Source organism: Jaculus jaculus, chromosome 5 (genome assembly GCF_020740685.1).
Source record: "Jaculus jaculus isolate mJacJac1 chromosome 5, mJacJac1.mat.Y.cur, whole genome shotgun sequence".
NCBI lineage: Eukaryota > Metazoa > Chordata > Mammalia > Rodentia > Dipodidae > Jaculus > Jaculus jaculus.
Window position 1 is genome coordinate 123,542,550 of NC_059106.1, and position 72,089 is coordinate 123,614,638.

The following is a 72,089-nucleotide window of genomic DNA, read 5'->3' on the forward strand; positions in this document are numbered from 1 at the left end:
TACATTATAACTTTTTCCTCTAGGAATTTAATTTATCCTTTTAAAAAAAAATAAAAATTTCGTCGGCCTCTGCCTCCTTTCTCTCTGTGTCTGTCACTCTCAAATAAATAAATAAAAAATTAAAAAAAAATAAAAATTTTCATGTCTCTGCTTCATGTTGTGGACATATGGAATACATTTATAATCTCTGCTTTAATGTCTTTGTTTACTGCTTCTACCAAATGTGTCAGCTCTAGCTCAGAATCTTTGATTAGATGCCAGGCATTGTAGATTTTACCAGGTTGTATGTTATATCTCTTCCTTCCTGTAAATATCTTTGAGATTTCTCCTAGGATGGTGTTCAGCTATTTGAGGGAAGAAAAAAAAAAGTAACTCACCCAAGGCTTGCCTTTATCATTCACTGAGAAGATCGTGAACCTAAATTTAGGACTAAATTGTGGAGGCAAGGCTTTCCTGAGAGTTGTACTCAGTTTATAGGTTACTATTATTTCAGACTTTTTCATTATGGCTGATAAAAACAAGCCCTTTCTGGGGCTATGTGAGTGCTGAGCACTACTGCATTTAATACATTGTTTTTTCTCTAGCTTTGAGTCTTGTTCCTGCCTGCACCAACTTCAACTAAGAACTGAGAGTGTCCATTTGCATTCCTTCCTTCAGGACTTCTGTGTATAGTTCCTTTCCCTTCAGTGCTCTGTGCTGCCATCTCACCTCTAGTTAGCTTCCTTTGTATTCCTGAATTGTGATTGTTTTTTCTCCAGGGTATCTCTCAGTTCTCCCTAGGTTCCATTTCCATGCACCAGTCTGCAAATGGTTCAAGATAATAAGCTGGAAGAATTACAGGGTTTACTCTACTCACTTTCTGTTCGCTGTTTTTCATACCTTAATGTTTGTGGCTTAAAATAGAACTTTGTTTCATACATTTTGTTTCTTCCATTTTCATTTTTTTCAAGTGCTACAAAAGATTTGCCCAGTTTTTCAATCTTGGTGAGATGTGGCTGATAAAATCACACCACTTTGATCTGTACAATTACAGAAGTATCTCAACTTATGACAACATATTCTGCCATAATGGAAAATATTATAAATTCCATCTAACCTGAAGATCACAGCTTAGCAGCAACACGGAACACTGAAGACTTTTTGCTATTCTATTGGTCATCAAATGGTAGAGTAGGAGGGAGAACTCAGCATTGCAAGACAATATGTATCTCCAATATTCTAATAAAAGCCAAAGGAGAAATATAAATGAGAATATATTTGTTGTTGGCACAACCTTTCATAGTTACATTCCTGCAGGTAGATAGTCAATAAGAAGGTCTAGTTCATGTTTCCTTTCTGACCTTATTGATCTAGCTGAAATTCATTGTAGGTAGTCCAAGGACAAAACCCTATTGATCTCTGGCATGTTAATAATCAATTCTGTATCTGTGGTGGTTTAATTCAGGTGTCCCCCATAAACTTAGTGTTCTGAATGCTAGATCCCCAGCTGAGGGAGATTTTGGAATTGGCTCCTCCTGGAGGCAGTGTATTATTGGGGTGTGCTTCTGGGTATTATAGCCAGTCTCCTCTTGCCGGTATTTGGCATACTCTCCTGTTGCTGTTGCCCACCTGATGTTAGCCAGGAGGTGATGTCCACCCTCTACTCATGCCATTGTCTTCCCCTGCCATCATGAAACTTCCCCTCAAGTTTGTAAACCAATATTTTCCACAAGGTGATTTCTGTCCGCAATGCAAACCTGGCTACAACAGTATCATATCCCATTCTAATAATCTTTGAATGATACTGTTACAATACTCTGCTGAAATGAAGGGGAAAGTGGAACACAGTGGAGATTCACAACCAGGGAAGTTGGCATATCCCATGACCTAGGCATCTCACAGGTCAATTTCAAAGCTATATTCACAGAATGGCTCAACAGATATTTTTTCAATAAACAATTAGGTAATTGAAGAGTGACTCTTTTTTTTTTAAATGTATATGTATGTGTACAATGGTGATGTGTGTGTATGGGTGCACATGTGTCATGCATATGTGTGGAGGTCAGAGGACAATCTAAACTTTGGGTGTGGGCTGGAGAGATGGCTTAACGGTTAAGTGCTTGCCTGTGAAGCCTAAGGACCCCGGTTCGAGGCTCGGTTCCCCAGGTCCCACATTAGCCAGATGCACAAGGGGGCGCACGTGTCTGGAGTTCGTTTGCAGAGGCTAGAGGCCCTGGCGTGCCCATTCTCTCTCTCTCCCTCTATCTGTCTTTCTCTCTGTGTTTGTCGCTCTCAAATAAATAAATAAATAATTAAAAAAATATTTAAACTTTGGGTGTGTTGGTCTTTTACTTTATTTGAGACATGATCTTTCTTGTAGATTTTGCCATTTAGAAAGCAAGAATAGTTGGATATTGTGCATTGTGATTCTCTTGACTCTGTCTCCCCTTGTGAAGGTGAGTTGGGATTATAGACATCTGTGTATCTTTTGTGTCTGGCTTTAGGTGGATGCTGGGCATCTGAACTCCAGTTGGGAGCTTATGGAGAAAGTGCCTTTAACCACCGAGCCATTGTTCCAGTGCCCAGAACTCTTACCTTTAGACAAAAGATACCATTACCTATCTTGCCATATTATTATATTAAGATAAAAGTAGATACTCATGAGGTATTTGCAACATAGAGCATGGCATACATTATACAGCCAATCAGCACATGTTTTCTCTTTTGATCATGCCACTGTGAAGGTAAAACCTTTGTACCATTTTTGCTCTCACTGTGTAGAGTGATTGAAACATGGAGGGACAAAGTCAAATTTTATTAACAATTTCAAATCTTTGAACTTTAAGAATGGATTTCATTTCTGTAAAGAGCCCTAACTCATTTAAAGTCAAGTCAAGTAAACAGATGGCATAACTAGTCAGTGGAGAAAACATATACAATTGGATGTGGTTATGCAATCATGTCACACAAATTCAAGGGTTTCATAAGCAATCCTTGTACCAGTTCCCAGTTGGGAAGCCAAAGGTGTTCTGAGGATTGCTACACTATAGGAATGAATGTTCTTATCGTTGAAGGAAACCCTGGAAAGAAATATATTATTGTTGTATATGCCTCCTGAACTAAAAAGAATGAAAACATAAAGGAGAAAGAAAGAGAAAAGAAGAAAGAAAAAAAAAAAGAAAAAAGAAATGAGGGATTTCATCACAAGTTGATGAAACTTTTCACAATCAGTCCCTTGTTTTGGTGCCCATTCTGGTTTTACAAATGCTCATTTGTAACCTAAGAAAACAGAGATCAAGATAAGTTTAAGTAACATGCACAGTGTCACACACTGACCATTTATACTGTGAGTTTTGAATTTAAATTGTTTTCTTAAAATGCTACCTTTGTTCTGTATCCTAAAATGTCTAGTTTTGAGTAGAAAAAATGTTAGTCAATCAACTGATACTGATTTTGGAAAGCGAGAAATACCATAAATTATTACTATTATTATTACCTTTGATTCCCAGTGTTTCAAGCTGGGGTTACATTTAATCTGCAGGCATTCTTAAAGAATGACCTCAGCTTTGTGTCGCTGGGTTTTGGCAGCTGAGTGGACGCACACAGCAACTAGAGAGATTCCAAATGGTTATCTTAGGAGTCTCCTGTGGCTCCTGGTCTCAGACAGAATATGGTGGGAACTGATATTCCCACACTTTCTCTAGCAAATTCAGGCTCAGAGTTTTGCTCTGATCCAGCTGCATCCAATTAGAACCCCGCAGCACCAGGCAAAGAGAGAGCAGGGTTGTATTGCTGCAGAAGCCTGGGAGTGAACCCCCTTATGTGCATGCAAGGCTCAGCCTCCTCACTGAGCACATTCAGTGTAGAAGGCCCAGCTCTGGAGAGAAGCAACTGGAACAAGGGGAGTATTGTTCTCTGGAGCAGTTGGTTCACTGCACTCTGAGAGTGCCACACTGAGATCCAGGATGGAGGGGGCAGGGTCCTGGCCTCCACCTCAGCTTTATACTGCCTCTCCTGACCTAGATTCATAGAAGTCAGATTTTATAAAGCATGTATTTTGAAGATCAAGTCAGGGCTTTCCCCATCTCTATATTATATATGCTTGTTACTGAAAAATGCCTCAGACCAGAAATAGACAAAATAACGAGGTACAGTGATACTGTTAATTAAGTAATGGGGACACACGGAAAAAAAAAAATCCTGCTATAGGTTATGGCAGGAGGACATTAAACTGTTGGGGCTTTTGTAGTTTATTGTCTGATCAAAAGGATGCAGTTTTGGCCTAAATCAAATGACCAAGGGCCTTCTGTTGCATCTCTCTGATGGGCATTGCTGGGTTTGTTGCTAGTCGGGTTTTGCCTCTCTCAGCTCAAGGAGAAACTGCATGGAAAAGCACACCAAAATACCACCAAGAGTGTTTCAGAAGGATAATCTTATTTACTAGTTGATAGTGTCAAATTGTCATGTGTAATAACTATTGAATTCAATAGTTAAAGTTCAAGGTTATCAAAATTTAATGTACCAAGGACATCTCATCAATGCCAATGTAAAGGCAGTGCACATTTCTTGTTGGAATCCACTGTTTGGAGAATTTCTTCTTTAATTAGTTGAAGTCAGCAGGTTAAAAGAAAAAAAAAAAACAGCAAGTTGAATTTATTGGGAATAATTTGATATTTAATCTAAATAATATAAGTCAAGCATCATTACCCCTGAAGAGATATTGAAAAGATAAAAATGCATTAAAAGAATTAAATATGCCTTTTTAAATATGTTGCTTATTTATTTGAGATGGAGAGACAAAGAAGCAGAGAGAGAGAAAGAGAGAGAGAGAGAGAGAGAGAGAGAGAGAGAGCGCATAGGTGCACCAGGTACACCACATTCACTGCACATGAACTACAGAGGCATGCACGACTTTATGCATCTGGCTTTAGGTAGACACAGGGAAGTTGAACCCTAGCCATCAGGCATTGCAAGTGCTATCAACTGCTGGACCATTTTTCCAGCCCAAGTATGCTGTTTTGAAATACACCCAAAAATGGGTATAAAGCTAGTAAGTAGTAAATCTTAACTTGAATTTGGGGTTCATAGTAACTGACAAAATCCTTTTTATACCCTTTGACAGTTCACTAAGTAGCCCTTCATAAATTTAAGGTCAGTCACAGCTGCTCTTTCCGTCCTGAAAGTGCTCAGGTTCAGGTCTGTCTATGCCTTCATAGGAGGAAGGGGGAAAGAAACACAGCAGTCAAGGGAACAAGTGTGGAGTGCTAGACCTCTAAAATTGACTGTCCCATGTCCCATCACTACCACAACACACATTGTTATACTACCTGAGTCAAGGAAGGTCACAAACCCTAGCAAAGGTTTTATGGGGGTTGAATAAGGAAATGCATATCAGATGATGTCTGCTTTTCATCAAGTCTGAACTTCAGATCTGGTGTGGCTTCCAGAAGGAACTCATGGTGGGAATTCATCCCTTGGGAGCCCTTTACAAGCTTTCACTTGGGATACCTGAAGCTCAGACTCCATGTGCAGCATTTTCCCCAGCAGCCATGTGTTAGGAAACATAATTGCAAATGTTTACAACTTTTCTTGTAAATGGCCCCTCTCCTACCTGAGGGACTGACAGCAAGCATCCTTAGCACAGAGAATCGGATGTAATCCTAACTGGTTTCCTTGATTTTATACTGAGTCACACACACCCAACTGAACAAGATATCTTTTCTAGCAATGCACAAGATAACCAGGGTCTGGGGGAGGACCTCACTGAGGGTCTGGCTTTAGCTGTATTTGGTGATAGTAAGGGCATGATGTAAGGCTGAGCTGTTTGCTTAACTCGGACAAATATCTGAAACTCTGCTTGCATCTGGGTCCAGCCCCTGACATTTCTGTTACTGGGATCTATTTCCTCCCCTTTCACAGCCATCTACAAACAATGAAAGGCTTTCACAGTGCATTGGTTCCCTATATATCATTTCCATACCCTCACTTTCCCTTCTTTTTTTCCAACCTTCTCTCCTTGCTACACTCACCCAGGCCAGGATTAGGTCAGGCTGTGATCTTGGCAGGCTTCTAGGTCAATATCACAGCTACCCTGGGAAAATGGGCCTTGAGGCTGCATGCTGAGAGATAGAATTCCTTTGTCATCACCTGGTGGAAGATGAGGGCCCAGGGGTGGTGAACATGCCCCTGGTGCTTGCAGAGACTTGGGAACTGCCCTCATCCTGGGTTGAGAATCCACTTCTTATCCCTGATAGCAACCTGGATTTCAAAACAACTGTCATGCAGAAATTTCTAGTATAGGATGAGCCCTGGGCCCCTCACATAACCAACTGTTATTGCAGTTATCCAACTCAACATATTTACAAGGGAGCACAACTTCACCCCATTAAATCTGCCTTCAATTCTGTGTTGTCTACATTGTATCCCTATTACCTATCTTCCAAGCCACAAGGTTAATCATTTCCCCTTCTCTCATCCTTGTGAAATTAGTCATTGTGTTTGATTCACACTTGATGTCTTCCCTTCAGCCTTATCTGCTGCCCATTCTCACTTAAGTTATACCAGTTCAGCCACCACTCTTCACAAAGCCTTTCAACTTGGTGACCAGGAAGTCATCATTTTTGGGCTCCATTTCAGACCCATTAAAATTTTAATATGGAATGTTAACTCTCTCTCTCTCTACCCAAGTGTATGTGTGTGTATGTGTGTGTTGGACATGAAACATGCAGGGTACTATGAGAATTTTGGAAGAGATCTAAATGGAAGGAGAGGGGAATAGGAAAAGGTATGGAATACATGTGTCATAAGAGGAATAGGGAAGAATATTTGAAAAGGAGTGAGGGGATCAGCAAGGCACCAAGAAGATAAGGTGGGGGTAAACAAAATATGTGTGTGTATGTTTGTATGTATGTATGTATGTATGTATGTATGTATGTAATTTGTATGAAAACATCACAAGAAAGTCCATTTCTTTGTATGTTGACCAAAAATATCAATTTAAGCATATAGTGTTTTGAAAAATAAAATAAAAATTACAATAGAAAGATGAGAGGTGGAATCTGATTATGAGCATTGTCATTAAAACATTGTGTCACTGTATGGAGAGTTATGGCTGGAAACTGTGCTCAACAATTTCAATTTGGCCTTGTCACTCAGGCCCTGAACTGAGCCACATATTCTATTCTTCTATAAACTTGTAATAGGCTCCTAACTAGGCTCTCATGCTGGTGAAAAATAACACTTTCTCTCCTCGTACTGGATTCATAGCTTGAATGATCCTTTCTCAGCCTTTAAAGGCTTTGCAAACCTTCTCTGTGTCAGATGCTAGTGGTACTGCAAGCCAACTCTGCTCCAGCAAAAACAAAGTAGGCTCATATTCCAACTGTAGTTTTAACATTTTATTGAAAATGTTTATACATGCTGTGATGGTTTGAATATAATATCCCCCCCCCACAAAAGCCTCATGTGTTTGTGATTCATCTTTATACCTAATTCCTAGCTGGTGAAGCCTTTGAGAGGTGGATACTTGCTGAAGGAGGTGTGTTGTAGATGCTATGGCCCAGCCCCACTAGCCACAGTAAGCTCAACTGCCCTCCTTCCTCCTGCCTGTTGTAGAGATGTGATATTCAGCCATCTGCTCTTGCCAGCTTTCCCTAGCAAGGTGAAACTTAGCCTTGAAAGTGTAAGCTGTAAAGAAAAAAAAACTTGCTATCCATAAAGTTCTTCTGGTTGAGTGTTTTGTCTCAGCAATGCTTATTAATTGCTACATGTGGATATAACATATTTTGATCCTAATACTCTCCATTACTTGTTTTTGACTCCTCTCCCCCATTCCCCTTCCACTGAACACTTCCTCTAGTTCCTCTTCTATTTTAATGCTGTTTTAAAATTGCCTTCCTCCTGTATCTATGATGACATGTTGATGGGGCTAATATCAGGCCATTGTGAAGTCACGAGTACAGTGGCCACTTTTTGTATAGAAGACCACGTTCCAAAGCACTCCTGTCCATCACCTGTCCCTTATGTTCTTCCACCACTTCTTATGCACTATTCCCTGAGCCTTAAAGGGTGTGATAGAGATGTCTCATTTGGTGCAGAGCACTTCACTGTCATTTCTTAACCCTTTGATAAGTCCTGGTAACCATGGAGTTACCACCATACACAAAAAGAAACTTCTCTAAGTGAAGATAGCACCAATGTATAGGAATAAGCATAAATATTGAGGGGGCAATTTAATGGGAACCATATATCTATTAGGCCAGACATTAGTAGTAGTCTTCCCCCTAGAGCTTATGATCATCCCAACCATAGGCTTTTGACTAGGTTCTCAATACCAGGCATGAGTGACATCCTGTGGAGTGGGCCTCAAATTCAGAGAGCAACTGGTTACCTCAGTAATAATCATGCTGCTATTGCACTGGTGAGCTCATCTCACCTTGCCTGGCTGGTCAGTTGTATGGCTTGAAAATTCCACTGCTGGATATGATTAATAATTGCTTTTCTCTTCCAGGAGCTTACATAGCACTTTCCACTATTATGATAGCTAGTCAATAGGGAGGAGGCTTTATCTCAATTTCAGCATGATTTCTCAGTGTCTTGCAACCAACACACATAGTATTTTTAACAATAGGGTCTTACAATCTAATTCTGGTGGACATCCAATTGCATTATCAATAGTCTGTATTGTTTTGGGGTCCTCATGAGTCTCCATGACCAACAACTCACTGGGAGGTATTTCACCCGTGGGCCTGGGATTTTCCTCTTACAACCTACAGCTTTTGGGGACATCATTCTCCACTGCTGGCTACTTCATCATTTTCCACCCCACACCCCATCCCGGCTGGGTACTTCTTTATCATTCTCTACCCCTCACAAACTCTTTTTCTATCTCTTTAAATTGAGTTTTTTTTTTTTTTTTTTTTCCAATAGGTAATGAAGCAGTAAGTTTCCATATGGCTTATTCATATGGTCTTTGGTTTCGGCTCACACGATTCCAATGCTTCCTTTCTTTCATCCTCCTTCCCTAACCACCTTAGATCTTTTCATCTCCAGGATTCTATCCCTCTACTTACAGGTTTACCATTTCCTCTCCTCTCTCCCATCTTCTCCCTGCCCCCCCCCCATGTCCCCTCTCTAGCTTCCTGGCATCTACTACTGATTCTGACTCCAATTTATATAACTCTAAAATTTTAGTGTTAGGATCTGTATATTGGAGATAGTGTGCTCCATTTGTCTTTCTGAACCTGGATTACGTCACTTAGTATAATATTTTCCAGGTCCATTCATTTTCCTGTGAATTTCATAATTTTATTTTCTTTCTAGCTGAATAATTCCTTTATGTGTATATACCATATTTGTCATTTCTTAACAGGATAATACTTTGGAAAATCTAGCATGCAAAAGACCTGTCTTTGTCCTGTATTTGGCATTATTCTTAGGTAATCTTGAGTATGTTGGCCTATGCATTACCCTTGGCTTCTGTTTCTCCATCTATAGCATGGAAGATCCTCATTAGCTGTGTAGTAGGACAAAAGAACAAGGACAGTTATCCATTTTTCCCTTACAGGCACACCTGTACTTCTTCCTCGCATGCAGCCATTAGCACTATTCATATTCAAATGGACATACTTCAATCCCCTGTGATTAGGGAGTTCCTGCTCACAGCAGGTTCCTATTTGGAAATGGCTAGATATATTGGGGTTTCAATGCTGACTACCCACTCATCCCTTCTCACCTTCCAGGTTGAGCAGCCAGCTCTTTTCAAATGGAATCCTGAGCCTCAACAAACTTTTTGTTTGTTTGTTTGTTTGTTTTATTTTTTCAAGATAGGGTCTCACTCTAGCCTAGGCTGAGCCTATGTAGTTTCAGGGTGGCTTCAGTGATCCTCCTACCTCTGCCTCCCAAGTGTTGGAATTAAAGGCATGTGCTACTATGCCTAGCTCCTCAATGAATTTTTATAAAATATCATTCCAGTGATGACTTAAGTAAGTGTCACTGAATTAAAAACAGACAGTTCACATCATCTCTTAAATATATGTGATGAAGAGGAGGAAAAGTGATAGTCTTTCCTTTGTGCTCACACATGTCTAGTGTCTCTCTGTGTGTCCTTTGAGTCCAACTTTCTTTATTAAAAATATTTATTTTATGTATATATTTGAGAGAGAGATAGAAAGAGACAAACACACAGAGAGAGAAAGAAAGAGAGAATGAGTGTACCAGGGATTTCAGTCATTGCAAACAAATTCCAGATATATGTGCCACTTTGTGCATCTGACTTTATGTATGTACTGGGGAAATAAACTCAGACCATCAGGCTTTGCAAGCATGTGTCTATGGCTGCTGATCCATCTCTCAAGTCCAACTTTTCTTTCCTTTATATTTCTAAAATTCCTTTTCTTCCAAGAATACCAGCTCTGTGATTATGTCCAACAAGAATGTCCTAAATTTACCTTAATTGCCTCTTTAAAGGTCCTATCTTTCTTCAATTGCACTCACATTCTGAGATACAGGGTGTTAGGCCTTCAGAAAATGAGTTTTGGAGTTGTACAACTCAGCAGTTAAATAACAAGACCAGGGCATACTCCACAAAAGAAGTGTGTGCATTGCTCCATAATGGGAAAACAAGCATGAGAGATATCAGTAAGTAGCCATTGCCCAAATGCTATGACCACAGACATTGTCTGCCACTATTAGTCATGGGTAGGTTGTATTTATTTGCTGGCTTATTTCTTTTAATAGTGTGTTAGAAATTTACTGAAATCATACATGTGTGGACACACTTGTGTGAAGGTCTGATTTTACTGCATTTTGCTCTTATTAATATCTGTGCTAAGTGTGTGTGTGTGTGTGTGTGTGTGTAGCGGAAAGCTGTCTGCTCTTGTTTAGAAGCTCTATCCCTCACTGAAGACTGTATAAAGCTTACAGAACCATATTTATCCCAGATAAACCTTGTATTCAGTCAGAAGTCAGCCTTAAAGTTAGAGCTGAAGGCTTTCATCTGTAAAATGGGAATAATATTACCATCATTTGTTTATATTATGTAAGGGATGAGAACATTGGCCTTATCTTGCAAGAATGATAATTGAACATGCTTAATCAAAGTTTTCTTCCTTCCTGGCTCAAATCCAGGCTGCTTGTCACAAAGAAATCTCCAAAGTATAGCCAGGCAGTGGAATGTTGAGGCCTCCCAGAAGGTTTGAGCAGACAACATTCTAAACATTAGTAGAACTTAGCATAGATGAAAACCAGAGTTGGGCACTGAGTAACAAAAGAAGCAGTAAGGGAGGCCATCTTGTGCCAGCAAAAGAGGCTGCTGGATTTGGAGTCTAGACAAATTTTGTTTAAGTATTTGAAAGAAAGAAGAGGCTGGAAATTAAAGAAAAATAACTCTAAAGACCCTCTTCCACCGCTCTTGGAAACCATCAACCTCAGGCCTGTTAACCATGCCAAATGGGACATTCGTGTAATCCTTGGCCTCTGGCTGAAATGAATATTGGGGTGTGATCCCACCAGGACATGGCTGGCTATTTTTGGCTGATATTTTCCGTCTCAAATTAAACAGAAGCAAATACAAGGTCTGGTGGAGGCAGCATACCTCAGCACAGGCAGTTCACTCTACTCGTGTGTTGTTTTTGTTTGCTTCATTGCCTATGGCCCCTGTGGCATTGAATATGATGACATCTGGCATGTTATTAAAGCCAGACTTAAAAGTCACCAGGCAAATAAGCTGATCTGAAGGGTAGTCAAATAGGGAAGTGCCTGAGAATTATTCAGTATGTAGTTAAGAGACATTGGTTCCTTTTTTATTGCTAGAGAATGGGGATCCAAGGGAGGATGATCCATCCACTCAACTGCACATGGTGTTGGGAATAGACTTATCCTGGGCTCTTGAGTCTACTTCAGTGATCTTCATAAGTGTTCCATTTTTGTCCTTCTACATCGTTGCTCCCACTGCCCCACTGTCTGGGTTCCTTTTGCCTTGGAGCTTTGCTGAGCCATAACAGCCTCTGGACAGGCTGTGTCTTTCACAGGAAATCACCTCTGAGCACTGATCTGCTCCAGGTTTAGTGAGAAGTGTATACTTTCTGCCCCGAGAGCACTCACTCAGCATCTTGTAGCTGGAGCCCAGCAGATAGCACAGAGCTCTGCACACTGTGGATTGGGTAAATGCTTGATTATATGTGTTGCTGTGGATTCCACAAGTCCAGATACAGCTGGGTGCCTTGCCAGAAATCCATTGTGACTTTTGGAAAGTCGTGGTCAGCAAGGGTTTGTGAGGCTACCTTCCAACTATCTAAAAAAATGAATTTCTCCAAGTATGAATATAAAATAATTAAGAATTCAAGCATAAACTTCAAGTTACAATCAGAAGGTTGTTTTTCAGGTAATGTTGGTTCATTAGGTAGGTTTGCCTTAGCCACAGTAACTACACTATTCCCTACAGTGGCATTTCTGAAAGGACCCCACACATCTCTGAGATCTTTGTTGTTGTTAAACCATCAATAACCTTTTATAAGATACAAATGCTGTCTGATTTAGAAACTCCTAGGAATTGGGACCTTAGGTTGAAGTCATATGTAACATTAGCTAGGCACAGGAGGCTGGAGGAAGGGGGCACTGCACAGCAAGTGTGGAAGTGGAGTAGAAAAAGGTCATTGAAACTGAGAGGTAAAAGAGAAAGGTGACACCCTATGACTCATCCTTTAAATGGTGCCTGAGCAAATGAGGTCCATGGAAAATAAGAGAATGTTCCATGTTAGTGATTTCCAAACCAGCCTGCATGTTAGATTCATTTGTGGATATTTTTGAAAAATCCAAATGCATGAAATTTACACATCATGAACTAGATATTTTGAGGATGAATCATATGCATTAGTATTTATTAAAATTTCTCCAGTTCTAGAAGCCTCCTTCCTAGTGACTAGCTAACATAGCATTGGAAAGTGTCATGCAAGCTGCTGAGGGAGAAAAATCAATAGACTTAATTCGACAATTGATCAGCCAGGTAAGATGTACCCATTGGTATAATGGTGACATGACTGTTATGTGGGCAACCAAGTTCTCTCTGGAGTTGAGGCCCACTTCACAGGAAAGAATTTTGCCTAGTCCTGAAAACCTCATCTAAAACCTATGGCTGGGAAGTCTTAGACCCTAGGAGGGCAGCTACGATTGTTTGGCTAATTGGATATTTTGTGCCCATTAAAAGGCCCTCTAAATATTTATGTTTGTGCCAATAGAATATTTCTGTTCTCATCTTTGGTCAGAGAAACTTCTTTATTTTTTTCAGATGGTGGTGAGTACTGGCTAAAAACTCATCAAAGTGCTGAGAATAAGTGACTTCTGAGTGCTCAGTACTAAATGAGACATCTTATCACTTCCTCCAAGGCTCAGAGAACATCAATGAGGAGGGAGTAGAAAGAATGTAAGAGCCAGAGGACAGGAAGGGGTGCTTTGAAAATCTGGATATGAAGTAGCTGCTACGATCATGATCTCACAGTGACTGGCATTACCTGAATAATCCTGGGCCCATCAATATGTTGCCATGGGTGGTGGAAGAGGGCTAAGAAAAGCAGACACCAAAATAGAAGAAAGACTAATGGGAAAGAAAAGGGAATTCAGTAAGAGAGGGATGGAGGAAGTGGAACAAGAAAAGTGCAGAGACTTTATGATATATATATATATATATATATATATATATATATATATATGAAAAAATATTGTGTACATATATGAAAATTGTCATTAAAGAGTTTTAAAATATTCAACTCAATCTAATATTCAGGTCAATGCAGAACAATGGTGGTGGTGGGGGGGCATCCCTCTATTCCTTATCAGGAATTGAGTCTTATTAAAAGTTATCATAACACTTAGAATCTGTTGCAAAGAAAAGTTGTACAGTATGTGACACGTGTTGAAGGCCTTGGGTTTTATCCCTGGTACCACAAAGTGAAAAAGCCAAAAAAGCTTTTATTGCATCTGTGGGTCCATTAAGCCATTTAGTGTTTTGGTTTTTTTTTTTTTTTTTTTTTTTTTTGAGGGACTTGGCTTGATTGAGGTTTGCATCTTCCTAGACAGTCATTTTCATCCTCCCCGGGTTTCTGAGCTCCACTAACCACACTGGTTTGTGTTTCAGAAAATGAACCTGTCTATGTCTACCTTCTAGCATTAGGACACTAAACACAGGCAATTTGACCTGGCACCAGACCTTGCCCTGTGCAAAGCCTCCTCAGTTTACCAGATCTGAGACCATCTAGTATAAGAGATATTTTTCTTTCCTCACTGGAAGAGCATATGAATGAGAAATGAGAACAGAATGAGAAGAAGGAACCAATGGTACCTGGCTTCAAATCTCAGCTCTGACATTTTCTAGTCATGTAACCTTGTCAGTTACACATAAAGTATGCTCTTATAATTTGTTTTCTATATAAATGGAGCAATAATAGCCACATTTATGTCACATAGAAGTGAGAAAAATCTGAGTGTTTGGCATATAGTAAGCCCCACATGTAAGATGCTATCCCTTCTCTATGCCTTCTCCCAACACTTCCCATGGCTCAAGTACATTGCAGATGAGGAAATGAGCTGCTTTAAGACTTGATACATAAATTAATAGATTCCATGTGCCATGATTTAACAAAACTCAGCATGAACTCTTTGGTTTCCTTGTTGAGTAATAAATGGCTTGAAAAGTCATATTTTATGGGGTCTTAATTAATCCTTTATTGGAGACTTTCCTATAAAGGGAAATCACCTTGGGGTGCATACCCAGAAAGAAAACAGCAATTACCCTGATAACACAAACTCAGTCACCATTAGAACCACCATGGAAAAAGGCCTGTCAATTCAGCACTTGTTCAAATCAGTCGAGGCAGGAAATTCCTGTGCACAGAGAGAACCCTGCCATCCCTTCCCCAGACCTTTCCCTATAGACAGACAGTAAGTCTGGGGAGTTAGACATAGCACACTTTTATCAGTCACCTCCACAGCACCAGGCACTACTCCTGCCCTTGTGCATTTTATTCTAATAATCATAGCATCCATCCAATGTTTTGTACCAATGAGGAAGCCGAGATTCTGACAGTTTAGGAAGGCCTCATATCCCTCCTCTGTCACTGAGTAATAGGGACAGTCCTCATACTCTATGTGCCTGACACCACTACTATCAGCAGTTCTTCTTTAAAGCCTGAGATAGAAACTTAGACTGAAAGGTGGTAAGCTGTGTCTTTCATTTGGGGCCAGACCTGGATTCAAAGACTAGATAGAAACCATGCCTATGTGTTAGTTAGATGTCCATTTCTGTGAAAAAAAAAAAAAAAATCTCTGAGACGATAAACGAACAAGAGAAATGAATTAATTGGGCTCATGATTTCAAAGGTTTCAGTGTCTAATCACGTGACACCCTTGGTTTGGGTCATACAGTGGGGCAGCACTTCATGGTGGAGCATGTGACAGAGGAGACCTCATGGCATCAGAGAAGCAGAGAGATAGGAAGATATGAGGTCAGGGTTCCAATACCCACACCACATTTGATTAGGATCATTACATAGTTGTCTTGCCTCATTACCTTTTTTTTTCAAGATAGGAGAGGCAGGAACTCACTGTAATTCAGGCTGACCTAGCACTCTATCTGAAGGCCCAGGATGGTCTCAAACTCAGAGATTTTCTTACCTTAGCCTTCTGAATATTGGGGCTAAATAAAGGCTTATGTCACCATGTCAAGATCCTTAGTAGGATTCATTCTCTGCACTGGTTTTCTCTATTCTCCCAGGACCTAGCACATGCGTGAGACACCTAAAGCTCAGCTATACTAAGTGGACTGATGAATGTTAGATTTTATGATTATAATAAGATATATATAGTTAATAAAAGTTCAAAAGAGAAGAGTAGACCACAGATAACATGTGTATATATATGTTATATATTCTTTATATGTGTATTTCTCTTATTTTGTTTGCATTTTCTATATACTACACAATAAGCATGTATAATTTTCATAATCAGATAATAGAAAGTTGAAATAATTATCCTAAGGGTGGAGAACATGAACTGATACTTAAGTGACCTTCCATTCACAGTGCCTATCTGTAGACATTGAACAGTCCATTTGCTGAAAAGGAGTAAGGTCATTTTCCCATCCTGTGCAGTGCTTAACAGCATCTGCAGTGAGTGGCTTTATATCCAGCCATCACATATAACTTGCAATGGTCCAGTGACATGGCTTGCAGAGAGGTGTGTCTTTCATTTTGCTGCTTGAGATGAAGAGGACATCTAGTGTTGACTACCCACTTGGAAAGGGCATTTGGCTTCTCTTAGCTTTAAACTCTTCATAAATAAAATTAAGAGTGAAAATATGGGCTGGAGAGATGGCTTAGTGGTTAAGTGCTTGCCTGTGAAGCCTAAGGACCCCAGTTCAAGGTTCCATTCCCCAGGACCCATGTTAGCCAGATGCACAAGAGGGTGCACGCATCTGGAGTTTGTTTGCAGTGGCTGGAGGCCCTGGCATGCCCATTCTCTCTCTCTATCTGCTGCTTTCTCTCTCTGTTGCTCTCAACTAAATAAATTAAAATGAACAACAAAAAAAGTTAGAAAAAAAAAAAGAGTGAAAATATGCCTGGAGTAGAGGTGTACAACTTTAATCCCAGCACTCAGGAGACTGAGCTAGGAAGATCACTGTGAGTTCAATGCCATCTTAGGTAACAGAATGTGTTCCAGGTCAGCCTGGGCTAGATTGAGACTCTACTATGAAATAGCCCCAACCCCACAAAAAAAAAAATTAAAGAACTTACCTCTCAAAAAGCAAGCCTCATGATTCAGTGATTGGATCCCTGTATGCACATTTTTTACTTTTTCCTTTTTTAATATTTAATTTTTTACATTTTTTTCTCAATTTTATTAAACATTTTCCATGATTATAAAAATATCCCATGGTAATAACTCCCTCCCCCCTTTTCCCCTTTGAAATTCCCTTCTCCATCACATCCACAATTCTGTTAACTAAAATAAATAAGCATCTCCATCTCCATCTCCCCATACTGGGTACAACATATTGGATCTTACTAGTAGGAATAGAGGATCAAGAAGCAGTTGATAGACTTATGGTGGACCTTTGTCCTTTCAGGATGGCAAAGGTTCTGCCTTCTGTGGAAGGGGCAGAGTGAAAGTGCTTCCTCTTTCCTTCTTCTATATTCCCAAAACATCTCTGCCTGCACCATCTTCACATTACTGTATAGGAAAGCTAATTGGAGCATGGGATCTCCAGGGTTTATGAAATCAACAATAGAAATAAAATTAAGGCTGTGCAATTTAGTGAGATTCAGGATTCTGTTGTCTGCATTGCTTTCCTGCTTTGTTCTAGGACACAGGGCCTGTCTCAAACTCTAAAACCCCAATTATGTTGAATAGATAGATAAAGGATAAGTGTTCAGCATAGGATGTAGATAATATATGCTTATACATGTTATAAATTCTTTATCTTTAGAAATATACCTTATATACTTTAGAGATATACTTTTTAATTTTGCCTGTATTATTTCTATTTTAGAAAATAAGCATACATAATTGTTATAATTATCTGTCTTTATAAACCTTTGCATGCCTGCATTCAAACAGCATATGTGTTGTACCATCATTAAACTGTGAATGAAAGAATGAATGTTCAAGAGCTTTCTCCAGACTATTGATTAACTTCATGTAGCTGTCATTAGTTTTGAATGCCTATATGATGAAGCTCTGATGACCTTTAACAGTTGCTATTTCAAAGGTTGTGCAAGGGCCTGCTCTTAGAAAAGCCCCATATTGGTTTAGTGAATTTGGTCACCATCTTGTAATTCCAAATAGTTTTTGAGCAAGGGCTCACATATTTTCACTTGCACTCACATGTTATGTTACAAGCTTGGCTTTATATATCTTCCTGACCCCAAAGGCTCAAAAAACTGGAGGATATTTTCAAACCTAAATGCTAATAGAAAATAGCAAGCTAACTTACTAAGTGTAAGTGCATCAGAATGCTTTGAAATTTGACTCTTCCTGGGCTTAAACAAAATGCCAATAAAAGTATGAGGCTGGTATCAGTTGACCTTTACCCTCCATACACATGCAACTGAACCCCACACACACGTGAACATGCACACTTCATGAACACATGCAAGAAAAAAAAAGTTAAGATCTCCTCATGTTAACACCAGAGATCAAGACCTGAGTCCAGTCTGCCTGATGCATATAAACAGCTGTGCTGTGCTCCTGTGGGCCTCCAGGCTCCCATTGGGCTGGACAAATAGTAACACCTTCACTGGGTGTAACACTTCTCCAGAGGTTGCTTAGGATTAGCAGGGACACATTTCTGGTAAGCATCCTTAGAAAGTAGTGACTGCAAGGTTATTGTTGGTGACGTCACTTATTTTTGAAGAGAAGTGAAAAACTTTGTTCTGTAGGTGCAAATTGAAAAGGGCTGTTCTGTGATGTCAGGTAGAGCTCTTTATCCTGAGGATTTCATGAGCAGGACAGAGGAAGTCATTCAGCTTCTGTGCAGGCAGCTCAGGCAAACAGCAGCTTTAGTTAATGTGGATGAAGGGAGACAAGCTTCGTGTCTAATTAGCAGACTCTGTGAAGCGTGTTTTCTTGAAAACCTGGAGAGCACAGTGGCTTACATGGAATATCGGTTTATTCACTCACCTCCCTTCCTCCCTGAGCTTAGCCAGTTGGTCTCCTACCCTGGTATCCAGGTTACAGGAAGATCAGGTTCACATCCTAATCCCTAGGAAACTTTGCCTCAGCTCACCAGTTCATTCCAACTAAAAGGTGGAAGGAAGTTAAGTTAGCAAATGCCAAAAAAGGCAATCAAAGCCACACAAACCAGAATCAGGTTATGTCACTCTGGGCTTTCTGCACCACTGCCGCTGTTAACACCTGGGAGGCCTTTGATTCTCACATTAGCAAAACATGCCATAAAGCCCAAGCTTCCCTTCTCCTCGAAGAAACTCAGTCTCTGTGGTAGAAGCTGGGGACAGTCACAAAGGGGTCATTCAACTTTGGAAGTCCTTCTTGATTGGGCCTCTGAGGGCAGATTGCAACCCAGTCTTCTTGGGAATGTGTATCAGTTATAGCATCAATCCCAGCAGCTACTGGGTGAGCAGTTATGAGAGTGCCCCAGACCAGAGTAACAATGGACAGCAGATCAAATTGCCTCCTTTAAAAAATAGAGGAAAGTGATGCCTTAGAAGAGGTGATGGATATGCATAAACATGTAAGATATTGAGGAGGACTGGGTCCCTAACCCTAGCACATGCAGAAGTGTGGACTGCCCATCATGTACCTAAGACAGGAAATTCTGACCATCTAAGACAAAAGAGCTATGGGTAGAGTAAGAGACTTGCATTCTGAATTAGAAAGTCCAAACTAGGGCTACACATATGCATGCACTACATAACTAGGCATGGTGGCCAAATTGTTATAGAATATTTAAATAACAAATTAACTGTATATTCAAAATGACATAAGTTATAAAGCACATCATATCTGCTCTCATTTTGTGGTGAACATCTGCTTTACCTCCTTACCTCTTCCCTAGGTCACATCTTTCCCTTATACAGCTGCATGTCCTGTCATCAAGCTACCTCAACTTTTCTTCATCCGAGGACCTTGAGAGAAGATCTTCCTTGAGCCCCTCTAGGATGGTATTACCAGAAGTGTGTTTTCCAGCCACAAGTCTCCTTTCAACATTCATGATCCTCACAATCTGCACTTCCTACTTCGTGGTTCTTAAAGTAATTTGAAAGGCCTTGCTTTTGAGATCAGGCAGACTATGGCCTGGAGAGTTCATAATCAAATTAACTTAGACGAGATTTCTTATCCTCTTTGTCAATAACTCCATTGCATGTCTTCTACTGGGGTCCAATATCAATGTTTATTGAGGTTGCCACATGTTATCATCTCTTCCACCAATCCTATTCTGATTTAGAATATTGGGAAGAAGCTCTTACAATAATTTTTTTCATTACTGTGTGTGTGTGTGTGTTTGTGTGTGTGTGTGTGATGTGTTTGTGTGTGATTGTGGGTATTCATGTGCTATGGCACATGTGTGGAGGTCAGAGGACAACCTTTGGTGAAAGTCCTATTCTTAAAATTTGCTAGAGACAGGGTGTCTGATTGCTCACTACTGCATATGCCAGGCTAGCTGACCTGCAAACTTCCAGGCTCTTACACTATCTGCTTTCCATCTTGTAGGAATGTTGGGATTACTGATAATCATCTGGTTTTGCATGGATTCTAGGGCTATTAACTTAGATATGCAGCAAACACTTTATCATCTGAGCCACCTTCCCAACCCTGTAATAGATTTTATATATGATTATATACAGTGCAATCACCTACAGGCTATCAGAGCAGTGACCTACAGACCAAGCCAGCCTACCTGAGCCCAGAGCACAACAAAGAGTGACCCAAATGGGTGTGCAGCATGGCTAAGACCAAAGATATCCCAAAAGGTAACTGGGCTTATTCCAGGAAAATACACTCCAAAAAATACTGGTATAGAGGCTTAAATCAGAATTGTTAATTGCACCTTCCATGTCAGGGTAAATTATGTGTTAAATATGGTGGATGGTTGTATTTCCCATTCTTAAATAAGCTATATTTTGGGTTTGTAATTTATTGCTCCTGATTCATAGTGTCTTTGTCTCCTCTTCTGTCATTCATTTGGGCAGGGTCTCACTAGGTCACAAATAAACCTTAGAACCCTCTAAAGATCAGAAATCTCAACCTCCCAGTTGACAGGATTAAGGGTTTGGGGCAGTACACATCCTTAGGGACTTTGACTTTGTTAGAGGATCTGTTTGTTGTAATACCTAATCTTGCATATATATTCTGTGCTGATTTTCATTGAATGTGTATGTTGTTCACTTAAATTGGAATTTGCCTGAATTTTGTTCCACCCAGCCTGCTATAATATTCTGATTGCAGGCAAACTCAACACTTTTGTGGTCATGTTTGTGGTTACTCTGAGAGTATTTTAAGAGCCACACCTAGTACCTTAAGCTCCTACCCTGAAGATATTTAATGTCAAATTGATTGGTACATCTAAAAATACTGCAGAAAACACAAGCATTAAATTAATACAATATGCAAAAATCTCCACATTATAATACAAGAAACACAAAAAATCACAATAAAAATCCACCAAAAATTATAAATCTATCAGAAATGACCTCCAGTGAGACTGATTTAGAGGAAATGCATGAGAAAGATTTAAAAGAATGATTATATCTATGCTCAAAGAAAACAAAGAGGAAATCAAAGGATTCAAAGAAGACAAAGGAAACCAAGTTAAGGAAATAAGGACATCAATACAAGACATGAATAAAGAAATAGAAATAATAAAGAAAAACCAGTCGGAAATACTAGCAATGAAAAACACAGTAAGTCAAATAAAAAACCCTGTCGAAAATCTTACCAGTAGAATGGATGAAGGAGAGGACAGAATTATAAACTAGAAGACCAAGTGACAGAATACAGTCCAACAGAAAAAGACAAACTAATAGGAAGATATAAATGGGAATTTCAAGATATTCAGAACATTATGAAAAGATCAAACATAAGAATTCAGGGTATAGTAGAAGGAGAAGAATTTCACTCCAAAGGCATAGTAAGCATTTTCAACAAAGGCATAGGAGAAAACTTGCCCCAAATTGGAAAGAGATGCCAATGCAGATACAGGAAGCCTTTAGAAACAGATAAACCTGGAAAGAACCTCTCCTCACCATATTATACTTAAACTACCAAGAACACAAACCAAAGAAAATATATTGAAAACACTTAGAGAGAAAAATGAAGTTGCATACAAAGGTAAGCCCAAGCCGGGCATGATGGCACATGCCTTTGATCCCAGCACTAAGGAGTCAGAGGTAGGAGGATCACAATACCACCCTGAGACTACATAGTGAATTCCAGGTCAGAACCTGGGCTAGAGTGAGACCTTACCTCAGAAAAAAAAAAAAAAAAAAAAAAAGTAAGCTCATCAGGATAACAGCAGATTACTCAACACAAATTTTAAAAGCCAGAAAGTATTGGAATGATGTATTCCAAGTTCTAAAAAATAACAACTGTCAACCAAAGTGACTTTATCCTGCAAAGTTATTCCTTCAAATAGGTGCAGAAATAAGGACACTCCATGACAAAAGCAGGCTAAAGGAATATTTGAAGATAAAATCAGCTCTACAGAAAATACTTGAAAGGATCCTCCATGCTAAAGAGAAAGAAAAGCACACATATAAAGAACATGGAAAAAACAAACCATACTCAAATACTAATTAATACAAGACAGCAAAGGTAAAACTGGAAGAATTGCAAAATAAGAAACATGGCAAAAATAAATACATACCTTTCAATAATAACTATTAATATCAATGGCCTCAATGCCCCAACTAAAAGATGTAGGTTTGAAGACTGGTTTAAAAGGCAGGTTCCTTCAATTTGTTGGCTCCAAGAAACTCACCTTTCTACAAAAGATGGGCACTATCTTAGGGTGAAAGGCTGGAAAATGGTGTTTCAAGCAAATGGGCCTAGAAAACAAGCTATCTTAATATCTGACAGGGTAGAATTCAGACCAACATTACTTAGGAAAGATAAAGAAGGTCACTTTATAAAGATTAAAAGAACACTCCAGCAATAGGATATTACAATCCTAAACATATATGCACCTAAATGGGGGTTCCAAGTTTCATCAAATAAATTCTATTAGAACTAAGGTCACAGATAACACCAAACACAGAGTAGACTTCAACACCTCACTCTCATCAATTGACATGTCATCCTGGAAAAAAATAAGCAGAGATGCATCTGGATTAAATTAGGTCATAGAACAAATGGACTTAACAGATATCTACAGGACATTTCACCCAAATGCTGAAGAACACACATTGTTTTCAGCAGCATGTCAAACATTCTCTAAAATAGACCATATATTAGGACACAAAGCAAATCTTAACAAATACAGGAAAATTGAAATAATTCCTTGCACTCTATCTGATAACAAGGGGGTCAAACTATAAATCAATGGCAAGAAAAGCTATAGAGCATACACAAACTCATGGAATTTAACAATACACTACTAAATGATGAATGGGTCAATGAGGAAATCAAAGAGGGAATCAAAACATCATAGAATCAAATGATAATGAGAACACAACATAGCAAACCCTTTGTGACACAATGAAGGCAGTCCTAAGAGGGAAATTTATAGGATATCTAAGAGAAAAAAAAAAATGGTATAATTGATATAACTTACTTGAAGTCACAATATTATGTCACATCCTGGCCAGTGCACCTCACCATACTCCTATACTGTGCTATTTACACTATTCTTGTGTGTGTGTGTACCACCTGTGTATATGAGTGCCAGTAAACATATGCCACAATACACATGTGGAAATCACACTACAACCTAAATGTTGGAATTCCCCTTCCACCTCATTTGAGGCAGAGTCTCTCATTGCACATTATTTATATAAGCCAAGCTAGCTGCCCACAAACTTCCACACACTCTCTCATCTTTGCCTGGTGGGTTTTGTGATCAAACTCAGGGTACACCTGCTTATGCAGTTAGTCCACATAGTAAACAGGATTCTAAAGTGAGGTCTAGCAGCACATGCTCTTGTATAATCTTCTTCCCTTGCATGTGAGATGTTTTAATTAAATAATTAGGTATAAATAACCTCGTAATTGGATCATGACAATGGTATAGAATTCCTGTAATTAAGCTCTCTAACTAGTTGGTTTTGAGGTAATCTTAAGTGAGACTATCTTTCTTGGGTCTGACCTGATCATTGAATTCTTTAAATCAAGCATCTTGTGATGTGAAGAGCTACAGAATGATAGATGGATGGATTCATTACTGTTTTCATCCACCACTATGACAAAATACCTGACAGAAGCAATTTAAAGGACAGAGGAGTTATTTTGACTCATAATGGGAAAAGCAGGATGGAGTTCATGCTATAGGAACATGCAGTGGGGGTGTCTTGCCTTTCCATTAGCCTGGAAGCACAGAGCACTCAGTCCAAAGAAGGGCTGGCTGTCACCCTCAGGACCTGTCCACCTAATAGTAACCCAATCCCTCCACAAAGTCCCCACCTCCTCAAGGTTACACAATCTTCCAAAACAGTGCCACCAGCTGGGGCCCAATTGTTCAAACATATGAGCTGATTAGGGCCATTTCACATTGAAACCGACGTATGGATGACACCCAAAAGCTGTCATACTCAGGCCCATGTCCATGAGGAAGTGGATGCTACAAAGAAGTGTTTGGAGAGAAAGTAGATCTGAAGAAGAGCTCATCATGCTGGTGGAAACCTCAAGCCAAATTCTCACTGGTGCAGTGCCTGGACATCTGGACATGTGTGCTAAAATAAGGAAGCATGATTTTCAGCCACTTAGTCTCTATCATATTGTCACATAGCAATAAGTACAGTCCTCAGCGGACTTCCACTTGCTGTGTATTTCTCATATGCTCCTATGGACAGTGGAATGACAACTCATTGTATCTATTGAACACTAAAAACATGCAGTAACCCAGGTGGTCACAAAGAAGATGTAATGATGCTCATGGTAAACCTTCTTGGCTATTTGATGGAGAAGAAAGCACACCTTCGAATAGTGGGCTCCTATAGCACTCTATTCATACAAATTTCACCACAAGACATGAATGGAACACATGATTGTGTACCAATCAGTGAGTGCCTAGTTTTGGCAGAGTAGCCTGTTTCTATAATCAACTGTTCAGACTTTCCATAATTTCCTACTTCACTAAGAATTATCCCAACTTTGGAGGAAGCCATATATGTCTCAGTTCCAATTATTTTCCAATACTGTTCAGTTATTTTCTATTATAATATGTATGTTTGGTGTGCATGAGTATGGGCACACAAGTATGTGGCTGCACATGCACATGTGTATGTGTGCCAGTAGTTGATATCACATGTCTTCCTGAATCAGTCACCACTTTATTTACTGAGACAGAGTTTCTCATTTGAGCCCAGAGTGTCCTAATTCACCCAGTCTAGCTAGCTGGCTTGGCCCAGGGAATCCCCTGTCTTCATTTCCAGAGTGCTGTTACTACAGGTGGTCTGCTGTGCCCACCTGGCATTTTCATGGGTATTGGAATCTGAATTCAAGTCTTCATGCTTGGGTAGCAAGTGTCTATCCACTGAGCCATCTCTCCATTCTTTTTTTTTTAATTTTTATTAGCATTTTCCATGATTATAAAAAAAAAATCCCATGTTAATTCCCTCCCTTCCCCCCCCCCCACTCTCCATTCTTGCTTCTTACTTAGCTGCCTGTCAACCTCTTCTTCAGGCTCCCTGGCTTCCTAACCATCCTCACACATTGTCTGGATATTCCTGCTTTAGAGCCCTTGTTTCCTTGAATGAACTGTCCTTCCCCAAGATATTCACATCAATGCAATTGAAATTGCATATTTTGCCTTCTAGTGATATTCTCCTTGAAGTCTCTGGTTCCTTCTTCACCTTCTATATTTTCTTCACAGTTCTTAATCACCTTCTAACACTTGGTATCTTCATAGCTACAAATTTCATTTATTCTCACTCTCATTTTAAATAGGTATTATGTCAGGGGGGCTCATCCTTTCCAACATTATCATTTTTTGCTGTGTCAATTCAATAAACATACCCAGCTCAAAGTAGGACCCCACAAATATTTGCTGACTGAATGGACACAGGTGTCTTTTCATTCCATCACTACCTTAGTCATAGCTTCTTCTTATGATCCAATCACTGGTTCTATATTAATGAAGTATCTGCATCTTAAGTTCTATTGTTCAAATGGTTGGAACAAAGTGGCAAAAAGAAAGATCATCTTTGAAGTGAAATACACTTGAGAGCTGAGTTTATCTACTTATAAACAACTGAACTCCTCTGAGGTAATACTTTTACATGCACAAAATATAAACAATGCACCACTGTACAGCCATATGTATTCATTGTAACACTGTCTGCAGATGCAAAATACTGAAATCAACCTAAATTACCCACATATATGACAAAAGAGTATGCACTACTAGCCAGATACATCTACACAGAATTAATAACAAAGATCTGTGTGAAATGATATTAAGTTGATTTCTGGAATAAAAGTGAAAAAAGGCAGAAAGTATGTACAATGTGCTTTCTATCATGCAAGAATGAGGAGGAGGCAAAGAAATTATGCACATTTGCTCATTAGTGCCACAAACACAGATGAGAGAGAGTGAAAGAGATGGAGAACTAGAACTTAATGACATCATTCTTCTTAAAAGGTAGGTAGGTAGGTGTGGTAGTTTGAATGTATGCTCCCCCACTCCCCAAACTCAGACTCAGGTGCTTTATTAAAACTTGGTTTTCCATCCACCTGGCTGGAGGAAGTGTCACTGTAGGCAAATCAGATTTCCAAGCCAAAGATGTGCAGAACAGTATGAGTTCTGCCTAGGTCCCTGCTGCTTGCTCGGTCCCTAGTAACTGTGCTTGCTTGTGGTTCTGGCTGCTTGTGGTAGCTCTCTGCGTGGATCTGTGAATGGGAGCCAGCTTCTTCCAACAGTGGTAGAAGTTCCCCCTGGATATGTAAGGCTGAAATAAACCCTTCCGCCTATAAGGGTGTCTGGTTTGGAAGTTTATTCCAGTAATATGGCGCTGACTAAAATAGTAGGAAAGAGCAGAAAGGATGGGGCGTTAGGAATGAGCTGAAAGGAAAAATGTACCATGGAATGTAAACTAAAACAAATAAGCCCACCTTTTAGATGAATAACCAAACACACTGAAAGAAAGTCAAAGCTCTTAACGGTTCCACATAGTTAGTCAGCTTGTCCTTTGCAACAGAGATCTCCTCCATAAACACCAGCAAAGATAATCACCTTTTTAGGCTGTACTGTGTAATAAGTCCTATTAGGAAATTAGCTAGAGATAATACACAAATGAAGAAAATATATTGAAAACTGTTAGAATCAAATTCCATCTCACTGCATGTAATAGGATTTGTTTTATTTATTTTTAAATATTTTTATTTGTTTATTTGCAAGACAACAAAATCACAAAAAGAGATAGACATAGAGAAAGAGAGAGAGAGAAAGTACCAGGGCTTCTAGTTGATGTAAATGAACTCCAGTGGCATGCATCACATTGTGCATTTGAGCATCTGGCTATCTGTGGGAATTGGGGAATCAAACCTGGGTCATTAGTCTTTGCAGGCAAGTGCCTTAACTGCTGATCCATTTTTCTATAGCTCCCCTTTTATTATATTTATTTATTTTTGTTTGTTTGTTTGGTTGGTTTTTTGAGGTAGGGTTTCACTCTAGTCCTCGCTGACCTGGAATTCACGATGTGGTTTCAGGGTGGCCTCTAACTCACAGCAATCTTTCTACCTCTGCCTCCCCTTGCTGGGATTAAAGGTGTGTGCCACTATGCCTGGCATCTAGCCCCTTTTAAAATATTTATTTATTGATTTATTTCTAAGCAGAGAAAGACAGAAAGAGTGAAAGAAGGATTTTCTTATATGTGGAGAGCATGGATGTATTCTATTTCCCCCTTACCATTTGTATTGAAACTGTTTACCAAAATATATTTTTACCTGAATCATTATTGCTATGCTACATCCCACCTTTGTTTCCGTAAGAATGTTTTCATTAAGACTACATTGTTATGTATTGCTTTGTTCTTATATTTCCTTATATGAGGTAATATGCAAATGTATGCTGTTAGCCACAGTCAGGCAGCATGTACTAACTCTGATCTCTTATTGTCCTCCTGCTTGCTGCCCCACTATGTCTCTCATACTTCAAACTGTGCTATGAGCCAAATGAGTAGTGAGTAGCAGACCCTTATATTATATTACTTTGCTGTAAATGTGAAAGTGCATTTTCCTCATCCCTTTAACTTAAATTTTGCGTTCTCCCCATCCTACCTTATGCATATTTAAAGCTACCTGCATCATTTTCATGATCATGTAAGTGCGGGGCAGCTAAAAGTGGATTACTTGGAGTTTCTTCCTCTAATTCTTCACTCTCCCATGATGAATTAACTGCTGGCAGTATTCTATGCAGCAATCCTGCTTCCTCAGCTGGGTTTGCTGAAATTAAGGGCAGCCAGACATAAACATAGCAGTGGGTAAGAAGGAAAGAAAAAGGCTTGGTGTCACTCAGAATTGAAGGTTATATGGCCTTTATAGATGGACCAACAAAACTATCTTGTTCAGCTGCTCAGATATGTACCTTTGAGAGAAGGTCACTGAGCAGTGGCAGAGATACCAGGCTCTTAAGGAAGAGCTTTCTCAGAGGTCTAGGTGAGGGAGTGAGTCATGGACCCTCCTCCAAAGTTCATTCTTGCCATGGCTAAAGACGAATCCTACAGAGACTTACCTGCCATTTATGAAATTATTACATCTGCTAATCATTACCAGTTAATGTTTTTCAGATTGTAGCAATGGATATAAGGACAGTGAGATACATGTGTTAGATTTTTCAATAAGTAAGGATTGGCAAAAATGTATTCTCCTTCAATAACCACTCTTCCTCCAAAGAAATTAGGTGACCCAGAATAAAAGAGTGACAAACAAAGGCATAGTATGTTCTTGTAGAAAATGACAAACTTGGGCTGGAGAGATGGCTTAGCAGTTAAGCGCTTGCCTGTGAAGCCTAAGGACCCCGGTTCGAGGCTCGGTTCCCCAGGTCCCATATTAGCCAGATGCACAAGGGGGGCGCACGCGTCTGGAGTTCGTTTGCAGAGGCTGGAAGCCCTGGCACGCCCATTCTCTCCCTCTCCCTCTATCTGTCTTTTTCTCTGTGTCTGTCGCTCTCAAATAAATAAATAAATAAAAATTAAAATTAAAAAAAAAAGAAAATGACAAACTCATCAATGGAGGAGATCAGATGTTGTGTTTTATGGGGTGTGGTGGTTTGATTCAGGTGTCCCCCATAAACTTAGGTGTTGTAGATGCTAGGTTTCCAGATGATGGCAATTAGAAATTAAATCCTCTTGTGGTGATGTGTTGTTGGGGACAAGTATATGGGTGTTATTTCCAGCTTCCCCATGCCAGTGTTTGTCACACTTTCCTGTTCCTGTTGTCCTCCTTATGTTGGCCAAGGGGTGATGTCCACCCTCAGCCCATGCCATTGTTTTCCCTACCATCATGAAACTTCTCCCTCAAGTCTGTTGGTCAAAATAAACCTCTTTTACCCCACCAGCTTCTCTTGGTTTGGTGATTTCTACCAGCAAAGCTGAATCTGACTGCAACAATAAAGTGGTACCAGGAGTGGGGCTGCTGCTAGACACCTGACTATGTGGCTTTGGCCTTTTGGAGCTGATTTTCAAGATGAATGTGGAAGGATTTGAAAGCTTGGCCTAAGAAATGCCTCACAGTGCTATAAGTACAGCTTTATGGACTATTCTGGTCAGAGTTCGAAGGCCTGAAAACAGCAAGAACTATGGACTGTGAGGGTTGGCTTATGAGGGTGAGAAAGAGCTTTGCTTGGATGGGGCTATCAGTTTGTGTGAGAAGCTTGATGTTATGGCCAGGTCCTGAGAAGTTGTGCAGGGTTGCACTGCATAGAAATTGATTGGTGTGAGCAGATGGATATGGCAAAGAAAAAAATGAAATCTTTGAGCCTAAACTGCTGCCCATTCACCTGAAAATTGTTTGAGAGTTTACAACCATTGAGATTGGGCCATGTGACTTGTATTGGGGCAACAGGAAGAATGTAGACTCTTTGGAAGGGGCCTGAATGCTCAAGAAATGTCCTATTCTTCAAAGTCTGCTTTATTCCCCCTGGATTAACAAATTGGTACCCTACCTGATATTATGGAATATAAGAAATGAAGGAGAGAGAGGGTCATTGAGTTTGCAGCATGGTCTTGTGTTTTGGAAATGGTCATGGACAATGTAAAGCAGGTTTGGTGGTTGCCTGCATGGAGACCCCATGGGACCATGAGGATGAACTGGATTGCAGTGGAGATGCCAGAATCATGAGATGGCTGCCAAGGAGAGCTGCCGGCCACAGATGAAGTTTTCCATGACTGTGAGTAGCCTAGCTGGAGAGGCAGAATTGGAACTTCAGAGACTTGCTGGTTAGAATTGTCAGACTGGAGATGTGTCATTGGCTAGAGTTGCTGGATTTGGGGCTACAGAGGTTTGCCCTGTTTAGATCATGTGTTTCTTGAATATTTCTTTGCTATGCCCAATGCCACATTTTGCCATGTAAATGTTTATTCTGTAACATAATGGGTCTTTGAGATTATGTTTTGGTATTATGGCTCAGAGACATTGGATAATGGGGATGTATGAACATCATCAGAATTGATAAAAACTAAGGGAGCTTTTAAAGTTGGATGAATGCATTGCATTTTATATCATGTATGGTTCCCAGTTCATGGGGGCCAAGGGTGAAAGGTGGTGGTTTGATTCAGGTGTCCTCCATAAACTTAGGTGTTCTGGATGCTAGGTTCCCAGCTAATGGCAATTAAAAATTAAAGCCTCCTAGAGGTGAGCTGTTGTTGGGGGTAGGCTTATGGGCATTCTAGCCAGTTTCCCCATGCCAGTGTTTGGCACACTCTCCTGTTCCTATTGACCTCCTTATGTGGGCCAGGGGATGATGTACACCCTCTGCTCATGCCATCCTTTCCCCCTGCCATCATGGACTTCCCCCTCAAGCCTATAAGCCAAAACAAAACTCTTTGTCCCCACAACCTGCTTTTGGTTGGATGATTTCTACCAGCAATGATGAACCTGACGGCAACATGGGGGCTTTGTCTGATCTCATCTAAGATTCTTCAGTAGATGTTGGCATGAAGACACCATTTAGAAAGGACATCTCTGTGTTGTCACACTTCCAAGCTCTCTTGCTCTTTGATTTATATAATTGAAGGCATTTAGGGAATGCAAACACCCATGATACATATTGCAATTCATAAATTAATGAATGATTAAAATCTTACTAAGGCAAACACATTGCCACAAATCTGAATGATGCATGATTAATGCCAGCCATAGCCAGCAGATGTATGGGAATAATTGGTTTTTAATGCTCATTAATCAGTTTTATTACAAATAATGCATTTGCATGATGTTTGTAAATTCATGCTCCAGTGGGAAGACATGAGGACAGCATAGGATAAACAAGCGATATGACTACAAAAGGGACATTTAGAAATTTAGGGATGGTACAAGGTTCCATCCATTTATTTGTTTGTTTATTTTCTTGGCTCATTGAAAAATAAAATAATTTAAGGGAATTTAAGAAATATAGTCATTGTTAGAATTTTAAATGTAGAAATTGTAGAGAAAGGAAAAATGAAGATCATAAGAAATAATGAATCAGGACAAAGTTAGAATGCAAGTTGAATGTCAGAGCATTTTGGCTGGAGGATAAAAACATTATGCAATGAATCCTTCACACCAGTGAATCAGTGGCAGAAAAAGAGTGAGAGCTGATTGAGAAGGATTCATGGTGCTCATAAGGAAAAACTAAATCATACAACCAAGCTTTTCTCTGAGGAAATACCATTCTTTGGTCAAAGGAGTGCAGGGAAATCTACCACATAGTTAATGAGAAAGGTGTTCTGAGCATAAAAGAGTAACTAATGTTTGGTGGTACTTCCAGGGAAAATAAAACAGAGTCCTTCCTGGTAAGATTTCACCATCTAGGCTGACAGCCTTCATCGCATCACATTTAATAACACTTAGGCACATGAAAAGGATGCTTTTCTTCTTTTTCCTGATCCTTTCACTGCTGTATGTGTGCACATTTCTGAGGCCATCCTCCTTCCAAACTATCTCTTTCTAAGTTTTACTTAAATAAGAAAGTATAGTGTCCACCTTCTTGTGACTATGCAAATCTAGCCACAAATCGAGGATGCATCAGGCAAGTGAGAGACCTTCTCTCTAAAAACAGGTAAATAGACTTACAGGTAAAATGGCTGCATAGGAGTCACACCAAACCAGTTTAGGAAGGGATTGAAGCAAAACTACAGCAAAATACACTTTTCTTCTGAAAAGTGAAGGTATATAGGTTTTTATCGGGCACAGCGCAGAGAAGCAAAAGAGACCAAGATTTACCAGAAAGGAGGAAACTGGCCAGAATCCATGGAGGGGCTTGCTGAAAACCTTCTCGCTGTAGATCAGCCAACTGAAAGCTGGAAAAAGCTGTACTGCATGCCGCCCCATGAGACACAGTAGTCATCAGTGGTGAAAACGGTGGGCACTGGAAGCTTCAAGTTTGTCCAGACAGGCCAAATGACCAAACGGGTGCAAAAGTGGCATGTCTGCTCTGGAGAAAACCAACTGCTCTCTAATTATACCGGAAGACCACTATGGGAGGAAATAAATGCCTGGTACTGTAAACCTAACCAAAAGCCTATGGCAGGGGAGGTCATGAGCATTAGAGGTACAACACCTGCTTTTGTCTAGATAAATGCATGTATTATTCTCACTAAACTGCATTGAAAGTAGTACACTTAATGTTCATATTAATATATTCCTGCTACTTTCACTTTTGGTTAGAAAAGCTTCTCTTTTCAGGTGACCACTGGGATGACCCAAAAAGAAACATAGTGCTGAAAAGAAGTGACACCCACATATAAAGATAAATAAACCCAGTGATGCCTATGTAAGAAGGAAGCAGAGATAGGAGTGTCTGTTGGTAGCTAATGGGCCATTTAGCCAGAAAACACACCTGTGAACAAGAAAATTAAAGTCTAGCAGTGAGACATCTCTATCTCACCCTCCAATTCTCAGGGTCTGTTGCAGAAGACGTGACGTAAAGAATATAAGAGCCAAAGGAAGGGCACCATTCCTTACAGTGGAACTGTCCAGACAGAAATTGGCCTCGATGTCCATGACCTTGCAGTGTCTAACAACACCTTCACAAGACCTTAATAACAGGAGTAAAAGGTGATGGAGAGAGGGAAGGGATATGATGGAGAGCAGAGTTGTAAATGGAAAAATGGGGGAGGGAATTATGATTATCCTGTAAGGATAGAAGCTGTCAATAATAAAATTATACATTAAAAAAAAAAGGTAAATGATGGCCAAGAAATGCTACCAAATGTTGTCCTCTGGTCTATGCATGTGTACATACATATTGCACACACATAAAATTCACACAAGCATACACACTCTAGCACACCTCTACACATACATGCAGTGCATGCACATATACAGAAATGATCATCTAGAGGAGTTATAACTAGGAAGAGGTAAGGGATAAGATGTATGTAAAGGTCTCCAGAGGGAGCATGGCCCTGTCACTACTTTGAGTTTAGATTTTGGGATTTTTCTTTTTTGTCCTCAACACTGAGAATAGGAAGCCAGGCATGGTGGTACACACCTTTAATTCCAGCACTTGGGAGGCAGAGGTAGGAGGATCGCCAAAAGTTCAAGATCACCCTGAGACTACATAGTTAATTCCAGGTCAGCCTGGGCTAGAGTGAGACCCTACCTCAAAAAACAAAAAAACAAACAACAAAAAAAACTGAGAATAAGGGTTGAGGAGATGGCCCAGTTAATAAAGTGCTTGCCATGCAAGTATGAGTGTATGGGTGCCTGAGTTCAGATCCCCAACACCCACATATAAAGATAAATAAACCCAGTGATGCCTATGTAAGAAGGAAGCAGAGATAGGAGTGTCTGTTGGTAGCTAATGGGCCATTTAGCCCAGAAAACACACCTGTGAACAAGAAAATTAAAGATCCTGTCTCAAAGGAGATGGATACCCAAAAGTTGTCCTCTGGTCTCTACACATGTACACACACACACGGAAAATGATAAGATGGGATCCTGGATTGCCTTGAACACTAGACCCTTAAAATTTTTCCCTGATGTTACAGCACAGAAATCTTTACAAGGGTTGTCTCTCACTGTCATCTGTGCATGCGTAGTTATGTTAGGGCTCCTATGAGATTGTGACTCTGATGCTGGATCCATATATAAGGATAGGAAGGAGTGACCAGGGGTCATAACCACAAACCATCTACTAAAACCATGTTTGTCCACAGTACTTAAGATACCCAATTAGGAGTGGAGGTGGAATTGCAGTAAGGGTTATACTTGGCAGAGCTTGTTCTAAAGTGTCCTCCAAGTTTCATCTGGTCTCTGTAGGGACCTGATCAATGTACTGAATGGGATTTGTTAGGGGATTCTTCATGTAGCATTTAGTTATTGATGAATAAAATTTAATTTCCACATAAGCTGGAATGTGGTCTTGCTTTTGTTTTACTACCTTGGCTTCAGAATAGTTCTGGAAAAGGAGCACATTTGTGGATTATAGTTAGCTGAACATTTACCAAACCTCATCTCTTGACTTTCTCCAACACTGGTGCCATGATGACATTTGTACCTCTGGTATCAATATCAGCTCGAGTATTCCTACCGTTCTGGGTCAAGTTACCTGAGTAAGTATCTGATTACTTTAGAAAAGAACTAGGTAAGTCATCACAATGACTCATCTAAAACTCCCCATTGTCTTGAAGGTACTTCATCCAGTCCCTTATTTAATGGGTACTTAACACAAACACTGGCTTAGGACCAGAACTCTGTGGAGGAATTAGCCTTCCTTTCTATGGGAGCATTGTTTTCAGCTATAGGTTACTCATCTACAACTTGAAGTGATGATACAAATTGAACACTATCTTTATTGGCCTTCCACATATTCTAACAATAGGAACACTGTCTCCTATTAATTATCTCCATTATTCTCTGTCACGAAAACCTCTTGCCTGCCACTATCATCTTGTCACTTATTGTAATAATTGTGTCTGCTTGGATTTTAATCATTAAATGTCATCACCTGGCCTCTATAGAGATCATATTGTCCTTATGGCTCAGCAATATTATCTCCTACTATCACCCAACCTACAAAGGAGTGTCATCAATGAACATTTTGGTCATAATCTGGTACCTTTCTCACCAGAACCTCACTTTCTTCTGTACTTTTCAGAGAATATAGTCATACTGTATGTTCCTTTCACAATGCCCACAGAGTATTTCGGTCCCATTTTCCACCATCATCTCTAGTAATCTGAGGGTTAAAACCTTTCTTCCTCTGTCATTACTAAAAGTTAGCCTGCATGACCTAAAAACTAGTTTGCACTGTTTCTTTTGGATTTTTACGAGTATTAAATCCTTTGTCAAATGCCTGGTGAATTTTACCAGCTTGTGCATGCTTTTCCACCCACATAATATCCCAAGGAATGTCAAGTGAAAGATATAACTGAAAGCCACCTTCTACCAGTACTATATGTGTTCCACTGACCACAAGTCACTGCATGTTAATCACCAGATGGTGGTGAATAATCCAGTTCCTAATTCCATCTTAACCCAGTTTGTATCAATAACACCATTTGGATTTGCCAGGACTTCAGTCCTGAGCTGAAGTTGAATGCCCAGGTCTTTATTATAGTATCTTAGAGATCAGTCTCTGTGGAAGTGAGGCATAATAAGCAGGATTAGGAAAAGGGCAACATTGAACCACCTTGCAGAAAAGCTTGATCCAGTCTCATGGAGAACTCTGAAATTAAAATGGTCAAGGGTTTTCTCTGAGTGGGTGGCAGTGGCTAGACGGTCATGGTCCAACTCTGATCAGATGCTGGAAATGTGTCACTTTTAGAAAAGTATAACCTTGGACAAGGCAGCTTTATACAACAATCCCTGAAGGAGTTAGCAACTGGAATGTATTTCCCAACAGCCCTACCAACATCTGGCAGAGGGAAAGGGCTTCCTTCATGGGGCATAGGAGGGAAATATCTCTATGAGGACCATACCTAAGGGAGATATGGGAAGGAAATTGGGATTCATTCCATCTTCTGCAGGACCAACCTTATTCTGGCTGCTGAGATGCAGAATTGTGATAAGATTCTGAGCCAATACTCCCTAAAGATCACAACAATGTAGTAGAATAATTATCAGCATACCATATGAATAACTTTCCCAGTCTGCATGTTTAGTCCAGTGGTAGAGAACTTGGATAGCATTTATGAGGCTCTGGGTTCATTTCCCAGTTCTGTATAAATAAAATAAGGCAAACAAAAGTCATCTGTGTGTAAGTTGGTGAATGTGGAAAATAAACTATTAATTTCATACAATATAGAACCCTTTCAAAATGATCCAGTCAGTAAAAGTCAATCATAATGATGCCTCATAGCAGTAATTGCAAGATGTAGGCCCCAAATCCAGTGAAGGAAAGAGACAAAAAACACTTTTGATATTAATATTGTTCAGTAGGTACCATGATTCAATAAAATCCCAACTACAGTGAGAGCTCAAAAAGGGAGCTTCTGCTGGAAGCTTCACACAGGAAAGGAACTCTGAACTGCAAAGGCTGACACATGCCATCATTCTGTGAATGCTTGTTGAATAAATTATGAGTGGAGTATTAATAGGCAAAGAAATTGAGGTGGATGGGAGAACTCTAAGCAGGCCTCAGAGGCCTTTACATGGTTTCCTGTCTAAAGAGCAGCAGGTAGTCTGCATGAATATTTACTAAGGAGGCTAGAAACATAGGATGATGTCATAGTTCTTGAGCTCTACAAGGAGTACCGGTACTGTTTGGTGAAAGGGAGAGAGAAGCTAGGAAGTTTGGGGTTCTGAACTACTGGATGACTGATGCATTCATGGTTTATAAAACAGCATATCTATGGGAATGAATAAAACAGACTAATGAAGACAAGAACTAAGGTACAAGACAAACTAGAGCTTATAGCAATAGCCTAGGCATGTAACCATGAAGCTCGACATTCAATATGACAGTCAGAGAGAGAGAATATTCATGAAGTATAATAAGATCTGTTTCTCCTAGCTGCCCCGGCCATGTCCACCAGCACTCCAAGGATTCAGTGATTCATAGACCTCACTATTTTCTTCTCTTACAATAACACACTGAGGTCCATAGACCTTAGAGTGAATGTAGGATTTGTACTCAGTTCCAGGTTTCTCCAAGCCTTGCATCTTAATTGGACAGCAGTGTAAATGCATTTTTCTCATTTTCCTGTGTAGTATATAGGATATTTAGGAAGAGAGGAACCTACTGAATGTGCAGCCATGTGTAATGACTGTCACAGGATCTAAGCTGCTCCAGGTCCAGTCATTCAGTCTTCTCAGAGCTCTTGGAACCTCAACACAAACTTATTGCCCATTGTGTCTCTGGGCTTTGTAGAGCTTAGAAGGAAGAGAGGAGGATGCAAGTCTCCTCCATGCATGAAATATGACCAGAGCTGGGAACAATCTTCCTAATGTTGTTCAAGGTAAAAATCACTCAGTGATTTAATCCTAGAAGGATAATGTTGCTATGACTATTATTTTGGAGAATTATTAAAGATTGGCTCATACTTTATGTCTGTAAGTCTATGAGTGTTCCATACCCAATCTATATAAAGCCACCTAAGAGCATTGTTCACACAGTTGGCTACCAGTAAGCCAGAGTTGGCTGATGTTGGTCAGAAAGAAATGTCTGTGCATATTCAGCAACAAGAAGAAGGTGAACTCCAGAACTAACATTTAGGGTCCTGTTTGGTGGGGCCCTCTCCTGGTTCTAAGTCACAAGGACCAGAAAGTGCTAGCTTTGTAGTTGGCTGACTCATCTTCCTCTAAATATGTTTCTCATATTAAACAAGATATAATGGGTAATTATTCAAAGTCATTATAAAAATGAAAAGAAACACTACACTTAACATGCTGGTCATAGCACCTGGCCTATGAGACTGGCTGAATAATTGGACTTCCCATTCCCTTCACTCTACAGGAATTCAAGAAATTTACACATGCTTTTTTTTCAGTCATAATCATTTTGATATTTTTAAATCTTCATAATGAAATTATGGTTTGCATTTATAGTCTCATTGAGTAGACAAGAAGCATTCGGCTGCAGACAGTAAGTCAAAGTTCATAACTGGTAAGTGCACTTAACTCTCCCATTTCCAATCCAACTCTTAAATCTGAGTATGTTGACAGACAGAGATTCCCCTCTTGTTACAAAAATCTTTATTTATTTATTTGCATGTAGAGAGAGATAAAAGACATACTGACAGAATGGGTGCACCAGGGTAGCCAGCTGCTGCAAGTGAACTCCAAATACACGTGCCACGTTTTGCATTTAGTTTTATGTAGTACTGAGGAATCAAGCCCAAGTCATTAGGCTTTGCATGGAAGTACCTTAATCACTGAGCAATATCTCCAGCCCCAGAAATTTCCCTCTTTTAAGAACTTCAAATGTGGGACATTTCAAGATGTCAATGCATTGTGGATACTTAATTTGTAGAACCCAAGCACTCAGGAGAAACGATAAATGCTCCACTTCAGGTGTTTTTTTTTTTGTTTTTTTTTTTGTTTTTTTTTTTTTTTTTTTACATTAGCCTGCAGATTTAGGGTTATGCATTCATAGCCTCTGTGCTCTGCTTTGCTGCAAAACCAAAACAGATGTAATTTATGTCACAAACCCTCGATTCATTCTGTATATCTACTATCATTCTGAAAATGATAATTATATGCAGAATGTTACAGTGAAAAGTATTTTGGGAAAATGGGCACCAAGTTCACAGGTAGGTATGGCTATGCCAGCTGCTTCCTGGTATGGTGAGGGGGCCCCAGGGAACTGCCCAGAGTGGCTCAGCTCCCCTCATGAAGATAGCAGGTCTATTTTCTGCACAGCAGTGGGGTAAGGCTGTTGAAAAGTTCTACAGGCCCAGAGGAGTGGAGACAGGGCCTCTGACATACATCTATGCTCATGGAGAAAGGGAGGGAGCAACCGGGGCATGCCTAGTTGCGTTAGTGAGTTTACCCATTGCTATGATAAAATACCTGACAAGATGCGGCTTAAGGGAGGAAGGGTTTACTTCAGCTCGCAATTGTAGGGAATACTTTCCATCATAGTGAGAATGGCAAAGTAGCAGGAATGATAAGATCCCAGCTGGTCATATTGTATCCTGAGTGAGAAAGCACTGGGCAAACAGGAAGTGAAGTCAAGCTATAAAAGCTCAACGCTCACTGCCAGGACTCTACTTCCTCCAGCAAGTCTCCACCTCCTAAAGATTCTACAACCTTCCCAAACAGCATCACCAGCTAAAAACCAAATTTTCAAACTCATGAGCCTATAGAAAGAGGGATTTTTCACATTCTCACCATAGCCCAACCAAGCCCAAAGGTGTGAGCATATGAACTAAAGATTGTGTGAAAAGGGCTGGAGAGATGGCTTAGCGGTTAAGCGCTTGCCTGTGAAGCCTAAGGACCCCGGTTCGAGGCTCGGTTCCCCAGGTCCCACGTTAGCCAGATGCACAAGGGGGCGCACGCGTCTGGAGTTCGTTTGCAGAGGCTGGAAGCCCTGGCGTGCCCATTCTCTCTCTCTGCCTCGTTCTCTGTCTGTTGCTCTCAAATAAATAAATAAAAATAAACCAAAAAAAATTAAAAAAAAAAAAAGATTGTGTGAAATGGCTATTCACCTGGAGTGATTATAAAACTATCTTGACTATGTAACTTATGTAACATCATATTACAATTTTAAGTTTTTACAAAAAAAAAGAAGAAAGAAATCTGGTTTGTTGGAATCCAGGATGTGTGAACTCTAAGGAAAACACCATCCAATCTGACTTGGGCTGTGTCTCTAGGCATTTAGACACAACTCCTCATGCCAGAGAAGAATGGATCAGCTCCCCTCATGTAGATAGCAGGTCTCTTTCCTGGATAGCAGTGGGGCCAGGGGCTGTCAATGAGGAAGTTCTCCAGGTCCCGAGTCTTCTCTGAACCATCATCAGGCACCTTGGACTCCACAGCTTCTGACTGAGACTGGCAACATCATTTGCTGGCCACAGTATAAAAGGAAATTATCAGGGCCTGGGTTCAAAAAAGTAGCAGTAAACATGAAATTGAAAGTACAAATATACAGGGTCCGGGGAGATGGTTTAGGGGCCAAGTTCCTGTCATGAAAACAAAAGGACCTGAGATTTAATGCCTAGGACCCATGTAAAAATCATGGTGTGGTGGTGCCCCCGACACTTGGAAAATAGAGACAGGAGGATCCCAAAACCTTGTTGCTAATCTAGTGCAGTCAGTGATTCTTGTATTCAGTGATAAATCCTGCATAAAAAATAAGGTAAATGAGTGATTGAGAACAATGTTGATATCAATCATTCTCTGGCTTGCACATACACATACATTTTGCAAATGTGCATCAACACACATAGGAACAAGTATACACACATGCACGGTACACACAAAGTATTAATATAAAGCTAGCATGACAGCATACATCTGTGGTCCCAACACTCCGAAGGCTTAGGCAGAAGGATCATGAGTTTGTAGACATTTGTACTACATAAAGGCATCCATGTGTGTATGTGTGTGTCAGTATACAGATATAAAGACTTTCCTTCTTTCTTTATGTCTGCTTTTATCGGTACATTTCTCATTTGTTATTTGATACCTCTTTAACTTGTGCAATGCATGCTATAGTCTTAAACACTAGAACGCCAAACTCTTCTACAGAGTCACTGGATTGGCATAGCTTACGTTGTGCAGCTCCTGCCTCCAGTCTTCTTATTGGACCTGTGGAAACTGCAAAAAATTAGAGCAATTGTCTTTTATTTGTGTTCTTAATTTTACATCTTGATTAATTCACATTTGATGAGCACTCTGTTTTTCACTGAGAATGAAAGATCATGATATGTGGGGTTTTATTTTTTTCTTCCATTTTAGCATTTTCATCCAAAATGCCTAAGATGAAAATCCCAACCTGAAACATTTGAAGTTTGACAGAAATGATACCATGCAGAAATGGAAATCTTTAGTGCATATAATTCACTTTCCTAGTACTCATCTTCAGACTCCCTGAGAGCCCATGTGTTCAAGGTTTATTGGAATTCTGTATTGAAAGGGCATCTGACTTCACCAACAAGACTTAATTTTAAAATAAACTTATTAATCACAGTTTCTCACATGTGCTCTCTGTCTTCCTGTGCATGGCTCTGCCCTTGCATTTCAGATCTGAAACTATGTGTTATATTTTCCTAGATATTTTCAATGTTTAATATGTTTTATACAGATTATCTGTAAGGCCAGCCTCATGCACCTATCACTTAGCCAGGCTCCTCCTGGATAGCAGACTCATAGTCAGTTAGTCATGTGGAACAAAGATCTCCTAGCGAAAATATTCATGATCATCCATAATAGCCATCATTTTGCATATACTGACTTCTCTTTCTCTCCCAAGCTACAAATGCAATTCTCTCTTTTCTCAAAAACTCAGGTTCTGTGTTAGTCTTCCCCTTGGAAAGATACTAATGGACAATGGAATGAAATCACTAACTGTTAGATACTAAGTTATCTAATCAGGGAATGAAACAGGTACGTCCTGTCAAAACTAAGTCTTCCAATTAATGGCTATCATATGGGAAAATAAAAGGATGGTTTAATGTTCATTTTAAAATTTTATTTTAAAGGAAATATAATATTTAACTATGCATATGTTGTCACTTCATAGCTAAGCCCTTGGAAGCAACATTGCACAGCAATAATGAGTCTATTTTCCTTCTTGCCATCACTGTATTGCATTCAAACTTTTATCTCACATTTCCTTACATGATGCTTTTACAACTTGCAAGATGCCTTGTAAATAATCCAAATAGATTTGCAGAAATCTGAGGCTCATTGCTGCCAGGGCAGCATCAGGCAATCCCATGAGTACAGTGTTCATTAGCAGCGATTACTCTGATGACATCACCAGTCATTTGCCTCATTCGCTTTCTAACATGCTGTAATTTTGCTTGGAAGACGCTGCACATAATGAAGAGTTATTGGCAATAACTTTGAGCTACCACATCTTAAGTCATTTTAGATTTAACTCTTCCAACCCTGAATATTTCTTACCAGCCTGTAGCCTGAGGGAATGCCTGAGGCATCTGAAGACCCTGGACGAGAGCACATATAATCTCATTTGTTGTGTGCTTTCAAATTATGTCAGCCTCACACGCATCATCTGTAGAATGATGAGGCATGAAGCAATAAGCTGGTAATGAGAAGAACACAGTTTGAGTTAGAATTCATGTCAAGCTATGAGACCCAACAGAGTTATTTGAAGCGTTAGTCTCTTAATTCTCATCTTTCCATGGTAACTGTGGAAAGCACCCAGGAGCATAAATACATAAAGATGACTTGTAAGCCCTTTTAGAAATTAGTTAAAATATAATAAATATTAAAGTAAAAATGATAGATAAGTGGGTAATTTTTCTTAGTTGAACAAATTCATGTTAACTTCACAAATTAGGACAAGGAATATATGACCAAACGAAGTGGTCCTACCCCATTCCAGTTAGTAAGCCCTCCTTTCCCAAATAACCTCTATCCTTACTTGTATCACTATAGGTAGGGTTGATCTGCTCCAAGGGTTCACATAAATGAAGTCATACTCTGTGGACTTATTTCTGTCACTGCCTCACTCAATCTTATTACTGTTAGATTCATTGCTGTCTCTTGCTGAAGTTGGGTAAGTCTTGGTCATGACACCATAGATTCCATTTAAGTTGTGTAAAATCACAGTTATTATTCCAGTGTGCCAAGACAGGATATTTGTGTTATTTCTAAGCATGTTCCTGTGCCTATCTTTTGGTATACCTGGATAATTATTTTGGACATATTTCTAGAGGTAAAGTTAGTACGTAAGCAGAGAGGTGTTTTATTTTGGATACTCCTGTAAGGTTTTCTGAATTATGCAAATTCACATTCCTGTAGCAGTGTTGAGAGTTACTCCATATGCCTACTTGATCCATATCTTGATTAATTTTTGTTTTTTTTTTAATTTTCTATAGATGTTTCATGTGCTTACTTTTCATTTGCATATCGTTCCTTCTCTATGGATGTCCATTTCTTTTGGCCACTTTTTTCCACTCATGTCTTCAGTGTTGATGATCTTTAAGAAGCAATAAATGTATGTTTTCTCTTCCAATTACTTAATGCAGCTAAAAGGGAAAGAATAGTAATAAGTAGCATCACAATTTAATTTAAAAGAAAGCAGAACAAAATAAAAAAAGAAAAAGTAAAATTTGAATTTGTATGGAAACTATTAATTGCTAACTAAGATTGTTAAAGAAAATGTTTCCAATATTGAAATGAAAGTGATCTTAGAGTTCTTAACAAAATTGTGATGAAATAAAATGCTACAGGTGCTAAAACCAATAAGGCTTGTAGGAGAATAAATAAAACCTGTCAATACTAACAAAAATCTGTTAATGTGGTTAGTAGAAGTTCTTTTTTATTTTTTCTAATTGAGGCATAGTAGTCCTTCCAAGGGATTACTGTGCATTTTATTTATCTATCAGCATTTTGTAATTAGGAACCATTGGATATGTATAGAATCTTCTGCTGCAAACTGTGATAATTCATGTAGGACATTCATCTTGTAGTGAAACATCCTTGCAAAAGGGTTTACTCAGCATAGTCTTCAGGTAGATATTAACAAAAATGATTGAACAGGTTGCATTCTCATGAGCAGGAAGAGATCCTTTCTGCATTTTTGTCCTTCACCTGTTGTTATTACAATTGCTATTATTTTTAATGTGGTGGTTAAATAGTTATTGTGTTTAATTTTGAGTTTTGTTATCTGTCTATAAGGTTAAGCAACTTCTTGCTCTTTTGTTTCTTTCCTTCCCTGCTTTTTCCATGCCTTTTCATCTTCCTATCTATTACTATTGGACTTTCCTTTTGTTCCTCCCTCACTCTCCCTTTTTCTGTCAACTCCTTTTCTTTCTTTTGCTTTCCTTTCCTTTCCTTTCTTTTTATCCTCATCTTCATTTTTTTTAGATAGACTCTTGCTATATAGTATGTGCTGGCCTGGCACTTGAAATTCTCTTGCTCCAACCTCTAAAATTCCAAGATGGCAGATATGTATAACAAGGATTGGTGCTATTATAAGTTCAGATTTCTTTTCCTGAAAATTATTTTTCCTCTAAATAATTAGCTTTCTCATAATGCTTTACTCGTGATACTTGAAGACCCAATACCATCAGTCATGTCTTGGCTCCCTGAAAAGCATAATCCTCTCATCTTTCAGAGGCTTTTTATTTAAAAGCTGCATTGTATTCTGCCATGAAAATGTGATTATAAGGTAGTTAATTTTAATCAATATTTTTATTCATAATTATAATCATATGTTTTATTTAAGAACCTTTTCATTAACAAATCATGGTTATAATGTTAAACTCTAATCTGCTTTGCTATGCAATTTAAAAGTGGTAAGGTGAGGCTGGAGACATGGCATAGTGGTTAAGGCACTTGCCTTCAAAGCCAAAGAACCCAGGTTTGATTCCACAGGAACCACGCAAGCCAGATGCACAAAGTGGTGCATGCATCTGGAGTTTCTTTGCAGTGGCTAGAATAGTGGCTAGAAGCCCTAGCATGCCCATTCTTTCTTTCTGTCTCACTTTCTCTCCTGTTTTTTCTGTCTTAAATAAATAAATAAAAATATAAATATTTTAGAAAATAAGTGGTAGAGTGATTTTTTTTATTTTGTTTTTAATCATCAAAAGTGAATTTCGTTTCTTTCATTTGGGGTGGAGAGAACATTCCTCCTATCTAGAGAGCAGATTTCTGAAGCACCAAGGGTTAAACTGTTCTTTCTTCTCATAGAATGTTTCCATGCATACATCAGTGTGCCATTCTGCTCTGTACATGGTAAAGGAGGCCATCTTTCCATTACTAAACTCACATTATATCACACTGCTTTAATTATTATGATAAATCCTTAATTTTTCACCCTAGGTCAATCCCACCCCAATTTCTTTCAAACTGAAGTAGATATTGCTGACTGATTATTTTATTACATAAATTTTGTGATCAGTTTATTAGTTTTTATTATTTTTTTCTTGGGAATTATGTAAATAAAATGACAGTATTTTTGAGATATGGTTCACATTCCAGCATTCACCCTTGAAAGCATGCCACTTAGCACTCTTTTCACTCTTTTAGTAGATTCACAGTATTGTGACCATCATTGCTATTTAATTTTAACATATTTTTATGCACATCAAAGAAACTCCATACTCATCAGAAGTCATAGTCCATTCCACCAACCCCATAGCTCCTACAACTGCTTGTTTACTCTCTCTGTTGATTGTTTTTTTTTACATTCTTTTTTGAATCAATTAATTAATTTTTATTATTGGATATGGACATGTAAACATCACATGTTGGTACCATCCTTTCCCTCCTTCCTGCCCCTTTTCTGAAGAGTCCTTCTTCATTGGGCATGCAGGTCAGTCCCATGGGGATTGTGGGTCATGCATTAGGTTGGGGGAGAGGCAATGTCTCTTTGAAAAATGTCCCAAGTTGTGGCTCTAACAATCTTTCTGGCCCTCTTCCACAAATGTTCTTTGAGCCATGCTGGGAACATTTAAAGTCTGCTTCAGTGATAGGCACTTACGAGCATCTAGATCTCTGGTTTGGTAGGTCTTGAGTATCCTCAGTATCTATCTGCATCACCCCTGTGCTGATAACAGCTTAACTAAGAAAGCAGCATCCTTTCTCATTTCCCCAATTCCTCTGCAGTTTCAGCTGGGCCAGGGTGTAGTGCACTGGGTCATTTAATTCCTCAGGTTCAGTTCTCATCTGAAGAAGAGAAGCGTTCTCCAACAGAGACGGAAGTCAGTGCCAGTTAAATGGGATAATCATTATTAATTTAGAGATAATTAAAAAGGTTTAGACACTCTTATAGTGTAAGGTTAGTGGGAGCTTGACAATGGAAAGCAGAATCATTATCTGGATATGATTCTGACATATTTCTCAGTTCCAGGTACAGTTTCTTTTCCACTGAGCATATCTGTTAGCCAGTCCATGAGCAGTTGGTTACCCATCATGGCTGTGTGACACTATTGCACTTGTGTGAGCATCATGTCAGGTTGTTTGCTTCTGAGTCACTTAGACTTTGAGTTGCTTGGACAGATGTTGGCCACTTTCCTCTGGTAGCTCATATAGCACCTTCAAGCCCTAGATGGGCTAATTGTCTGGGGACTGGCTCTCCTATGGTTTCCAACTAGGCCTATCCATGGTCCTCACCAACAGAGTTTGGTATCTTCAGCAGTAGGGTCTTACCGTTAGCCTCTCATGGGCAGTCAAGTGCTCTGACTGAAGTCTGTCTTATTTGTTTGGGGAGACCTTGTGGAATCACAAAATACAAGGCCCTAGGCTGTGCTTTTACTCAGCATAATAGTTTTTCCATGTGCTAATGTCCCTTAGCTCTTCTTCCCTTTTTATGATAGCAGTACATTATACATATGTGCTAAATTTGGCCTTTCTGTCCATGGCACTTGGGTTATTTCCACCACTTTCCAACCATTATGAATAATACTGTTTCAAAAATTTAGTGTTTATTTTTCTTTTGGTTTTTTAAGGTAGGGTCTCACTCTAGTCAAGACTGACCCTAGAATTCACTATGTAATCTCAGGGTGGCCTTGAACTCACGGTGATCCTCCTACCTCTGCCTCCCAAGTGCTGGAGTTAATGGTATGTGCCACCACACCTGGCTGCATTTAAGTTTTGGGTAAAATAATGCTTCAACTGTCTTGGACACACAGTCACAGACACAGAGAGAGATACATAGATACATCTAGGACTGGAACTTCTGGATCCTATGATAGCCATACATTTAACTCTGAGCCCACCAAATTGGGGCATCTTTCAGGTTGTCTCTGTTAACTATTATTATTTTTTTTTAAAATCTTGAGAATGGATCACAAATTCATCAGTTTTTTATTCCAAGAACTTTTGAACTACAATCCAAAGTATTCGCAGCCTTTATAACAGAATAGGTGAACATGACCCGAGTGTCCGGCAGCATGCTAGACAGTAGCAGTGGGCTGGGTTAGAGATTGGACGTCATAGTACTTCTGCAGAGTGTGGCTTGCTTTGAAAACTTGGCTGTGCTTCAGCAGGTTTCCCTGTTTGGAGGCATATAGCAAATTCTGCTTCTTGAATATCAGCTTAAGTTTCATGTCAGATCTTCCTTCAGCTGTACTCTGTCCTTAATTCATGCTTCAACATTCAGCAAAGCACTTGGGAGGTATTTACATACAAAACATGACTTCTAGTTTGTCTTTGTTGATTGGATCTTTATGAAATTTTAATACTAATAATTCTGATTAGTGAGCAGGTGAATATAAATATATTTTTACTTTAATAATTTTTTAAATGTTCTACTTTATTTATTTATTAGGGATAGAGAGGAAGAAACTGAAAAGGAGAGAATGGGTGCACCAGGGCCTCCAGTCACTGCAAAAGAACTCCAGAAGCATGAACCACCTTGTGCATATGGCTTGTGTGAATACTGGAGAGTCAACCCTCGGTCCTTAGACTTTATAGGCAAGCACCTTAATTATTAAGCCGTCCCTCCTTCCCTACTTTAATAATTTTTGAAACCAGTAAGTATAACAAAATGTGGCAGAATTACCATCCTAAAATGCAGCAGAATTTTAAAAGTAATAATCTTAAAAGTAAAATCTTGACATTTCATGTAATGTCTTAGAAACAAATGTCATTTACTCTTGAAACTTTATTTAAAACATGTATGTTTTATAAAGTTTGACATTTTTTCTGAACTAAGTCTCAATTTGCTGGATAGCTATGCACACACATGTAAAAATATAGTTGTGGTGGGTTGATTCAGATGTTCCCCATAAACGTGTTTTTTTTTAAATTTTTTAATTTATTTATTTGAGAGCGACAGACACAGAGAGAAAGACAGATAGAGGGAGAGAGAGAGAATGGGCGCGCCAGGGCTTCCAGCCTCTACAAATCAACTCCAGACACGTGCGCCCCCTTGTGCATCTGGCTAACGTGGGACCTGGGGAACTGAGCCTCGAATGGGGGTCCTTAGGCTTCACAGGCAAGCGCTTAACCGCTAAGCCATCTCTCCAGCCCCCCATAAACTTCTGAATGCTAGGTTCCCTTCTGATGGAGATTTGGGAATTAACACCTCCTGGAGGCAGTGTATTGTTGGGGGTGGGCTTATGCCAGTGTTTGGCAAACTCTCCTATTGCTATTGTTCACTTTATGTTGGCCAGGGGGAGATGTCCACCCTCTGCTCATGCCATCGTTTTCCTCTGCCATCCTGGAGCTTCCTTTCAAGCCTTTAAGCCAAAATAAAACTCTTTTTCCCAAAAACTGCTCTTGGTTGGGCAATTTCTACTAGCAATGTAAACCTGACTGCAACAGTAAAGTGGTACTGAGGAGTGGGATTGCTGCTAGACACCTGACTATGTGGCTTTGGCCTTTTGGAACTGATTTTCAAGAGGAATGTGGAAGGTTTTTAAACCTTGTCCTAAGAGATGCCTTGCAGTGCTGTAAGTACAGCTTGATGGACTATTCTGGTCAGAGTTGAAAAAAACCTGAATTCAGTAAGAACTATGGAGTGTGAGGTTGGCTTATAAGGGTGAGGAAGAGTTTTGCTCGGACACGGCTAGAAATAGTTTGAGAGGCTTGCTTTTATGAAAGTGTCCTGATAAGTTGTGCAAGGTTGCACTTCATAGAAATGGACTGGTGTGAGCATAGGGATATGGCACAGAAAGAAATGAAACTTTTGGGCCTAAACTGCTGCCTATTCTTCTGCAAATTGTTTGAGAAATAACAACTATTGAGATTGGGCCAGCTGACCTGCACTGGAGCAACAGGAAGAATTTAAACTCTTTTGAAGAGGCCTGAATGCTCAAGGAGTGTCCTGTTATACAAAGTCTATTTAACCCCACCCCCTGGTTTAAAAATTTGGCACTCCACCTGGTTTTGTGGAGTACAAGAAATGCAGGAAAGAGAGGGTCATTGAGTTGGCAACACGATCTTGTGGTTTGGAAATGGTCATGGGCAGTGTGAAGTAGGTTTGCTGGATGCCTGCATGGAGACCTCACAGGGCCATGAGGATGAACCATGGCTTGCAGTAGAAACCCAGTGGAGATGCTGGGACCACAAGATGGCTTCTAAGGAAAGCTGCCAGCCCCGATGAAGTGTTCTAGGACTATGAGTAGCCTAGCTGGGGGTGTGAGGGGTGGGGAGGTGGAATTGGAACTCCAGAGGCTTGTTGCTGGTTAGAATTATCAGACTTGGAGATTTGTCACTGGCTACAGTTGTTGGACTTGAAGCTATGGAGTTTGGTGTTTGCCCTGTTTAAATCATGTATTGCTTGAGTATTTTTTTGCTATGCTCAATGCCATCTTTTGCAGTGTGAATATTTATTCTATGCCACTATGGGTTTTTTGAGGCATTATGGCTCAGTTAAAAGTTCTTGGACTATAGGGATATATGAACATCTTTGGAGTTAATTAAAACTATGGGGACTTTTAAAGTTGGGCTGAATGCATTGTATTTTACATCATGGATGGTTATCAGTTTATGGGGGCCAGGGGTGGAATGTGGTGGATTGATTCAGATGTCCCCCATAAATTTAAGTATCTGAATGCTAGATTCTCAGCTGATGGAGATTTGAGAATTAATGCCTCCTGGAGACAGTGTGTTGTTGGGGGCGGGCTTATGAGTGTTATATCCAGTTTCCCCATGCCAGTGTTTGGCACACTCCCCTGTTGCTATTGTCTACCTTATGTTGGCCAGGGAGTGATGTCCACCCTCTGCTCATGCCATAGTGTATCTTCCTCTTGAGCCTGTAAGCCAAAATAAACCTCTTTTTACCACAAGCTTCTCTTGGTTAGGTGATTTCTATCAGCAATGTGAACCTGACTACAATAATAATCATTTGAGTTTAATGTGTTTTATAAGTGTATAACCAATATAGAAGCATGTGCCTATGGATTCATGTGTAGATATAAGCAAACACACAACACATATCTATTTACATGTACACCCGTGTTACATAATTTATTATAATATATCATACTCATTATTCTATAAATATTTTAAGCTATTATTTATTTATTTATTTTTTTTTTTGAGGTAGGATTTTACTCTAGCTCAGACTGACCTGGGATTCACTATATAGTCTCAGGTTAGCCTTGAACTTATAGCGATTCTCGTACCTCTGCCTCCAGAATGCTGGGATCAAATGCATGTTCCACCATATCTGGCTTAAATCAAATATATGTGGTTATAGAGAGCCATAGTTCAGAGCTTGATGTTTGATATCTGGTGTGGTTTGACTGGAGGAAGAAGGTCACTAGAAGCAGACCTGTGAAGATTGTTGTTTGGTCACGAGTTCAAGTTTCCTGATTCACTATGATATGCATAGTCTCCATTTCACACTCCCACCATAGAGGGAGACACACCATGATGCCTTCCTCACTATGACCAACAAACATGCTCCTGATACCATAACCCCAGATAAGTTTGTCCTCCCTTGAGTTGTTTGTACCAGGTATTTTCCTCTCAGCAATACAAAACCAACTAGCACAGTGGCTTATTTATGCAGATGTGTTTAAGCACAATCAGTCTTTCTCTTTGTGCTTACTTCCAAACTTCTGTTTTATCTTATACTGGCTTAGTAAAAAGATTAACCCCAAAGCTCAAACAGCTTAAATGCATTGGAGTTTTGCAGTACTCAAAAATACAAACAATTTACTTATACAACACATTTTTAGCAAGTATTCTGGGGTGTGCATGGCTTATGAGAGGGTAGGGAAGGTTCTCTTATGTTTATAAAAAATGGCAATATCCATTTGTTTGGGTTAAAATGTCTTTGAGGGATGTATTTCAGTCCATAATATTGTTCTAGAATTACAAATACAATGAACAGTAGCATTTAGCAATACTGGATGTTTGTTTTCTCTGTAACAAAGAAATTTCACTTAACTTAAAATGCCCACTGCACATATGTACATGAATGGTAGAGAAAAATAAATGTAAAGGAGAAAGTGTGATGACAAATCCATCTTTTAAAGAAATATTTTGATTTTTTTTTAATTTGGAAGAAGAAAGAAAGAACAAAAAAAGGAAAGCAAGAGTGAGTGAGAGAGAGAGAAAGAGAGGAAGAAAGATAGAGAGAATAGGTGCACCAGGGCCTCCTGCCATTGCAAATGAACTCCAGACACTTGCACCTCTTTGGGTGTCTGGCTTTTTGTGGGTATTGAGGATTCAAACACTGGCTGTCAGGTTTTGCAAGCAAGTGTTTTTAGCCTCTGAGACCTCTCTCCAGCCCAACAAATCCATCTTTCTGAATAATATAACATGATGATATTTCTGCTGATAGTAAATATATTTTAAAACTATGAACATGTTTGTTATTTTGTAATTCAGTTAACCAGACACATGCTGAGTTCTTTATGGTGACTGCCATGCAGAAGAGGAAGAGGAGGTAAAAGGAGAAGAATTTCTAAGGAGATTTTGATTATATTGGCAGTGCTCTACTTGTCTTTAAAAATAACCGTAACTATATGAAAAGCTGTCATTTTGAGAAAATATCAAGCAGTTTCCAATTTTATTCTCCATACTGGTTTGTGTTCTTATTTTTTGGCATATGTCTATGTGCAGGTGATTTGTATGTGCATGTATTCCTGTGTAGATGGTCATACATGTGTTCAAGAGCATGTGCATGTACATGTGTTTGTGCATGTGGAGGCAAGAGGTTGACATTAGTTGTTCTTCCTTGATCAGTTACCCTCTTATTCATTGAAGCGAGATCACTTACTTGACCCCAGGGCTTGCAAACTTGGCAAGTCTACCTTGCCAGTCTCTTTAGCACTGGGATTACATGTGAGCCCCCAAACCCACTCAGCATTTATGTGGGTGCTGGGCACCAGAATTCTGGTCTTCATGATGCAGGGCTGAAGTCCTGGAAGGGATTGTCTCTATAAAAATTCAAGAGCTGTCCAGGCCCATGAACTTCAACTTCAGTTCTTTGTACAAGTTATCAAAGAATTAAAAATGTGAACCTCAAAAGGGGCCCAACTGAAACTAAGGACAATTGGCGAAACAAGCAAAGGTGATGTTTTCCTGATGAACTGGATACCAGCACAAAGGGGAAGGAGACCAACATAGAGAAAAATCAACTCCTACCAAATCAGAGAGCCAGAGCCTCAGAGGCCCCCAACACCTCAGCACTGAAGCAGACCAAAAATGAACCCAACATGGCTCAGGGAAATTTTGCGGAAGAGGGGGCAGAAAGAATGTCAGAGTCACATGTTGGGTCATGATATGCTGAGACATTTATCGTACCAATAACTGTGGGCTAACTCCACAATGCACGACCCATTTACATCAACAAGGAGGGTCCAAAGGGAGGGGGTAGATCATGGATGAGCCTAAACAATGGTACCAAACTGCCTGTATTTGCTGAAAAGAACACTAATAAATTAAATTAAAAAAAAAAGACATCAACAACAACAAAAAAATGTGAACTCATAAAAGGGAAAAAATAAATTATGGGATTTATTTTAAGGAAAATTAAGACTTACAGGGGAGACAAGCAGGAAAGCCCAAGCCAAAAGAAATTCTTCCCTTTTTCACACTGAGAGGATGCCCCCTATATAAGGAAGGGGGGAGGAAAGCTGGGAAGGCTAAAGGGGCCAAGAGTGTTTGGAAGAGCCACGGTGCTTACACACGTGTTTCAGGCCTATTTATATGGCTCAAACTCCCAATGAGAATGAGCCCTATCCCCAGACTCAGGTGCGTAAGGGAGGGCCCTGATTGGCTGGTGGAGTCAAGAAGCTGACTCGGGAAGGACACAGCCACAGGTGTTCTAAGCCTGGAAACAGTTGAGGAAGAAGCAGGAAGTTGATGCTCAACTGGGTTAGGAGGCCGTTGGTTGCAGAAGCGTTGGATAAGACTAATTCAGAAGCAAGTTCTAGTCTTGCCAGAAGAGGTAAGGTTAAGGCATCCTTGCTTTTGTGTGCCAAAATCTAGCTAATTTCCTATAAGAAAAAAGTATACCTTATTCCTAATCCATAGCACTCAGACTTGTGCAGCCAGCATATTATCTCCATTCCCCTTTAATTTTCTTATTTTTAATTTAATTTAATTTTGTACTATGTCTGTTTGTGGTACAGTGTGATGTGTGTGGTGAGTGTGATGTGTGTGGTGAGTGTGATGTGTTTAGGTGGAATATGCACGTGTGTGGTACAGAGTGATGGTGTGTGTGGCATGTGGCGGTGGTGCATGCATGTGTGTGGTACTGTGTCATGGTGTGTATGGCATGTGGCGGTGGCGCATGCATGTGTGTGGTACAGTGTCATGGTGTGTGTGGCATGTGGCGGTGGCGCATGCATGTGTGTGGTACAGTGTCATGGTGTGTGTGGCATGTGGCGGTGGCGCATGCATGTGTGTGGTACAGTGTCATGGTGTGTGTGGCATGTGGCGGTGGCGCATGCATGTGTGTGGTACAGTGTCATGGTGTGTGTGGCATGTGGCGGTGGCGCATGCATGTGTGTGGTACAGTGTCATGGTGTGTGTGGGAGGTGCATGCATGTGTGTGGTGTGTGTGGTATGTGTGGTGCATGTTTGGGTGGTGCATGCATATGTTACCCTTCGAGCATCCCCTGTGCTCTTCTGTGTTGGACAATTTCATACATGAACCTAATGTATTTTGCTCATATTCTCCCCACATTAAACTCTTATTGCCCTCCCACTAAGGAAAGTAAATCAAATGAGGAATTCACAAGTCTATCCCCACTCTCACTTCCCAGGAAGCCTGCTTTGTGGCTTACCCATCACACAGTGGACACAAGCAAATGTGCTTTTAACTCATTCTGAAAGATTTATTCATGGGGGAAATTTGTTTTTGCTTTTAATTTGCATTTCTTTTGTTGTATTTGGAAAGATTTCTGTCTTAGTAGCTCTAGTAGGATATATTTTTATGTAAAAATAAACTTTTCCCATAAATCCTCCATCTCTTAACTTTCCATTATAAATACAGGGAAACAGGAAACTCTTAGGTTCTCCTTTTCTTCTATTTCCTGACATTCATTATAAAGTGCTTTCCATAGCCTGGCATAATTAACATGGTCAAACTCTTCATGAATAAAATACTTTCTATTTTCTAGGTTGCAAAACATGGCATTTGTGTTTGGTAAGTGTAATTTCTACACTTGCTGATCTCATGTTTAAATGACTGTATCTTCTGTGTCAGTTTTGTCATGTAAAGTTTGTTTTTTTATGCAAGTTCATTTTTCTAAAAACTCTATAAATTGCTTGTTTTTACCAATTATCTTTTCAAAGGTTTTGATCTCACTATTCCATAACCTTTTAGAATGCCCGTTAAATTCCTTTATATCTATACAACTACCAGGCTATTTACAATATTACCAGATGAGGTTGTTTCTCACCCATATCAGGCTCTGTGACATTTCTGCATTGTGGTCTGGCATTACCTCATGTTCTGTAAAAGTCTGAGTACTATTTTTCCCCTGTTACAGGATTCTTTTCCCCAAAATATTCAGGAGCTTTGCCAAGATACAAGCAAAAGCTAACCCTCTAAAGCACATCCTCTGTACCAGTGATTCCCTTAAGTCCATTACGCATACCTACTCAATGGATTCTTGTCTGCATTAAACCATGAAACTGGTATTCTTTTTTTTTAAAAATTATTTATTTGAGAGTGACAGAGAGAGAAAGAAGAAGATAGATAGAGAGAGAATGGGTGTGCCAGGGACTCTAGCCACTGTAAACGAACTCCAGACGTGTGTGCCCCTTGTGCTTTTGGCTAACGTGGGTCCTGGGGAATCGAGCTTTGAACTGGAGTCCTTAGGCCTGACAGGCAAGCACTTAACCGCTAAGTCATCTCTCCAGCCCAAAACTGGTATTCTTAATAATCATAATTCACAGACTGGAAAGCAACTTGAAAAATCAGCCCCAATGTCAGATTCCGACTGCTGCTCCAGAATGGAGCCAGGCTTCGTGTCAGCAGCCGCCGAATACCTGCTCCAGTGTGTGCGTGAAAGTATCTCACGTTGAAGGCTCCACAGTTTACCTCTCAGGAAATATTTCACTTTATCTCTGAGGTTCTTTGCTCCCTCACTTCCTCTCCTCCATTCTAAGGACACAGATGCCCATATGTCGCCTCTTTGATGTGCAACTTCAATTATCTGCCATTTTCATTGTGACTGTTGACATCCTGCTGTGAGTCCCAAAGAATTTTTGATTATCTCCGTTCACTCTTCCAGAACACCAGGTTGATTCTGTTTAGAATCTTGCTCTTCTTCTCACCCATTAAGAGATATCCATTTCTTTTTATATGGCATTATATTTTTATTGACACGTAATAATTCTTTATTATTACTTTTATATATGCAGACAATATGTGATGATCAAATCGTTCATTATCTCAAACCTTGATAGACTCTTTGTGTTGTAATCTTGTTGACATTGTAAACTATTCAGTAAAGTATTGCTGGCTATTGCTTCCTTTCTATGCTATTGAGAACCACAGTATAGTGCTCCTCATTGCATTGTGAATCTGCATCCTTTCTCTAGCCCTTCTCCCATTTTTTCTTCCTCACCTCTATTTTATACTTCATTGCTAGGAGATGAATTTTTATAATTCCTACATAGGAGTACAATCATGTATCATTTGGCTTGCTCTGCTTGAACTATTTCACTTAAAATAATATCATCCATTTCTATTCATAGTGCCACAAAGAATATGATATCATTTTTCATGTTTGAAAAATATTATACAATATAATATACAACATACATACATACATACATCTATATATATATATACACACATACATACCACATTATATCCATTCACTCATTAGTGTACACTTATGCTGATTCCATACACTGGTCATGGTGAATAGGACTATAATAAACATAGTAGAAAGGATTTCTCTTAGGGTATCATTTATTTAATCTAGATTGGTATTATTTTAATTTATTTTTTGTTTTTATTTATTTGCAAGCAGAGAGATAGAAGACAGACAGACAGACAGACAAAGAGAATGGACATGCCAGGGCCTCCAGCCACAGCAAAGATACTCCAGACACATGCACCACTTTGTACATCTGGCTTTACATGGGTACTAGGAAATGGGACCCTGCTCATCAGGCTTTGCAGGCAAGTGCCCTAACTGCTATGCAATCTCTCTAGCCCTTAATTTTATTTTTCTATTTAATTTTCCTCCCTATGTTTGCAAATTTATTCAGTACTCTTACATTTTTTTAATTTATTTCAATCTGTTTATAACCTTTGCTTTTCTTTCCAGTACTGAGAATTTAAACCAGGATTTGGTACATGCTAGGCCATCTATGGACAAGTTATTGATATTCCTCTTTCCTTTCTGTTTCCCCTTTTATTTATTTTGAAAAAGGATCTTAACTTCCCAGGGTTGGCTTTGAACTTGCTCCAGACAGGCATTAAACTGTGGTCTTCCTACTTTAAGTACTACATTAGCGAGGATTACAGACTTGTGCCATCAGGCCCTGGTGGTTTGTGTCAAAATTACAGTTTAGGATTTTTTTATAAAGTCATTCTGAGGAAACGTTCTACTGGGATACTTGCTCTATTACTTTGTATAGACCTTGTTCAACAAGAAAAATCTTACTTTCTTTTTCACATGCTATCTTTCTGCTTTTATGATTGTTCATGGTAGCTTGAGATTTTCTTCTTTCATCTTATGCTGACAAGGTCGCGTGTGGATGTGTCCCTCGTCCAGGCACACACCCTTCTTTTTCTCTGGCTTATCTCAGTGGGAAGCGACTCCTGTCCCTGGGGTTCAACTTGAGGAATGATTGCTCATGTTCATGTGCTTACACTTCCCTTTGCTCAGGGAGCCTCAGATGTCACTGCGACTGCTGGGATTTGATGTTCTCTGCCCAACTAAATATAATTTCATTATGATAATTGAGTTTAACCTGGGTAATCAAGGGTGTCTCTTTCTCATGTGGACAGGGACATTGCATTTATATAAGACTGATCTGGCAGTACAGACATGATCTGACGGATACAATAGCTTCATACCTCCATCACCTAAGTTCTACTGGGCACGCACCCCTTTTCTTCCCTAGAAAGCACTGGGGAGGATGAGTAACCCTGACTGTTCAAGAGCTATAAGAGGCAGCATCACAGGAACTCAGTTTTCTAATCCCTTCTAGCCCATTCCTTTCTCAAGGGACAAACAAACCCCATCAAGATTTTCCCCTGAATTTGTTGTTCACTACCAGAAATACTGAGCTATGATCCATGCCTCTTTCTACTTCAGCTTCCTCCATGATTTGAAGAAAACTGATAATACTAATAGCTGTTCCCTATTTTGAATCTGTTTTGCTGTATGATGTTGGAAAGAGCTTTCTGGTATGGATGAGGCACTTTGGAAATTCACCCGGAATTTTCCAGAGCTCTGCCTATGAATGTCCCCTCACCATTTGCAGCTTCTCAAGGAATAAATAGGGAGGCATTTGGATATTGTTTCTAGATTCCTTTATCTCTGTGTTTACTGATTATGGTCATTTGCATGGTGTTGGGGAAGTTACTTTTGAACTGTTTGCCTTGTTTATTTTTATGATTTTATGTTGAAAAGTCTGTGATTCTCCTTTGCCTCACATCTTCTTTGCATCTCTCATCTTTCATCCTGTCTCCAAAGTGATTTATCTTTGTGCATACTTTTTAAATGCATCCCTTGAATATGGTTTGATGTCTTATGAGCCTTATGATAGAATTATTTTGTTTTATGTGGGTTTACTATCTCTCTTCCTTATTTTTTTAACATTATGCTCATGATGCTTTCCAGCCCAGTATTTATTTTCTTTTGTATTTTTAACATCTGACAGCATCTCAGTTATCTATAATTATGTACAAAGTAACCCAAACATCATGGCCTCACAATAGAGATCAGCCAGGTGTGGTGGTGCACGCCTTTAATTCCAGCACTCAGGAGGCAGAGCTCGAGGCCAGCCTGAGGCTACAAAGTGAATTCCAGAATAGACTGGGCTAGATTGTGACCCACCCTCAAAAAAAAAAAGAGTTAATTTGTTTTACATATCTCTTCAGAATGGCTGGGCTCAAGAGGTTTCCACTTTGTCATAGTCAGGCAGGGCAGTGGGTAAGGCCAAAATCATCTGAATGTACTTGGTCACATTTGTAGCTGGAAGACGCAAATGTGAGGGTTTCAGCAATGGGAGACACTTGAACATTCTCTTCTTCATTGTCATGTAGGGTTCTTATCATGCAATTTCTCTGGCATGGCAGCTGTGAGACTAAGACCATAACAAAGTACCATCTAGGTCCCAAGGCAAGATAAAATTCTTTAGGAGACAGGATTCAGTGGAAGGAAATTATGTCAGTGTTTTAAAGCATTGATGGATATATTGGAACTCTGTCCTCTTCCGCCTGTCTTTGTTTACTAGTTGCCAGGAAGTTAACAACCTTCTTCCACCATGGGCTCCCAGCATGACACACTGTGTGCCACCACGGGCCCAAAGTGACAGAGCCAACAAGCTATAGACAGAAATCAGGAGCCAAACCTTTCCTTCTCTTAAGTTGATTCTCACAGGTATTTTGTCACAGTGACCGAGAACTAATGAGTATATGTGGTCAACTGATCTCTGGGGAATGTCAAGGACTTACAGTGGACAAAGGATAATCGCTTCAACAATCCTGGGACAACGGGACCTCCATATGCAAAAAATGAAGTTGAACCATATGTCTTATGTCATACCCCAAAATCAGCTCAAAGCAGATTAAGGACTTGCATACAACTTTACTAAATTGTTAAGACTCATAGAAAGAAATTTTCCTGACAATGTTCTAGAAATAATTTCTTGGGTATAACATCTAAAGCACAGGCAACAGTAGCAAAAATAGGCAAAGTGGACTAAAAATTTCAAACTAAAAAGGCCCTGTGGTGAAAAGGAAACAGCCAACAGAGTGAGAAGGATAAGTTAAGGCCTGTGCTTATCTGACTTCTCTCGGGAACAGAGCAGTAGAATGGATATGCAATGCAAAGGGGACTTAGTAGATTGGCTTACATGACACAGCAGGAGGCTGAGGACCCAGTAGCTGCTCAGTCCATGAGGCGGGATGTTTCAGCAGTCTCAGTGCAACAATCTTTTCTGGAGTTCTGCAAAGCCCCTGTTCTTCAGTCCACATGGGAAGGCTGATGAAACTGAGTTTCAACATGTGGCAAGTACAGCAGCAGCAGCAGTGAGGACCACAGGCACCAGTAGGAGGTCCTGTGTTCTTGTGCAGCTTCTTGATCTAGAGGCACCACCAAGATGGCCACCTACTCTAGGGCAAGGTCTTTCTCCCCCCATCAATCCCTCCTGAAAACACTCTCACAGACCTATTCAACATATCTTACCTGATTCCTGATCCATTGAAGTTGGAGGTACACAATGATGGTAAATGATGGTCACAAGCTTCTTAAAGTCATTTTCTGTGGTGAAATGTCTAAGCATCCCACAGCTGTGGTTAGCATGGCTTAAGCCATGCCCGTGGAGCTATAACCACATAACTCCATAGATACTCCTCTGAGTTTATTAGATACAAGTTTAGAAACACACCTGTCCACATATGTTTGCAACAAGTTTTTTTTTTTTTAATTTCTTTATTGTTTCTTCTTTAGAGAGAGAGGAGAGAATGGGCACTCTAGGGTCTCTAGTTACTGCAAATGAACACCAGATAGATACATGTTCCACCTTGTACATCTGGCTTATGTGGCTTACTGGGGAATCAAACTTGGGTACTTAGGCTTTGCAGATGAGCACCTTAACCTCTAAGCCATCTCTCTAGTCCCCAATCAGTTTTTGAGTCAAAGCATTACTTAAGGCGAATCTTATTATCAGTCAATGCTACATAAGGAAGGCTAAGGGCTCTACATACCTCACATCACCTCCTCTTCAGTGACCATGTATTGTAGCTTATCATTTGTGTTAGCTTTTCTTCACTCTGAAAAATACCTGAAAGAATTGGCTTCAAGTGAGAAAAGGTTTATTTTGGCTCATGGCTTCAGAGAGTTTTTGTCCATGGTTGCTTGTGTGGTAGCACAGCATCTCATGGTGGGACCACAGAGCTGAGGAGCAGCTCACCTCACGGAAGTCAGGGAAGAAAGAGAGCCAGGAAGTGAGCTGGGACCCCAAGACACCCCTCAAAGGTGCACACTCAATGAACTTACATCTTCCCTCAAGGCCCCCACTCTGAAAGGTATCACTGCCTCCCAATAGCACCACATGTGGGGGACCATTTTCTCTGCACACAGGCCTTTTGGAGACATCCAAATTAGAGTGTTGAGCTCATTCAGCTAATGCAGAAACTAAGGACCAGGAAAATTACATAATCCCTGACCCTCTAAGTCACACAGCAAGTTTTGGTAAAGCCAGAATTGAGAAATAAGTTTGTCTGAATATGAGACTTCTGTTCCTCTGTTGTTCTTATGAGAAAGCCCTTCCTCCTTCTCCTCAGGGGTAATACACACCTCATGCCTGTGCTGCCCTTCTTGGCTGGAATATTCAGAAATCTACTGGTTTCTATGTTTGTGGGCAGCTTCCTCCTGGGTATGACTCAAGCCGTGCAGCTCATTTGTCTCCCAAACTCTTCATTAGGGAATCCAGGGCACGAGAGCACTAGGTACAGTGAAAAAGCAACTCCCATTCCTATCTTGGCTTTTATTTTTAACTGTACTGCTTTCTGACAGGATCCCTGTTTGTCCTGACTCTAGTCTGATCTTATGAGTCACTGGGGAGATATAATATGCCGATTGCTGAACCAGGTTATTATTTTCTTCTTTTTCTATGACTCATTCTCTTCAAAATCTCTAATTTATGATAAAAGTCAGTACAATGTAAGCACAGAAAATGTTACTAATGGGCTGTCTTATTATGTTTGAGCCCACTCTGCTTTAACTCTTGGGAGGAACAATGGCAGTCAGTGTGCCTTAGAAAGAGCTAAGGCCGGGGATCTGTAATACCCCTTGCACCCCTGTCCACCAGAAAAACTCCTCAACAGCAATTGGGCTAAGCTCACAGGAAGAATTCAGTGATGCATCCATTTGAAAGAAGACTGAACCTTGACAGGACATTATGGGCCCATCCTGCATAAATGCATCTAAAGGGCAAGAAGTCATGCAGATATTTTTTTGATTTGCAATGTTCCTAATGAAGGCGCAGTAGAAATTGTCATCCCCCAAATAGAGCCAACACATATTGACAATATTATCATAATTCACAGGATCTCAGTTTAAAGTAACCAAGAAAATCTATACAGGTTTTCAAAGAGATATAGTTTGCATGTGTGTGTGTGTGCATGTGTGTGCATGCACATGCTCATGTAGAAGCCAGAGCATGACTTTTCTTGCAGAGGGCTGGGTGTGGGTGTCTTCCTCCCATCTTGTTCTTTGAGACAAGGTCTCCTGCTGACCCTAGAGCTCACTAATTCAGCTAGACGGAGCCTCAGTTTCTCTGGCTCCTCTTTCTGAGCCTTGCAGTTTAGATGGGCTTTAGGGTTCAAAAATCAGTCCTTTCTGCTTACACAGCAAGCACTTTCTCCACTGAGCCATTTTTCCATCCCTAGTCTGGGGATTCTTAAATAACCCATTTTATTATAGAAATAAAGAGTCAAACTATTAGACCAGGGCAGTGTTTTCTTATCAGATACACAACTACTCTCAATAGCCCCTCAAGATTTGCATCCTTTGTGGGCAAAGTCCTAGTGGCAGCTACCCTAGAGCCACACCTCTAACCATCTGAAATTCATGGACTAATGCCTGCATGTTTTCCCTGCATACTGACCTCTCCCAGGAATCAGAGACAAAAGTTGATGAACTTATCATAGTGCCATCTCTCTCTTAGGAGGGCAAGTCCCAAACTCCAACTTGGTCCTTTGTGGTTTGTTACTATTTTTTTTTTCTTTCTGGTTTCCTAGCCATGACACACCCACAGCCTCTTTAACCTGTACAGTAACTAGAGTCTGACAATTAGAAGGCCCGTAAGTGGCCTTTGGTCCCCTGCGGTACTCATCTGTGATGGCCTTTTATGGGTGACTTGGCAGGTTTGTGCTACTACTTGGGAGCTGCCACAGCACAGTGGCTAGAATGACTCATAACCCTGTTCCTAGTTCAGTGGTCCCCTCTTGTTAGAGACTGAATTTTGGCCCTCTAAAGTCTGTGGTGCAGTCACAGACCCCAATATGACTAGATTTAGAGAGTGTGCCTTTATGCAGGTCACAAGAGTGGGGTCTTTGTTCTAGCAGACTGATGTCCTTATGAGAAGAAGAAAAAAATGCCAGGCATGTGCAGGCTCAGTAGAAAGTCTGTGTCACGTGACAATGCAACCACATGGAAGCCAAAAAGAGACTAAGTTACTAGCACTTTGACCTTGGGCTTACAGCCTCCAGAATGCTAAGGAAAAATGTCACTAAAGATCTCCTCTGCCATGTGTGGTTTTCTGATATAGAAGCCTTAGCTGACTAATCCACCTTCCTTATCATTCTTGGCCAAGAGAAGCTCTCTTCAGGGAGGTAAAAATGCTGCTTTTGGTGGTCAGATCATTGTCATCTTTTCCTCACTGTCAGATCATTGTCATCTTTTCCTCACTGAAGCCAAGTACATAAGGGATTCTTGCATTCATTTCAGAAGACAAGCTTCTCTGTCTTCTCTCTTGATCTTTCTTCTTTATTCCACTTTCATGCAGGCCACCAAGGGTCTATATTTATCTTATATCTTTACTCCAGAAACCAGTATTTGTTTAATTATTATGCAGGATTCTGGTTTTCCATTTTTATATGGAAAAAATTATAAGCTTTGCATTCCTCTACAAAGGTATGGTGATGGCCTACAAACCCAGGTTTTCAGAGTTCACAGTTAACAAGTGAGGACACAAGGAGGAACATTCACAGCATGAGCTTAGTGAATTCAGCACTGAGGTGAAACTTACTAGAGGAGTGTTCTGCCTCCTGGTCTACAAGTAGAATTCCCAGTGAGAGAGAGGTTGATCTGGACCTTCGGGCTTATGTAAGAGTTCAAAAAAGAAGAGGACTGACAGAGAGTCCCAGGGAGCTCTAAGGAGATATGGGAAAGGCCACTTTGAGGAAGGGCAAGTGGGCTGGTGTGTTTCCGGTTTCTGATTCAAGGTCATGAGGGAAAGATCTGTGGTTGTGGTCACATCTGATGGCTAAAGATTTACATGACCAACTGCCCTCTAGTTGATAAAAGAGCAGTTTTGAGCCTTGTGGGCCTTGGACCTGTCAGAAAACCTATCATATACAACACACATGAAGGCTGTGTTGTATGAGGCAGAAATTCCCTTGAGGTTGAGGAAGGGGTTTCGCCTGGAGTGCAGCCCCTTGAAAACCCCTCTCTCTACATTCAGGCTTTGGTGAAATGACACCAAAGATTGTTTACCTAAGCAAAATATGCCTCTCATTTATGTATTTTACCTCGTGTTTTTACTACCTGACCAAAACACAATGAAGTAGCTTTTCACCTTTTCAATATTTTTGGCCAGTTGAATGATGGCGCCAAGACTTAGCCTCAGGTCTTTCTCCAGAACTTTGCTTCTTCATCTGTGATCCTTTCCTCAAAAACTGGGCAGATGTTTTTTATAAGAACATATAAGCAATCTTTTTTTTTTTTTTAGATGAGCAGGGTCCCACTCTAGCTGAGGCTGACCTGGAATTCACTCTGTACTCTCAGGCTTTCCTTGAACTCACAGAGAACCTCCTACCTCTGCCTCCCGAGTCCTGGGGTTAAAGGTGTGCACCACCACACCCAGCTCACAAATCAATATACTTTAATAACTTAATTTGCTGACCTTAGGAAAATGATAAACAGTTGTCTGAATTCTAGCAAAAATAGTTCAACTTTAGAAACTCAGGTATTCACCTTTCAGAGTTAAGTAAATTACATTAACAAGAAAAATGTGTACATGTATTTTGAACAATAAAATATATAAGGTGGGTAATCAAATGCCTAGTATACATAGAATGATTACTCAATATATGTTGACTAATATTGACTAAAATATTGGTTTAAGCTGGGTGTGGTGGTGCACGCCTTTAATCCCAGCACTCGGGAGGCAGAGGTAGGAGGATTGCCATGAGTTTGAGGCCACCCTGAGACTACAGAGTTAATTCCAGGTCAGCCTGGACCAGAGTGAGACCCTACCTTGAAAAACAAAAAACAAATAAAATAAAATAAAATAAAATATTGGTTTAATTACATATCAATCTACATACATTGAAGTATACATATAGACATTGAATTCAACACAAAGTTGTGTTCATAAATATGTTAATTTAATTTATCACTTATTTATTTAGTGAACATTCTTCAAATCCAAATATTTTATAATCTTTTGGACGAGTCTTTGCACATTTATAGAATCTGTTCAGATGGAGCCATGAACAAGCTATCCCTTATTAATAAAATAGTACTGTCAGTTCGGTGATCATTGATTATGTCTTTTGTGCAAATAGTTTTGCAAGAGCTTCCATAAAGAAACAATAAAGATAGTTTGATATTTCCTCTTTCATATTTTCTTGGTTTGTTTCTTAGTAGTTCAGACAACTTCTTTCAACATAACTTATCAATAATGGTTGTCAGATTTGGAAAAAAATATCATAATTCTTTTATTGAAAAGGTACAAGATTTCAAGTCAATGTGAATATTCTTCTGCATAATCATTCTCAAAAATCTTGACAACATTCATTAACAGCTTCTCAAAGTGTCTCTGTAGCACTGCATATTATGAGTTTTCCAGTTTTTCAATGCTGTTATTTCCCACTAGATCCACAGCAAATCTGAATGTTAATTTCATAAGTCTACTCCATCTGATTCTTTCTACAAAGTGGAGAATTCTAATTATTTATGCTGCATTATCAAGTATATTCTTGGAAGGCTGGAACTGCTGTTTCAAATTATCTGCTTAATATTGTACATGTTTAATGACTGGAAGGATTTTCTACTGATCAGCTTCTGACTCTGCACACTTGGGAACCTGTTCACTATAGTCTGCACATTCCTGTGGCTAGGGGCAGGCATATGGTGCTCACCAACCTTTGTTCCCATTCCTCTGTGTCAGAACATAGAGTGAGTCCACATAGTGGGTGGTAGGACTATTCTAGAAAGTACAGAAGGAAGGTTAGTAATAACTCAGTTTCTCTGGAAGAGAGTGTAAAAACATAAATTCTTGTCATAAGCCCAAACTAACCCCACTCAAAGTCCTGCTTAATGAGACCCCAAATACCAGCAGCCACTACACTGCTACTCAACCCTGGGGAATGTAACAGAAGGTAGCATGGGAAGAGACTATGGCCCGCAGTGGCAACAGTTACAGGATTTCTCTCTGGCAACCTTAGCAAAGCCACATGGCCATGTAAACACAGTCAGGCCTCTCTGAGTGCCCTGGAAGGAGTCCATGCACACAGGGATCCAATGTTTAAGTTTCATTAAATTCACAGAAACACCCCCTAGCTCCATGTGTGGAGCCTTTGTAAAACACAACATTTGTTCACATCACTCTGAAAAGCATTAAACAGGATAACAAAGACCACATGCCAATCCCCAGACAGTGATCTGGGAAGCAGGTTTTATATGAAAACAGATCTTCTGCAGCAACAAAGCCTTTCAGGGCCCGGGGGTATAAGCCATTTCTTTATCTGTGACATTTTTCACAGCCAAAGTGTTGACTTACAAGCTGTGGTCATTGACAAGAGATGTAGGTCAAGAACAGCACTTTGTACCCACACTCTATCTGCCTGGATGGATTGGAGCCTCTTCCATCTTTCTTCCTTATTGTGAGCTAATCAAATACTATAGCCTGGAGTCACCTTGCCACTGGAGTGGCCCATCTCACCATAAAACAAAACAAGATGTTGGTGGGGAAAAGTGTGTGGTGTGGTGTGTGAGGTTCATGCACATGTGTGTACCCTGTGTGGCCAAAGGACAATGTTGTGGCTTCCTCTACTGCTTTTACAGTAACATTCTGCATTTTTCCTTGACATGAAGTCTCTCACCAAACCAAGAGCTATCATTTTTGGTCAAATTAACTGACCAGGGAACTCAGTAATTTTTTTTTTCTCTAGCCCCTACAGGATTGGGGTTACAGGCATGTGTGGCCATGCTTCTTTTTTTTTTTTCTTTCTTGTATATGGGTACTGGGGATTGTACTTGGACCTTCTCAGACCCTCATGCTTGTGAGGCAAGTGTCTTACCTGCTGAGCCATTTCATTCTTTTTTTAAACTTTATTTATTTATTTATTTGTGTGTGAGAGAGAAAAAGGCAGATGGAGGGAGAATAGGCATGCCAGGGCCTGCAAATGAACTCCAGAAGCATGCATCCCCTTGTGTATCTGGTTTTCGTGGGGTCCTGGGGAATTGAACCAAGTTCCTTTGGCTTTGCAGGCAAACACCTTAATGGCTAAGGCATGTCTCCAACCTATACTGAGCCATTTCTGCAGCCCATCTATATCCTGTAGATCACCTGTATCTACTCACATCTAGATAGAAGGAGGTATTCATGTTAACAGTCACAAAACCCTTAAGCTTGAGCTGAAATGTTCATATCTATTTCTGTACACAGTACATTGTTCTACAATTTGAGTCTAAGGAGAGACACTGTGAACTCCTTAAAGCATTCTATCAGTCTGTGTCCAGACAGAAAGCATATTGTGTGCCTCAAGTACAGAGGTTAAATGCAGAGAAGACCAAAAGAGAACATGAAGAGGTAGAGGAATGAAAGTAAGGCATATCTGGTCCAGTGATCAAAGCATGAGAACACTGGAACTTGGCTCTGCGGGCCTCTCACACCTCTGAGCTGCTGGAACATCATCCCAGCACCTCCCCCACTCACCAACACAACTGCAGGTATGGCGTGAGCCAGAACAGGTGTTTCCAAAGAGGTGTTTCTTCTACCCAGGTCACTGGAGTCTGTAGTCCCTTTGACATTCATGGATAACTACACCTGCCAATTCAGAAGCACACACCTCATACTTACCTCCCTCACTTCATAATCTCCAGCCAGTTCCTCCTTATTGGCAGAATCTAATGGGCATCCTGCTTTCAAGGGAGCTTGGGAAATGTAGTCTGCACACTTCCTGCCTCAGCTACGGGTACTTTTGTCTTCTCTGTGTAGGGGCTCCTGAAACTACTCATCTTGTGGATTTTATTGAGTCTTAATTTTCTCTTCACAGAATCTTTGTCAAAGCAGCCATAAAGTTTATGTAAGATAACCTGTTGCCAAGCAACTCAAAGTTCCATCAGCATGCATCTTGCTGCTGGCAGTGGCATTTCTTTATGTCTTCAGTGACAAGGCACTGGAAGATTTTAAGGAATTATACATACATCTGCAATCTAGATAAGGTTTTTGTATTTTTTCATTAAAATATTGCTTGTTTTTATTACTTTAGGCAGAGTGTCTGTGAGGTGCAGATGGAAGGAACATGTCTGATTTTCATCCCTGTCTACTTTTAGAGACATTGGTTGCACCAACTATTTTATAGGCTCCTCATTTCCCTGCTTTAAAAATGAAGCAAACTTGATGCCATAGATAAAATATCAAGTTCTCTGCCTTCTCTTGCTTTTCAGTGTTTTTTTTTTCCCTGAGTATTAATCATAGTCCAGCTTTGGACTTATTCTTTAAAAAAATAGTATCAAAACTTGTGAGGAATCTGAGGTTTTTATACACCGTTTCATGCCATTTGGTCTTTTGACCAAAAGGTTTCAGTTTCATCTTCATTTGGAGAAATTTCAAACACACACACACACACACACACACACACACACACACACCCTCTTCATATCTGTTGGTATCGTGGAAATTATTGACTATTCTGTTTTTTAAATTATTTTTCTTAGTTTTTTGAAGTAGGGTCTCACTGTAGCCTGGGCTGATCTAGAATTTACTATGTAGTTCTAGGTTCTCCTCAAACTCACAGCATTCCTCTTACCTCTGCCTCCCAAGTGCTGGGATTAAAGGCATGAGCCACCATGCCCAAATATTTTTAACTAATTATTTATTTGCAAGCAGAGACACACACAGAGAAAGAGAGAATGGGTATATCAGGGCCTCTTGCCACTGCAAATGAAATCCAAACACACATGCACCACTTTGGGCATCTGGATTCATGGGGGTACTAGGGAATTGAACCTGAGCCATCAGGCTTTAACCACTGAGCAAGCTCTCCAGGCCTTGATTGCTCTACTATTGACAGATGCAGTTCTCAACATCTTTTATCTAATAGTAATGGCCCATGTGGGCTTTTCACATTTTCTCCTTATGGCTTCTAGCCCCCATTTTACAGATGAATGAATGAGGAACAGAAAAGAATAGTGGCTTGAAAAAATCACAGCAGCCTTGATAGGAGACAGGGACAAAACCCAGGTGTGCTGATGCAGAGGTCAGAGGCCATGCCACTGCGCTGCAGTGGCTCCCAGCACCCTGGGGGCTTGCACTGTGTCTGCTTCAGGGTATCATTACAGCGAAGTTGATGAACTGTGAGATCCTTTTAACACCTACTTTTTAAAATACTATACTGTTTTTTTTTTTTAAACAGTTACACTCACGGGGATCCTAACTAAACTACTTTCACATGCTTAACTGCAGCCTACGTCCCTGGAACTGAGTGGACGGAGCTATGCATGAACATCTGACAGTGCTTATCCTTCTGCTCTGAGCAGTGGTGGCAGACTCAAACATGCCCTGTTTGTGGACATGTTTCAAAGACAAGAGGTTGAGCTGTGGTGCTTCTACTACCTGTGGAAAGCTTGGCCTGTTATTCTGAAAAATAAAATACTCTGTATCATTCCATTGTTTTTATTTATGTTATTAAATTTTAGTTGCCCTCAAATTTATATATATGCATATACTTGTACTTTACCTATCCTCCCCACCTCTTTACCATTTTATCCCTCCTTTCAGTCTCTTACTGGTGTCCTCCATAGTCTTCCTTCTGCTTTCATGTCATTTCTATGTGTGTGCATACATATGTGCACATATTTAAATCTAATTTCGCATATAATGGAAAATTTGCAGTATTTTTCCTTTTCCCATTGCCTTATTGTTGTCTCTTCACCCTTTCTATTATTTTTAATATCCAAGAACTAAACTAAAAAGTGTCCTATTTCAGACTTAACTGGTCTCTTCTATATAGGAGAGGCTGAATGTATTGAGTGCAATAATTAGAATGGGAGAAAACATTTCCTCCTGTCATTCCACTTGCTGGGATGACCAAGATGTAGAAGAGCAGGAAGCAGGGCCACCCTTTGTATTACGTCCTCCAGTGAAAATACTGATCTTGTTACCTACTCCACCTGTTATCACCGCCAACCCACCGGGACCATGTGCTAGTGTCTCTTAAAGCAGCTTAACTTATTTCAGCATGCTAAACCATTTGCTCTGATGAGATGCACACGTTAGCTAATAACTGAAGTCCAAGAGGGAAGTCATGACTAGCTTTGCAGGTAGATGATTTAAGAAGGGAAGATTGCTGTCAAAGTGAAATAGAGCACAGTGTGAGTCCAAGACTAACCATCCAACTCTTTTCTTTCGGCAAGGCACATTTATTTTTAAGGTATATAACCTAAAATGAAAGATTTTGAAATTCCCTTAGAAATAGAAGTTTAAAATAAATTCTGCAAAACCAAAAGGCATTGGATAAGAGCAGGTTAATCAAAGAATGCTCTTCAAAGGTCTCCTATACATGTGTAGACATGTATTCCCTGTGGGATTCTAGGCTTTGGCTGAGTTGCTGGAGGATTTTCTTCCATACATGATTGTAGTGCACAGAATTATTCTAATTTAGAATTCATGAAACATGTGGAAGTGCATTGTTAAAACACATTAACCTCTTTATCTTAATTAGTTTCTGGATTCTCTGATCAATCTCTCTCTTTATTAGGTTAAGAAATCTGCTAAGGGTGGTGATTAACTGCTGCTAAGTCCTCTTCCTTTGCCCCTGCACTGTGGTCTCCACCCCCGAACAACAGGCATCCCATGGGCAGTTCTGGAAGAAGCTGATTTCCTGACTCTTGTTCCCAAACTTCTTCAGATCTACCTACCTACAGAGATTAGCCACCAGTCCTAACAATAACTGGGTGAGTACTACTGTTGCTACCATCATATCCTCCAACCTGGCCTTTCTCATTATAGTCTGAATTTCATCTCCTGGGGACCAACTGTTTTCTCTCAGTTGGATCTGAACTGTGTTGGAGATGGTTATCTATTAACTACTCTGAAGTGCCAACTACTTTTACATATTAATTCATTGCATGCTTATAAAATTTATATCATTACTAATTTTATATACTTACTCATTGAATGCTTATAAAAGGTGCATAAGATATAGAGAATGACACTTCAAAAAATTAAGGGGAAGTAAACTTTGCACAGATGAATAAGTAATTGAGTGCTGAGGTGAGAGTCAAATTCAATGCTAATGAACTTCAAAGTCCATTTTGTTCATCCTACCATGCAAGGCCTGGTTATTACTGACTTAGCTTCATTGCCACCTCTTCAACTGTGTTTCTTGGTGTCTCATTTGAATGTGTACCTCCTCCAGATGCTCTGAAGAAAATCTTCCCATGGTTCCAATGTAGACAGTGCCTTCTGATCTGTTCCTTCCATTGCTCCTGAGAATGAGGTTTGTCACAGAATGGCATGTCTAAATTTCCCCATAGTTTACTGTGCAGCTAATCTAAGCTTTACTTTGTGAGTAATTTGAGATGGTCTCTTCATAACCAAAGATGTATTTATACCACAGTGACTCTTGCTTATTTGAGAAGCAGCAGATTCTGGCAGAGAAGAAACTCATTCAAATAAAAGAATGATCTTTTTAGTCCTTTAGTTTGACCAATTTTGTATATTTCCGTACATTTTTTGACTTGAAAACACATTTAATCCTATTTAATAGAAAATGTTGTATCAATGTAAATCCAAAAGATTAACAGCAAGCAGCTTTCACACAGGTTTTTAGTCTTTTTTGGAGGATGGGAAGATCAAAATAGAATCTTAATTCTAGATGACCAAAGTCATATTATTCTTGGTGCTGCATAGATATTTGATTATCTGTCCATCATAGTTGGTGTCAATAACCCTCCAATGAACAGAAAAGGGATGTGTTTTCTATGAAGTTGGCAAACAGGCAGAGTAGAGTTCTGCATAGCTGTTCCTGTCTCTGTTTAAGAGGTAGGCTGTTGTAGTCTGTTTGAGTCAAATCAGATATGGCTCTCTCCCTTGTGGTGGGCAAACTCACCCAAGATCCTGGAGATGCACAATACGGGGGACAGCACACTTCACGAGAACCTGGAGTGGAGAGGAGTCCAGAACCCTGTGCTCGGTGAGACATTTGTCAGCCATGTGGAAGTACTTTGGGTTCTTCAGTTACTGTAGCACTGAAGTGTTTTAGAAGTCCAAGCCATACGTTGCAACACACTAAATGCAGATACATCGCACCATCTGCTGTGGCCTTCTCAAGAAGTCCCAGGCTAATGCCTGTCAGGAATTCTGAATCGCCAGTCAGAAAGCGCAACACCTGAGCAGCAGCACTTCAGGAAGAGCCTGTGGGACAGGACGGCAGGCACTCAGTTCCCCGGAGCTTATTTCTATCACCTGGACAATAGCTTTTACATGCACACTTCCCCATCACCTAACTGAATGAGAATCAGAGGGACTGATTAAGAGCTTGAGAATAGGCAGAGGACCAAAGGAAACAGCCCAAGGGAAGGGCAGTCAGACCTTGGGGGTGGCACATATTTGGACTGAGGATCCTTGTCTGTTTCTGTCCCAGGAATCTGTCCTTCAGGCTAGAGAGAACATCTTTTCCTTCCACTGATATTTTTATTTAGGATGGTCTGAGAACTCAACACAGATGAGATTTTTAAATGTATTTTTGTTGTTGTTGTTTTGGCCGTTCCCTCTTCCTAAAACACTGATTCTATTATATCTACCCAGCCAACCTTCCCTGAGTCTTTTATTTATAATTAGGAGCATATTTTGTATAGATACATCATGTGTTGGTACCATCTTTTCCCTCTTACCTGCCCCCATTCCACACGGTGCCCTGGTATTCTCCATGGGGTTGTGCTGTATGCATTGTGGAACAGCAGTCAGTTACTGGGGGAGGCAATGCCTTCAGGCATGACATTGCAGCATGTGACTCTTACAATCTTTCTACCCCCTCTTTCAGAAAATTACCTAAGCCTCAGTTGGTGTGTTTTAAGTCTACTTCAGTGATGAGCTCTTAGGAATCTCTA